This window comes from Apium graveolens, chromosome 8 (genome assembly GCF_009905375.1).
Source record: "Apium graveolens cultivar Ventura chromosome 8, ASM990537v1, whole genome shotgun sequence".
In the NCBI taxonomy this organism is placed as follows: Eukaryota; Viridiplantae; Streptophyta; class Magnoliopsida; order Apiales; family Apiaceae; genus Apium; species Apium graveolens.
In genome coordinates this window covers 62,412,214-62,484,302 of record NC_133654.1, presented here as the reverse complement: position 1 = coordinate 62,484,302, position 72,089 = coordinate 62,412,214, and the positions used below count along the sequence as shown (strand labels likewise).

The following is a 72,089-nucleotide window of genomic DNA, read 5'->3' as shown; positions in this document are numbered from 1 at the left end:
ATGGAGACGACACTTCAAAAGGAATACAAAATTTGCTCCTGGATAATGCACAAAATTCAGCATCCGTTGAAAGACATTGTGCATCATCCGTTGAAGTACTTAATGAAACATCCGTTGATCATAGCTCATCAACTGATAATCAATTTACATCATTAATTGATGGAACTCCAAGTTCCCTGCAAAGGACCAACAACTCAGGGGGAGTTTCAACTAATCAAAACTCCATCTCACATCATGACAATACTGAGATCACCTCATCTAGAGCTCATCTTCCACCTCAAAGGAAATGGACCAAGAATCATCCCTTTGAACTGATCATTGGTGATGCATCATCTAAAGTGCAAACAAGAAGAGCTACTCAAGATGAATGTCTGTATAGTAGTTTTCTATCTCAGGAGGAACCTAAGAAAGTGGAAGAAGCCTTATTGGATCCAGATTGGATATTAGCTATGCAGGAAGAGCTAAACCAATTTGAGAGAAACCAAGTTTGGAAGCTGGTACCCAAACCAAAGAACAAGAGTCCTATTGATACAAAATGGGTATTCAGAAATAAGATGGATGAAAATGGCATTATCATAAGGAATAAAGCCAGATTGGTTGCTAAAGGCTATTCTCAGCAAGAGGGAATAGATTTTGATGAGACATATGCTCCTGTTGCAAGACTTGAAGCTATCAGAATCTTTCTAGCCTATGCAGCCCATGCCAATTTCAAAGTCTATCAAATGGATGTCAAGAGTGCATTTCTAAATGGGAAATTAGAGGAAGAAGTCTATGTAAGTCAACCTCCAGGATTTGAAGATCCAAATTTTCCAGACTATGTGTATTATCTGTTGAAAGCACTCTATGGACTGAAGCAAGCACCTAGAGCCTGGTATGAAACATTATCAAAATTTCTTTTGGAGAATCACTTCACTAGAGGTACTGTTGATAAAACTCTCTTCTTTAGAAATGTTAATGGCTCTAGTATACTTGTTCAAATTTATGTAGATGACATAATATTTGGTTCTAAAGATAATAATCTTTGTAAGAAGTTTGCTAAGCTAATGCAAAGTAATTATGAAATGAGCCTAATGGGAGAACTAACCTATTTTCTTGGTTTACAAATTAAACAAGTTAGTAATGGAATTTTCATTAGTCAAACTAAATATATTCATGATCTTTTAAAGAAGTTTGACTTAATGGAATGTTCATCTGCAAAAACTCCCATGGCCACTGCCACCAAACTTGAATTAAATAAGACTGAAAGGTCTGTGGACATTACAAGTTATAGAGGCATGGTTGGTTCACTTTTATATTTAACTGCTAGCAGACCAGATATAATGTTTGCTACATGTCTGTGTGCGAGATTTCAAGCTGATCCTAGGGAGTCTCACTTAATTGCTATCAAGAGAATTTTCAGATATCTCAAGGGTACACCAAATTTAGGAATTTGGTATCCTAGAGAATCTGGCTTTGATCTAATTGGTTATTCAGATGCAGACTATGCAGGTTGCAAAATAGACAGGAAAAGTACAACAGGCTCCTGTCAATTCCTGGGAAACAAGCTTGTATCATGGTTTAGCAAAAAGCAAAATTCAGTCTCTACTTCTACAGCTGAGGCTGAATACATTGCTGCTGGAAGTTGCTGTTCTCAAATGTTATGGATGAGGAATCAACTCCTTGATTATGGACTTCATGTTGATAGAATACCTATCTTTTGTGACAACACAAGTGCCATAGCCATAACAGAGAATCCTGTGCAGCACTCAAGGACCAAGCACATTGATATTAAGTACCACTTCATCAGGGAGCATGTCATGAATGGTACAGTAGAACTACATTTTGTTCCAAGTGAACAACAAATTGCTGACATATTTACCAAGCCACTTGATGAATCAACATTCACAAGATTGGTAAGTGAGCTAGGTATGCTTAATTACTCTTAAAATTCATGTCTTCTTTGCAATTTGATGTGGAGCCTGAAATATATTAGTTGCTAGAACAAATTTGACTTTTAACAAAGTTTATTCCATCAACGGATGTTCCCTATCCGTTGAAAGTCAAAATTGCTCTATCAACGGATATTCATTATCCGTTGAAAGACAAGTATATCTCTGGAACTTTTATCCGTCAACGGATAAAGCTGAAGTACCTTTCAACGGATGACAATTTACATTATCCGTTGAAATGTCACATCAGACGTTTGAGGTGTTTCACAGCCGTTGATTCTATTTTCTTAACCGTTGATACCATACATACATCTGTATGTATTGGTTTTAAAGGTAGTTATTAGAATACTTACAGTTTATTCTTAAACGGCTGAAATTCACTAACACCCATTTATTGATTAATCCTTTATTTATTTATTTTTTTTTTTGAAAGCATATAAGCCCTTCTGATTGTTCATTATTACTTTACGCTTTCTTAGAATTTCAAGCATTTACCATTTTCTCTCTGCAAAACCCTCAAGTTATTCTCTGCAATTTCTACTCACAACAATGGCACCAGTCGTGAAGATTATGTCTCAATCTGGGTTCATCTACGAGAAGAATAATTTCATAGCTCTGGTAGAGAAGAATGAAGCCCACTCAGATTATCACAAAATGATGGACTTCATCAAAAACTGTAAACTTAGCTATGCAATGCTGGAAGCCCCAACGATTTTCTGTGAAGTAGTTGAGGAGATTTGGACAACTGCTGAGTTCAACTCCATGGATATGACTATCTCCTTCACTCTCAAAGGTAAAAATCACTGTATAAACTGTGATGACTTACAAGCATGTTTTAAATTACCTGAGAACAATGCCATGACACCACACACTGATAGTGATGTATCCAGCATGTTAGATTCCATAGGTTACTCTCTTAACTCTGCTAATTTAGGGGGTATTAGACGAAAAGGCCTTAGGAAAGAATGGAGTTTTCTTGGGGATGCCTTCATAAAGGTTTTCTCTGGGAAAATTAGTAATTTTGATGCCATAACTTCATCTCTTGTTAACATGTTCTATATGCTTGTTTCTGATAGGTACTTTAACTTTAGCAACTATGTGATGCTAGAATTAGGTACTAGATTAGGTAACAAAGCTAATAGACCTAATAACATCTATTATGCTAGATTCTTTATGTTATTGGCTAACCATGTTGCTGAAGGTTTAGTCATAATCAATGAGAATAATAAACTCAAGTGCTGGGCACAAGAGAAAAGAGTTCTTGCAGACTTGAAGAGAATGGATCTTAACAGCAGTGTGCAATTGGTATATTTACCAATCATGAATGCACCCCAGGTAGGTGAGGTAATTGCTTCTACAACTCCTACTTCTTCCAACCCCTCTATTTCTTTATCTTCTAGTGTGGCCATGAAATCTGTGTCAATGCCCCAACAGATTTCTACCAAGGTCACCAAATCCAAACTTTCAAAATCCAAGACAAAGAAAACCACCTCTGTTGTTTCTCAAAAGACAACAGTTGTAACAACAACCATTAACCCTGAGGGAAGTGATCAGGGTGTGAGTGGTGAGGGGAGGGGTGAACATCAAAGAAACCCCCAGGATAAGGAAGGAGAGTTGAGTGCTTCCCAAGCTAGCCAAGCCCCAGTTTCTCAAAAAGCTGTGGTGGTTGAAAAGGTCTCTAGCAAATCCCTAGTAGCATCCTCCCAAAAGGATGTTACTATTGAAAAGAGTTCCCATCCAGGAACACAGAACAAAAGAGGGAGGGACACTAAAGCCAAACACTCACCTACAAAAGCCTTTATTAGAAGAAAGAAGGCTAGAACCCAATCTTCTACACAGGGTGCACACACTGCACAGAAACATCCATCTGTCTCTGTGCCTTCTCAAACTCAGTTTGATGTGACTCCAATAAATGTGGAGTCACAGCCCCATTCTCTCACAATAACTACACATCAATCACCAAATACTTCTTCACCATCTCTGGATGTGGATATGCTATTCCCATCAATTCCTGATTCTCCCTCTTTACAACTCAGGGAGAAGCCCCACTCAAATACAGGTGATCATCATCTTTTAGATGATTTGTTGGATCACCCGCAAATTCTTTCAGATATAATTGAAGGATCTGTATCAACACATATCAAATCAATCTATACAGATTCAACAGTTATATCACTTTCAATTTCATCTTCTTTTCCTTCTTCAATGGATATCACTCATCCGTTGACAAGTGGTTGCTCTTCAACGGATAAGCTTAACAGCAGTTATCCGTTGATAACAACAGTTTCAACTTCAACGGATATTCCACATCCGTTGATAGTCTCTACACAAATAACTGAAATGATTCCAAGTGTAGAAGACATGAATACTGTGCAATCACTTTTAGGATTGAGGGCAGGGAGTGAAAATTTGAGTGAGAGGCTGGGTTGCTCCCAGGCAAAAGGAGAGATTGAGAGCACAAAAATGCATGCTATTTCTTCCAGCATGGCAAAAGTCAGTGAGTGGAGTACCACCTTAGAAGGTGAAGGTGAGGGAGTGAGATGTGTGAGCCAGGGGGAGCCCCTGATGCAAGAACATAGAGAAAAAGAGAGAAAAGCAGGTACAGTTGATACAAGGGTGGAACCAGCCATTGCTCATGAGTCAATGATTGTGGATGATGCTGAAAAGGAAAGACAATTTCAGCAACATTACAAAGCTGTAATTGATAACATTTCCTTGGATGCTGACACTTTTACTCATCCTGTGACAGCCTATCAACTGTTGGCTGCACAGGGCAATGAGGAGGCAGAGAGGACACTACATCTAGTGCACTCAACAGAATCTCTTCAAAGGGATAAAGCTGCTATTAACAGGATGCCTTCTACAGCTGGTGAGCCATCTGAGGAATTTGGAGTAAATTCTGATGATGATGACTCTATTTCTTCTGATGGAAGCATGAACATAGGGGGAGATGAAGACCCTAGTTCCATTCCTAATCTACCTGAATGGGCCCTGACTAAGGAGCATAGAACAGGTGAATTCAATGTCCACCTGGTCAAACAAATCATCACTATTCAACAGGCCATTCAGAACACTTCAAATGCAAATATCAAGGCTATCCTCCAAGCTCACCTGGACTCACTGCATCTCATGAAGTTGCAGAAAGTAAAGCAAGATATGAGTCTAAATGATCTCAGGAAAGATATTGCTGACTTGAAATCCTTCACTTCAGAAAAATTGGATTCAGTCATGCCCTATGGTACTTTGCAGGACTTGGTTTCGAGATTGAAAAAGGAATCAGTTACTGAACAAAGGCTGGCCAAGTTGGAAGACAGAGTTCAAGGAATTGAAGATTCTGTGGCCACCCTTCTTCTCAACCAACAATCTCAAACCAATCTCCTAATGCAGCTGGCAAAAGCACAAGGCTTGACCCCTCTCCTTGATGATAACAAAAAGGGGGAGAATAAAAGGGAAGGGGAAGGAGAGCCCTCTACAAAGATTCAGATATCTAAAGTGCTAGTTCCTGCCATCACTACCTCTCCAATCATTCAAATCAAGGGAAAATCTGATGGAATTGATTTGATTCAGCTAGCAGCAGCTGAAATACAAATGAAAGAACAATGGAGGAGAATTGATGAAAGGTTGCAATTGGTGTTTGGTTCTACACAAAATAAATCAACATCTGTGAAATTTAGCACAAAGATTGAACCAATCAACATGGAGCTCATGCCAGTAGGGAGTCTTAAGGATGGAGAAGCTTCTTCCAAAGAGCTACAAGCTATAATCCTCAAGCCCAATGAAAGATCCAATAAGGACTCAACAAAGAATCCTTTAAAAGAAGTGGACTTTCCTCCTTCAAAAGATGATGAGAACAAGATCTTAGGCAGGAGTATTGCCTATCTCAAAAAGTCCATGGATGAGGCTGTAAGGAGAAATAGAGCTATTATCATTAGAGAGGGAAAGAGCATATGTGTGATGCAAGGACATCCCAAATTCTCAATAGCTAAGAAAGAAGAAGCCAAGCAATTAAAGGCTGACAAAAGAGCACAAGCAAAGCTTGAAAAACAGCTAAAGTCAAGCCAAGTTGAAGAAATGAAAGGAATTGAAGTCAGGGGTGAAGAAAAGATTGCTAACTTAGATGAGGTTCTTGGGAGCATATTTGGTGAAAATATGGAGGAAAGAGAGGAATGGCAGAAGGGAAACAGAAGAAAGGCCAAGGCACACAGAAGGAGTGAAGATAACCCTGAAGATACCAAATCTACATCTAAACCACTACCTTCCATACCTGAACCTTTTGTTACTGATCCCTCTATAAATATCCATGGTGAACCAATCATTCCAAAAGAGGAACCTATTGATTGGGACAACATCACATTGCCTACCTTTCTAACCACTCTTCCACCACCAAAGAAACAGAAAAGAAAACCAAAATCTACACCTCCCACAACCTCTAAGAAATTCACTCAAAAACAAAAACCTAAACCTAAGTCACCCATTTCTAAAGATGATTATGTTCACATCTGTGACATAAAAGAAATTTCAGACATTGAACTCTATCTGGATGAGCTGGAGGATGTAAGGGGAATAGCTGCCTACAGACAGTTACCAGAAAGATTAGTGTTCAGATATAAAGGAGCTGGGGAAAGAACATGGCCTCTCCACAGGATTCTAAATGAAGGCTACTCTACCTTGATCAGAGTCTTTTCAGCCATCAAAAAGGATTCTGGCTTTACCAGAACAGCCAAGACTGAAATTCTCAACAAGATTGCCAACATAAGGAAGACTTGGAGGGAACCAAATGCTTTGCCCAGAACCTTACTCATACAAGAAAGGGGAACTAAAATTCACAAATCACCTCATTGGTTGATGGAATTTAGAGATGACAAAGGAGTCAGAAGATTTTTCAGACTTGAAGACCAACTCAAGATTGCCAGCAATGAAACTCTCAAGGAAATGCAATCTAAGTTGGATATCAGTGATGAAGATGAAGCTGAATTCTTCAGAAAACTCCAACTCCAAATTGAGGGAAATGACAAAGGGCTAGGAAAGAAAACCAGGGAACAAAGAAGAAAATGATGTTTTGCTCAGGCTAGAGGAGCACCCTTGGAAATACTGTAAATCTTCAATTACCTCCTAGTACATACACTTTTGCAGCACTTTTTATATTTCTACTTAGTTTCAATTCAAATATTTGTTAAGTGTTTTGTTATCATCAAGTTAACTCTGAATTTATGCCTACAGTTCTTATAGACATAAATAGGGGGAGATTGTTAGGAATATATGTGCATTAGTTTGATGATATGTTTAACAAAACACTTAAGTAGAAATTTAGTGTCTGTAGCCTCAACGGATAAGACCACTTTGGCTATCCGTTGATGGTGTAGCTTTACTTAGAAATAAGTCTAGTATTGTAGCATATTTCAGTCTCTGTATTTAAAATTGTAATTCTTAGAAGTTGAGAGAAACTATGAGTCATGTTGACTACTAGATGATATGCAGATAGGAAGGCCAATTGTAAATATTTCATGCCTTGTAATTTTGTATAAATGAAGTGGTATCAACGGATGACTTAAAAGACCTTCAACGGATGAGAAGCTAAGCTTCAACGGATGTCTCTAAAGCTTCAACGGATAACATCCTTCAACGGATGAGAGCATCAACGGATGAAAGCTTCAACGGATAACATCCTTCAACGGATGAAGTCATCAACGGATGAAAGCTTCAACAGATGTTCTGCTAATCAGCCGTTGATAAGTGGTAGTTGTACCTACAAGCAGAGGCACGTGGGTTGACAGAGAAAACTGAGATGTGGTAGCCGAATTTCAGGATCAACAGAAAAAGCAGCCGTTCTTCTTTTGTACAAAGTTGCAATAGTCAACAAAGTACTTGAGTGAACAGGAAAAGAAGCAAGTGAAGAACTTATTTTACTATTGTAATTTTATATTGTTTTTCACTTGTACACTTGGTAATATATATGAACCAAGAAGAAGCTAGTAATTAGAGAGATTTTTTCCAGAGCTGTTAAGAAATATCTTGAGAGAAAATTCATCTAGTTTGTACTAGGATGCAGCTGTGATCAACATTGTTGAACACAGATTTTCTAATATACCATCTCTGGTGGAACAACAAATCCACCAGAAAAGTTTTTAAGGTCTGTTGTGTTCTTTACATTTGTGCTTGAATATATATCTGTCTGTATTAGCTTAAAGCAATTCACACACTTGTTCTTCTTGAACACACAACTTTATAAACTGCTCAAAACTTGAAAAAGTTTTGAGATTTACATTCAACCCCCCTTCTGTAAATCTCATTGTTAGTCTTCTAGGAATAACAGAACTCTATCTGGATGAGCTGGAGGAAGTAAGGGGAATAGCTGCCTACAGACAGCTACCAGAAAGACTAGTGTTCAAATACAAAGGAAGTGGGGAAAGAACTTAGCCTCTCTATAGGAATCTGAATGAAGGCTACTCTACCTTGGTTAGAGTCTACTCAGCCATACAAAGGGATTCTGGCTTTACCAGGACTGCCAATACTGAGATTCTCAACAAAATTGCCAACATAAGGAAAACTTGGTGGGAGCCCAATGCCTTACCTAGAACATTACTCATTCAAGAAAGAGGAATTACAGTTCACAAATCGCCTCATTGGTTGATGGAGTTCAGAGACAACAAAGGAGTCAGAAGATTTTTCAGACTTGAAGATCAGCTCAAGATTGCCAGTAATGAAACTCTCAAGGATATGCAATCTAAGTTGGACATCAATGAAGAAGATGAAGCTGAGTTCTACAGACAAATTCAACTTCAAATAGAGGAGAATGACAGGAGGCTAGGAAAGAAAATAAGGGATCAAAGGAAAAAAAATTAATTTGCTCAGGCTAAAGGAGCACCCTTGGAAACAATATAATTCTTCAATTCCATCTCAGCATACACATTTTTGCAGCACTTTTGGATTTCTGCTTTATTACAGTTAATATATTTGTCAAGTGTTTTGTTATCATCAAGCTAAACCCAAATTTATGCCTACAGTTCTAGTAGACATAAATAGGGGGAGATTGTTAGGAATATGTGTATTAGTTTGATGATAAGTTAAACAAAACACTTAAGTAGAAATCTAGTGTTTGTAGCCTCAACGGATACGACCATCTTGTCTATCCGTTGAAGGAGTAGCTTTACTTAGCAATAAGTTTAGTATTGTAGCACATTTCATTCTCTGGATTCAAGTTGTAATTCTTAGATGTTGTAGGAAAGTATCAGTCATGTTGACTACTAGTGGATATGCAAATAGGAGGGCTAATTGTAAATATTTCATGCCTTGTAATTTTGTATAAGTGAAGAAGTATCAACTGATATTGAAGACCTTCAACGGATAAGAAACAAAGCTTCAACGGATGTCTCTAATGCTTCAACGGATAATATCCATCAACGGATAAGTGCTTCAACGGATAAAGACTTCAACTGATAATGCATCAACGGATAAAGCTTCAACGGATAAAGCCTCAACGGATAAGGCATCAACGGATGAAAGCTTCAACGGATGCTTAGTTCATTAGCAGTTGATAGTGACAATTCATAAGCTGACAGAGGCACATGGGTTGACAGAGACAAACTGGAATGTGGAAGCCTCTAGGAGGAATCAAGAAAATACAGCATTTCCATTCTGGTGCAAACAAGGAAGTATTCAAAGATTAACAGCTAAGCCTAAATTGTATTGGATAGAGAAATGAAGAAGAAACATGTGAAGAGCCTTTTTAATTGTATTTTACAGTTTTGTCTTCACTTGTAAACTTGGTGATATATAAACCAAGTAGCAACTAGTAATTAGATGTGAATTTTCCAGAGCTGTTTAGAATAATTCAGAGAGAAAATCATCTAGTTTGTACTAGGAAGCAGCTGTGATTTAATTCTTTGAATCACAGATTTTTTGAAATAACACATCTCTGGTGGAACAACAAATCCACCAAAAAAGTTTTTAAGTTCTTTGTGTTCTTTACATTTGTGTTTGAATATATATCTGTCTGTATTAGCTTCAAGCCATTCACACACATTTGCTCACTAAAACACTTAGCCTTAGAAACTACTCAAAACTTGAAATTTTTTTGAGATTTACATTCAACCCCCCTTCTGTAAATCTCATTGTTAGTCCACTGGGAATAACAATTATTATTATATTTTCAGTGTGTTAAATATTAATCTGGTCACAGAAATGGAGCCCATATATCATTTTTTTCACTAATCTCAACAAGTTATCATTTGCAGTCACTTAAGGTGGTCTAATTATCAGTTTTTTCAGCTTTTAATTTTAAAAATATGTGTAAATATATTTAAAAATTAAAAAATAAGAAAAAAATATGGCCATTAAAATTATATACAAAATTTTGTTCTTAGATTTTATCATAAAAAAGGATAAAAAAAAAAGTTACTTTTATTTTTTTTAAAAACTTTAGTACGAGTTTTGTTAGAAAATAAAATGTATATTACTTAATTATTTTTTTGAAATGTAGTAATAATATCACTCGAAATAACTTATACCCAATAATTGTTTAGATTTTTTAGTGATGAATTATTTTGTAGTGTTTCAGTTTTTTTCTTTTCAATCATTGATGATTCTGGTTATGATAGATATTTTGGGTAGATGTAATCTTTGTGTTAAATATTTATTGATACTGATTGTAGTTTGTGTAGATCCAATATTTATGGGTGTACGGTAATTGAAACTTGTTGTATTTGGAATCGACAATGTCTCCATCCAACTTCATTGATAACGTATTAAAGTATCTGTACAAGATTGTTATATTCATGACGACGACGACGTGAAGTTAACAATATATGTATGTTGCATGAGATATGTATTTGAGAATATGTTATAATGATGACCGTGTTGATATAGGTCATACATTGATTGTTTCCTAGTATAGAGATTAATATAAATTTATTTTAATCATTGATGACTTTTATTCGTAAATAATTCCAACCTTTCTCCATATACTGATTTAATAATATTATCAATTTATTATTCAAAATTATTTTTATAAATTCAACTTAATTGTCATAACAATTTATTTAAAATTTTAAATTCTTTTAGAATTTTATGACGTAATTCTATGACATTTGTCCTGATTAATATAATTATATATCTATAAGTATTATAGAATGGATCCAACTAAATAATATAATTTAGTTTATTTATATATATATGTTAATTTAAATTAAATATATGTTGTTAGTAATAAATTGGAATAAATTTATCTATTGAACTATTGTATATATTTCATCATAAATGTATAAAACTTGACTTCAATTTGATTTACCCTGCTTCATATCGTCTGTATTAAACAAAATATTATATATATGTTAATTAAAAAAAATATTATATAATAATATGATACAAAATGACAAATGTAAAAGAAAAATATGATTACAAGTTATTAATACTAGTAGATAACCGGTCCGAAGCACAAATCTAGATCAAATTATCAATATTAAATAATGATTATAAAAATTTATTTTAAATTTTTATTAAAATATATAATATATGTAGTTTTCATTAACTAAAATTTTATTAAAACAACAAACTCAACATCATTATGTATCTGTTGTTCAAAAGACATAACTAATATTTTACATCAAAACTTTAGTCAAACAATGAGCAACACGATTGACGAATAATTTAACAAAAATTTAAATCAATATTACTAAATAATTATATATTAAATTTCTTATTGTTAGTTGAATTTGTGTTTTTATATAGTTTGTGATTGCATAATTTTTTCTAATAAAATATTCATTATGTATGTATAAATTTACATTTGGTGCTAAAATATAATTATGTAGGTATTAATATGGAAATTACAATGTATATACGATTCCGTTTATATAAAAATAATATAAATATGTTATATATAAGAATAAAAAAATGGGTAAAATATTACATGTAGAATTATAAGTCATATAGGAATAAAAAAAGAATAAAAATGGAATATTTAAAGCTATAGTAAGATTTAAAAAGGGGTGAAACCAAAAGTTTGGAAAACCGAAAAAGAGGTGAAAACAAAGTATCTCTTAAAAGATGGTTTCCTTATTAATTAATAATAACAATGTATAAAGGATTCCATTTTATTATTTAAAAAAAAAATAAAAAAATTCTACGAAAAATAAAAATATCGTAATAACAATCTATATTTTGTTAAAAAATAACACAAAATTTTACATGAAAGAGAAATACAGGGGTGAAACCAAAATATGACATAATTGTATTCAGATTAAATCAAGTACCCTATTAATTTAGAGTTCTACGAAAATTGAATTCTAATCGTATTACGGTTTGAACAATTTTATTATTTTCTAGTGATGAAACCAAAATACAGTTTTTATAATATTAATATCATTTTACTAAAATGGAATTCCACTAACAAATTAAAAAGTTCTAAATTAAAAAAATTCCATTTTAAACCCATGGCCTATTTATTTGGTCGTGGTTTATATTTTTCGGAACATATTTAGTTAGGCCAATTTGTAAACTTATTTATTTTAAAATATAATTAAAAATAGAATTTAAACCTATAAAAATAATAGAAAAGCATGGCTTATAAAATTTAAAAAATGAGTAAAAATAATACATATAGAAATATAGAATTATTAGTCGTATAGGAATTAAAAAGGATAAAAAAAATAAACTTAGAATTATAACATGAATTATAAAATGTGAAACCAAAAGGTGGTGGAACTAAAAAAATAAGTGAAACCAAAATATCACTTAAAAATAGGTTTCATTTATTAATAAAGAAAAATGGGTAAAAATAATACTTATAGAATTTATAAGTCATAGAGGAATAAAAAAGAAAAAATTAATGCACTTAGAGTTATAACATGAATCATAAAAAGTGAAACCAAAACGTGGTGATACCAAAAAATATGTGCAACCACGGTACCACTTAAAAAGTTTATTCATAAAGAAAAACGGGTAAAAATAATATATATAGAATTATATGTCATAAAGGAATAAAAAAATAAAAATAATACATAGAATTATAAGTTATAAAGGAATCAAAAAGAATAAAAATAATACACTTAGAGTTATAACATGAATCATAAAAGGTGAAATTAAAAGGTGGCAAAATAAAAAAAATAAGTGAAACCAAATACCACTTAAAAAGTTTATTAATAAAGAAAAACGAGTAATAATAATATATATAGAATTATAAGTCATATAAGAATCATATAGTATAAAAATAATACACTTAGAGTTATATCACGAATCATTAAAAAAGTGAAACGAAAAGGGGTGGTAATAAAAAATAAGTGAAACCAAAATACTGCTTAAAAAGTTTATTAATAAAGAAAAACGAGTAAAAATAATATATATAAAATTATAAGTCATATACGAATCAAAATTGATAAAAATAATACACTTAGAGTTATATCATGAATCATAAAAAAGTTAAACCAAAATATCACTTAAAAAGAGGTTTCGCTTATTAATAAAGGTTATTAAAGTCTCAATAATTAAAATACCAAATATTTATTCGTTTAAAGATACATAATCATAATTAATATCGGTGTTCCAGAAATCGCTAGGCGTGCCAAGGCGGTGAGGGTACCTTGGAGAGATTAATCGGCACGGAGATTAATCGGACCGATTAATCGGAACATTAATCGAAAGAATATAAATATTATTTTAAATTTTTATAATTATATAATGATCAATATGTCAAATATTTGTTTGAAAAAAGAAATTAGAATGATATTAAACAATATCTACACATTTGAATGCGTTATGTACTAATTATTGAGTTTATAATATTAACTATATTTTAATTCACACTTTTAAATTAATTATAGTATGTTATTTTTATATTTTAAGTGAGAAAATAAATATATTAGATCACTTGTTACTTCTTACCAATACTTTATATTTTAAAATTGAAATGATATTGTGTGAAATTATGAAATTAATGAATTAAAATTAAAAAAACGTAAAAAAAATATTTTTTTAATTATTTTCCCCCTAAACCGCCTATGACCGATTTTTGACCGCCTAACCCGCCTAATCCCGATTTTTAACCGATTTTTTGGAAAAACGCCTAAATCACCGCCTAGGTCCGAGTCGGGGCGTTTTAGCACCGCCTAGACCGATTTTTAGAACACTGCCTAATATGTGTATGATTAACAAACACATCTAATTTAAGTAGGACAGTGGTTCGAACTCTTGCAAAGTAATTATAAGACCTGAGTTCGATTCTTTGGAAAAACATTTTTTTCAATAAATAATATTTTTTTAATAAATAACACATATAAGAGTAAAATAGTCATTTCAACGAGAATAAAAAATCTCCATGTTCTCTTATTGTATATAGAATAGATTGATTGCATGAAATCAAATCATAACTTTGTTACCGTATATGTTTTTTTTACCCGTATACACTTTATAAATGAGTATTTATACTGATATAAATGTTTATACTAATGATTATTTATTCTAACAAATTTCGGGATGAGAAAGAATCGAATCAGAATCTGGGACGACAAAAATAAACCCTTTAACCGCTCGAGTTGTCAGAGTGAGTTATCTCATGTATCATGTATATATCTATAGGTTTAATTATGTAAACGGTTTTTCTAAAGTGTGGGTAAATGGACAAATGCTAAACAATTCTAACTCATTTTAATTTTAATTGGTAAAATTGTTGTGTATCTAGGAGGTGTACTATTATTAATACGAACTTTCTATTATGTGCCCATTAGTACATATTAAGTACGGAATCTCATAAATTTACTTAATTTTAATTGGTTCATATTTATTAATAATAATGAATCCCTGCATACATAAAAAATCCACCAATTAAAATAAACTAAATTCATGAAATTTCAAATTTAGCATGTGCGCATGATCACATGCTAAACAAACCATTATTAATAGATATAAAGCAATCAAAATGACATAAATTCGCGAGATTTTGCAATTAAAACTTCGTTATTTAAAAAATCATAAAAAAATAAAGTGAGCTTTACTGAAGACAAGCACGCACAAGATAAATCCCGAGAGAGCCTAGAAAATATTCGAAGCCTGGGAAGAAAGGAAAGATAAATTGTTAACTTTAATTTAACAACACTCAAAACTCTCCTCCCCAAAACACTCACATGAACTGGGCTTCCTGCTAAAACAGTTGCACAGTTATCATTAAATCATTTCAACTCATCTGCACATACAAAGAGACACAAACACTGAAGGTGAAAAAGGATACATAGTCGGTGCTCTAATGGCGACGGAGCTCTCGACCAGCTTTTTATGCCAAGGATGGATGACACCTAAGCATTTGAGCGTGCGCCTTTATTCTGTGCCTTCTCGCCATTTCGTTATCATGCGCCAATCCAATTCAGGGTAATTTCTGTGTGTTTTTTGTGAAATTGCTTTCGAGTTTGTTTGTGATTTGTTTAATTTGGTTCGGATTGATTAGAATTGTACTGATTATGGAATCGGTGATTAGAATTGGCATATTTACTGATTGATTAGTGTCGATGCTTCCATTTTTGGAATGCTAATATAGGTACAAGTATTATTATGTTTTCGTTGTTTTCCGTCTTGAAGTTGAATTTATAGTTTAATGTAATGCTGAAATAACTATAGCTGTTGTGATAATTAGTTTAAGTTCATGTTTTAGGATCGCTTCACTCCGTGTTTTTTATTAGTCGACGATGTGGCGAGGATAGATATAGTTAATTTTGGTTCTATTTTGAGAAGAAATTATATATTCGATTAAAGCTATGCATTGGATCATTTTTTTTTATTTCCATGTATTTATTAGCTATGATACCAATTCTTTTATATGCCCGGTGACAAAGTGAAGAATCCAGTGCTACAATTCGTGAAATAGGTAGACAACTTTTGGTGTTGGGAATTATATAATATGTTCGGGTTGAGCTTAGGAAGTCAATGTATAGGAATAATGGTTGATAGATCAAATTAAGGGAAAGGTTGTAAGCTACTGTACATTGTTCTTGTAATTCCTAAAATTGCCGAGGCGTGCCAAATTGCTCATGATAGGGGCAAGTCGAATCTTCTTATCATCTTATATCCTAGAAAATTCTTTTCCATTAAGGTTAAAGGCATTAATGGGACATGTGCAATGCAGCCATATACAATAGTTAAGCCTCCTCTTATGATAACATATAGACAACGTTGTTCCAAGGGCATAAAAGGAAGTCTGTATTATATTTTTAGAAAAAGAGAGGTGGGTTAAAAGCAAGGATAAGTACAAGAAGAAAAGTAGGAGGGGTTTATTCAGGAGATATTATTTTGTAAGCCTTTCTGGGTATTGGGAGTCTCGAGCTTTGAATTGTCATTTATATAGTTTCTGTCTTGTGGTCTTGCTCACTATAATTTTCATTGTGTTTAGTGAATCCCCATTTGGTTTTGGGGTGTCTTTAGTTCACAGCAGCATGCTTGTTTGAATATTTTATCTTGGCATTGAACAGATTTTGTATATAAAGAATGTAATTGAGGGTAAACCACCGGAGACCCCTCAGCAATTGATAGATCCGCCATTGTATAATAGAAATACTTGGTGCATGAAATATAAATAAAAATGTGTTATTATGCCATGTTAGGAAGAGAGACAAATACAATGATCTTTTTCATTGAGCGAAATTGTAATTGCAAATATTTTCAGTTTGAAATAACATTTGTTTGTAAAGAACAAGAATAACAGGTTCAAAATATATACAAACCATTGTCTGAAATCTACCCCTACCAGGCAACATCTACCTACACCAACAAGTGTGCAGTATAGGAAATTCTTGTGTACTTTCTGTAACAACAATGGACTAATTTTGATACACCATTGTGTTCCTACTTCTTCAATAAAGGAGCCTTCAAGGACAACTATTTTGTGCACTGTGTATACTCTGTCTTAAAGTGCTTGTAAAAGCATTGTTTCGTTTATGAGCAGCCATCTTTTTATTTTCAAGATTTGCTTGCATTTGCTAGGGTGAAATATTTATTTGAAATTTTACGATAGGAAGACAGGGGAGTGCTCATGTAATGAGGACCAACAGAATCATAATTAGTTATAAACACTGTGCAGCTCGGAACAAAAGAGACCGTACACTAAAAAAATATTCCGAAGAAAGCCCCCCAAAAATGTACCATTTGGCCCAAGTGTTGCTGAAGAGAGTGATTCAGAGAACTCCAACTCAGATGACATGTCAATCACTAATCTGGAGCCTATGTCTAGAAACAGTTTTGAGACAAATGGAGCAGCTTTGAGTGCAGGGGACAACAATTCGAGCATGAATCTTGAAATTGTGGCTAGCAACAGCGCTGAAACAGTTGGAGCAGCTGAGAATGCAGCTGACAACAATTCGGGAAAATTAGTTCTGTCGAAGCAGAATCAGTCAACGGTATGGCGTATGTATTACAGTTCGGACGAGTATAGTTTGTGCATTCATCCTCCAGTATTAATACCTGCGCTAAATAAACCATAGCTGAATGTGTTTGGCTGCTGAATGACTTGCATTCTACTTCTACTTTTTTTTCCTCAATTTGTTTGGAAAAATGTGATTCCTTAAATTCCACAAAAAGTTCCATTATATACTTCATTTTCATCGGATGATTCTATTCCTTTTCTTCTCCCACTTTAATGGAAGAAAGGAGGCTGTTATCAAAATGCTAATAGTTCACCTTTGTTTAATAGTCCTTAAAAGCTGATGGGGGAGAGGTAAATTCAAATGTCCATATTCAGGATTTGATAGCAATGATAAGACATGCAGAGAAGAGTATGAAATCTTCCTCTTCACATCTTTAAATTCTTTAGATTTGATGTTAGAATTATCTTTGCATATGTGTGTTTCATATCATTGCAATTTCTAATGTGATAGATGTACATCTTCTCAACCAAGCTCGAATATGTGCCCTAGAGGATCTTGAGAAGATTCTTAGTGAGAAGAAGACTTTACAAGGAGAAATTAACTCATTGGAAATGAGACTAGCAGAAACCGATGCTAGGATTAGGGTTGCTTCTCAAGAAAGGTTGCATGTGGAACTTCTTGAAGATCAGTTAAAAAAGTTGCAAACAGAACTTTCCAGAAGGGGTGGCACTCTGGAAAATATTCACGACATAATCCCAAATAATGACATCATTCAGTCGCTTAGTGAGGAGGTGAATCTGCTGAGAACTGAAAATATCTCACTGAAGGAAGACTTGCAAGTTCTGAAAGCAGAGCTTACTGACATAAAGGGTACAGGTGAAAGAGTTGTTTTGATGGAGAAAGAACACTCCTACTTCGAATCGTCAGTAAAAGAGTTGGAACGTAAAATTACTGTTTCTCAGGAAGATGTTTCAAAGCTTTCTACATTGAAATCAGAATGCAAAAGTCTTTGGGAGAGAGTAGATCATCTGCAAACACTTCTGGACAAAGCAACAAAACAGGCTGATCAAGCTTCTTTAGTGTTACAGGAAAATCAAGTGTTGCGGAAGAAGGTTGAGGAGATGGAAGAAACTCTGGAAGAGGCAAACGTGTATAAAATATCCTCAGAAAAGCTGCAAGAATACAATGATTTAATGCAACAAAAGATAAAACACCTGGATGAGCGTCTTCAAAGATCTGATGAGGAAATTCATTCTTATATACAGCTATATCAAGAATCTTTAAATGAATTTCAGGACACTCTTAATATTTTGAGAGAAGAAAGCAAGAGAAGCAAATTGGCCGAGCCTGCTAATGACATGCCTCGGAAATTCTGGAGTCGTATGTTGCTTATGGTTGATGCTTGGTATTTCGAGAAAAAAATTGAATTCGACAATGCAAGCCTTTTAAGAGAAATGATATGGAAGAGGGATGGACGCATTCGTGATGCGTACATGGAGTGCAAAGAAAAGAACGAGCGTGAAACTATTACAACATTTCTTGGACTAATATCATCAGCGGATCGGTGTGTATTATCATTTACTGAATGTTAGTTTGTCAAGCTAGCAATGTTTAATGCTTTGTTTTGTTGATCTGTAGTCCTGGACTGCATGTTATTCACATTGCAGCGGAGATGGCACCAGTTGCTAAGGTAAAGCATATGCTCTATAAATAATATCTTTATATTTATAAATAATATCTTTATATTTTTTCCTGCATTTTTTTATCAAGTGAATGTACAAGTATGAGTGGATCTTCCTTGATTTGGTATATTAATAGCAGTTTATTGAAAAGCTGAAGCATCAATAATTATATTTTCACGGGTTTAGTTTGTGACCTTTTCGCTTTCACACTTTTCTCATTTTCTCAATATGGCATAGATAAGCAGCAACTAACTGATAGCAGCTTCATCAAGTGTGCTAATAATAGTCCTGATTGTGTATATATACTTGTTACTACTCTTGAGTAATAATTCTCATCAGGCTCTTCAGCATAGCTTTAGAAATGTAGTTTTGAAGATAGGCTAAGTTTCTTTCTCATATCAAACTGTCCCCTTCCTAATGTGAAGAAAAAGTCAAGTAGATTTTTCATTGTGCCAAGATATCATGTATTTTATACCTAAATAATTTCCTCCATTGGACTAAATTTGTGGTGAACTGCTAATAGACTGATATGTGTTCTCAATCTTTTAATCATGGTATTGTAGACAGGATTGACTTTGCTGTCTCTTTGTAATTTTCTGTTATAAGTCATTGCGTGTCTGAACACAGAGACTGATTGATATTATGTAACCATTAGGTATAAACTGTGCAAAAGAAGATTTAAGCAATTTTTAACAGACTTCAATACTAGTAAATTTAATAGAAATGATTGCTTGAAGTCATGCATTATTAAGTATCTGACAAATATATCGATTGACTTGGTTGGATTCATACAGATCTATAGATAATTAAACATAAAGAATGAATGAGTTACTTTAGATCATCACAGCAAGTCCAAAGGTGCCTTATATGTTGTCCCAAGTTAAAACTTAGGGCATTTGACAAAAAAAGTTGATCCAACAATGTCCTAGTGATGCCTTATATCACTCAGACCACCTCTTCAAACCCTAATTCTAAGGCACCACTATGCATGCCTTGTTTCACTTCTATTAATAACAAATTTATTTCCCTCATTTTTTACACATCTCTCTCCTCTCATCTTTTCCCTTCCCTCAAAGTGTATTTCAAATATATTATTACTTAAATAATAAGGCACAATTATGAGGCAAATTGTTGGAGTTGATACCAAAATAATATCCTAAATCACTAGGACACTGTTATTTATTATATTTATAAAGCATCTATTAGGACATTGTTGGACTTGCTCTGTGTTGTGTTGCCAGGTCCCTTTAATTAGTTGACAAGTCGTAACTGAATCCAATTCTAATTTTCTTCATCTAAAAATCACTATGCAAGTTACATTTAGTAAATAATTCTTTTAGTTTTCATGTCTTACTATAGTATTTAAATTTACTACTATATTTTGATTACAAGTCAATAATGAATTTGAACCATACAACTTTCTTCGTCTTGTTGCGAAGGTATATCCAAGCACCCACACGGTGTTTTTTTTCTTTCCATAAACCAAATGATGGTCACATGAACGAAATAAGTACTGCTCTTTAGAAAATTTCATGATACTCTGCTGGTTTACCTCTTATGCATGAATATATCTATATCCTTAATTATCTTCACATAAACATATGTGCAAGTCATTTGAGCTAAAGTATGACATACATAGTGTAATAGAACACCATCTAGCATCATTCTTTTCGGCAGAATATATTGTCCTGTCTTTGAAAAATTAAGAGGCTTTATACATCTAGCTTGTAATCTTCACAGAAAGTCGTCTATTGTTTGCTTGTATGTGGCTAAGATGAATTCTGAGTCTATTCCATTGTTGTTGTCGAAGGTTGGTGGCCTTGGGGATGTTTTGACGGGTCTTAGCAAAGCACTACAACAAAAAGGTCACCTTGTGGAAGTTGTTCTTCCAAAATATGATTGCATGCAATATGAACATGTTCAAGATTTAAGGGCAAGTTGATTTTTTTGATCACAGAAGTCATGCTTAAAAAGCATCGATTTAGACAACAGCCGTTTCTAATTATGTGCCTAGTTATGTACAGGGATTAGATATGATTTTGGAGTCATTTTTTGAAGGGAGGATGTTTAGAAATAAAGTCTGGGTCGGCACTGTAGAAGGTAAGTGCTTTTGAAAATCTTGTTACAGGGCATTATCAAAGTTTTCCTGGTGTTGAAATATTACTTTGCAGGCCTTCCTGTCTATTTCATCGAACCTCATCATCCGGGCAATTTCTTTTGGAGAGGACAGTTGTATGGGGAACACGATGATTTCAGGCGTTTCTCTTACTTCAGCAGGGCAGCACTTGAGCTGTTGCTACAACTAGGCAAGAGACCGGACATAATTCATTGCCATGATTGGCAGACAGCTTTTGTTGTATGAATGACTAGACCCCTGTTTTTATTAGTCCTTTTATAGTGACATGATTGATATCCTTACTTCTTTTTCTGCCATTTTTTTAATTGAAGGCTCCACTTTACTGGGACATATATGCACCAAAAGGTCTGAATTCAGCTAGAATCTGTTTTACATGCCACAATTTTGAATATCAAGGAACTGCACCAGCTTCAGAATTAGCTCTTTGCGGGCTTGATGTTAGTCACTTAAACAGGCCAGATAGGATGCAGGACCATTCAGCACATGACAGGATTAATCCTCTCAAAGTAATGGGACCTCATGTAGTTAATAGCCGAATTATTTTTCTGATGCTTGGAATATTTATGTGGTGTATAACTAGGTTTTAATACCTTTCAGGGTGCCATCGTTTACTCCAATATTGTAACGACAGTGTCACCAACCTATGCACAGGAAGTACGGACTGCAGAGGTATGTGTGATGATTTTTCATAAAAGGGCATTTTTTATTGTTACGGTTTGTCGCCATGTAATTAATAAAGAAAGAGTACACAAAAAAGTAATAAAAGTCTTGATTGAGGAAAGACGTCCAACTCTTATGTTTGTTTTTTGAGTATGTTGTGTGTGTTTTGATTGAATTTTAGTGCTTCTGTAGGGGGTGTCAGTTAAGCACACGCGCATACAGACACGTAAATTTAAGGCTCTATATATGCGCATGATGTTTTCTATGCTACTACATATTAGAGTGCCTAAAACCTGTTAGGGATGACTAATTATTGTTGATAGATCAAAAAAGTTCACTTCCATAAAATATCATTTAATTAAAGATGGTACCATAATTTTTGTTAATTTAACCTCAATAATAAATATTAGGAGAACAGGTCATAAGTATCTGGATTGTTACTGCTTGGTTTGACCTGAAATTCTTACGAGTTTTTGCTTTTATTCTGTTTATTGTCAAATAATGATAATATGACTCCTGAAGGCTTTTGCATTTTGTCCATTGAACAGGGAGGAAAAGGCTTGCATTCAACACTCAATTCACATTCTAAAAAGTTTGTTGGAATTCTGAATGGAATTGATACCGACACATGGAATCCAGCAACTGATATATATCTTAAAGTTCAGTACAGTGTCAATGATCTTCAGGGTAAACACGATAATAAGGAAGCTTTAAGAAGACAACTTCACCTTTCCTCTGCTGATGTCTGCCGACCATTGGTAAATTTAGGCTGTTTTCTTGTTCAAGAACTACATTACTTATATTTTTCATTATATGTGATCTCTTTATTTTGGGAATATAGTGCTGTGGTAAGCAAAAGTAATTATATCTTGTTCAATTGCAAGCTCTCATCACAGCTGCACTGAATTTCAAAACTGTTTACAGTGCTTAATTATTTGGATAAATAGAAGTTCCAAATTTCTCTTGGTATCTTCTAAAAATTGCAAAACATGATAAACAATTTCATGGGAATCGATTGCCTAGTAAAATTAAATGAGTGTTGTGTTTATTTTGTTTGTTACTTGGAGAGTCGACGTTAACGAAGTTGTTAAGAATTTTGTCCTTGTGAAGACAACAAAATACATATCAGAACTTTGAGCAGAATTTTCACTAAATAGCTTACAGATTTAAATCGGAAATTTGTTGATTTGTTGCTGTCAGCGAGTTATTTATTTTACTCTGCGTGCAGACTTTTAATTAATGTAATCAATTTTTGCTGTGCAGGTTGGTTGTGTAACCAGATTGGTTCCCCAAAAGGGTGTGCATCTTATAAGACATGCAATTTATCGGACACTGGAGCTGGGAGGACAGTTTGTACTTCTTGGTTCAAGCCCAGTTCCTCATATTCAGGTAATTGTCAGTTCGCTGTTGTATCAACACTTGAGTTTTAGTTCACTTTGTACTGATTGTTTTTTTTAATTAAAATGCAATATTTGCAGAAAGAATTTGAGGAGATTGCAAATCATTTTCAAAGTCACGAACATGTGAGGTTGTTATTAAAGTATGATGAGTCTCTTTCCCATATAATATATGCGGCATCAGATATGCTAATTATTCCGTCTATTTTTGAGCCTTGCGGCCTTACACAGGTAATTATTGGGTATGTTAGGTCACACTTTCACTGTAGAGGGGGTGAATACAGTGTTTATTACAATCAAATCAAACTTCAAGAACTTATGTAACAGAAAACAAACTTTATTTAATCAATAAACTCTGTTACAATCTGGAACTGTTATCTCTCAGTGATGAACAAAATATCACGAGAGCTGCTAGGGTTATAGTAAATAATATTCTCGATAATGATAACACTTATAGTGTAAACCCTATGTCTGTGTTTATATACTACACAGTTACAAGATAATCGCTAATTGATATGGAATATAATTCTGCTTCCTAAAATATATCAATCAGATATCTTCTATTCCAAGTATTCCATTCTTCACGGAATTCCTTCTTCATGCATATCTCTTCTTATGTTTATCTTGATCTTCTTAACTTTAATCAGCTACTGTCCTTATCTGATCGTCCTTCAGCACTTAAGTTCTGATATCTATCTCCTGATAACATAAGTACTGATATCCCTTAAGTTCTGACTTCCAGTATAAGTACTGATCAGTTAAGTACTGATTTGTTCTGTTCAAATAAGATCTGAAATCTAAACATAAAACATATTAGCCATGACATTATCAAATATATCTAACAATCTCCCCCAACTTGTAAATTAGCAAAATATACAAGTTTAACTTGTAGTCTTCAAAGATTGAGTCTGTTTTGCTTTAGTGAATCCTGGTAGGAGTGTTTTAGATTTATTTTCTGATATCAAGTTAACTTGAGCACTGTCAGAGGTTACTTGCTTCTTTTGAATATCAGAACTTACAATTTCTTGACTCTGAACAACTTGAGCCATGTCAGAGGTTGTTTTAAGAACTTTTCTTGAAGTCAGAGCAAGATTATCTTTTCCATCAGTAATTTCTTCTTCCTCAGGAGGTACATAAGGCTTGATAGGTTCACCAACCTTTTCTTTACCCTTGGATCTTGGATCTATCTGTGGTTGTGATCTAGCCAAAGTTTCTTCAGTATGTATCCTTTCTTTGATCACAATGCCTTTAGATTTTGGAAGTAACTTTTTACCAGAAGCTTCAGATTTATATGTGACTTTCTCTGATTTAAGTCTGGCTTCTTCTTCCTTTAAACTTTCCAAGTCCATCCCTGGATTTTCTTGAAGAAATAACTGTCTTGACATTTCCTCATCAAGATCTAGAAGTTCATCAGAACTTATCCTTTTACCAGCAGCAGAACTTATTCTTTTCCCAGTATCAGAACTTGTTCTGTGACTAGCTTGTCTTGATGTAAACCTTCTACCTTGACTATGACCACCACCCATTCCAGAGTTTCCTTGGTCATCTTTTCCATCATCCTTTCCTTGCAGTGACTTGTTGATTTTGCATTTGGACTTAATTACCTTCTCCCCCTTTTTGGCATCAGCAGGTAATAAAAGAGAGATAAGTAGTTCCACTGAGGTCTGGATTTCAGTAAGTTGCGATTGCTGAGAAGCTTGATTTGTCAGAATTTGATCAATCTGAGCTTGTTGCTTCTCTTGAGTTTTCTCAATATAAGCAACCCTGTCAATGGTAGGTTGGAAAAACTTTTTCTTATCAAGTTTCCAAACTTGTTCCTGTTTAATAAAGTTCTCCTGAATCTTGTGTAGCTCTGCATGAGTGTTGGAATGAAGACCTTGTAGATGTTTAGTACTCAATGCAGTGACTCTAAGCTGGATTTTAAAATCATCAGAATGTAACATTTCATCAGCTTTAGTCAAGTGCTCAGCAAGATGTAAAGCATTTGGAACACATGAAACTGAGTTCCATTCCTTAGTCCACTCCTGACCTGCAGGAGTTTCACTCCAAGGTACTGGTGCATCCCTGATAACAAACTCCTTTAGCAGTTCAGACTTCAGGAAGAGTCAGTGGAGGAGTATGTCCTGAAGGACCTGCTTCATCAGCATCTACAGTTGTAGCAGCTTCACCAGTATCTCCAACATTTGCAGCATCAGAACTTAAAGAATCAGTATCTTCTGATAAGACAACTGTGTGAGTAGCAATGGAGGCTTCAACATCCTCTAATTGCTGATCTGATACTAAGTTCTGATCAACAGCCATATCCTGATGCTCACCTAAAATCTGATCATCAGCATCTTGATGCAGAGAAGGTGGTAGTGATAACTCAGGAGTTTGAACAGCATCAGTAACAGGTGTTGTGGAAGGATTATTAGCTGTTGGAGCTTCTAAGAAAAGTATTTCAGGCACAACCAAGTTCTGAATATCAATTTCAGCACTTGTGCCTGGATCAACAAGAGACCTAGAAGGTGAATTAGCCTTGTCAGATACAGGTTCCTGAGATGGAGTTGATGGAGAAGAAGTGACTGGAGCAAATTCCTTGTCTTGTGAGAACAGAGATTCCTGATCCCCTTCCTTAGCTGCTTCCTCCTCATCATCTGAAACTGGCCTCTGTGCCCTCTGTTTCTTGTACTTTTTTGTTGATTTGGATTCCTTGGGAGTTTCAGGAACCGTCATACGTCTAAGCCTCTTGAGAAGCCTAGAACCCCCAATTGCAGAATCCTTCTGAGAAGTTGCCTTCTCAGCTTCATCTACCACAGGTTCTGAAGAGGGAATCTGATCCTCAGAATCTGATTCATCTCTCAAAGTAATCCTCCTCTTCTTCTGAGATGTTTGAGGAACAGTCTTTGTTCTCTTTGGCTTAGAGGATGTAGGCTTCACAGTAGGTGCTGAAGAAGAAGGTTGAGCAGTCTGTGAAGTGGAGAGATAGGATTTGAGATAAGTTCTGAGGGTAGGTTGAGTAGAATGAGAGGTAGGGACTGAGGTTGATGGATTTTGGTTATGGTGAGTTGGTTGAACATTTGAGTAAACAGATTTGTAAGTAGCAGGATCAGCATTTACCAGAATCTGTTTCACAGACTGAGGAATCTGTAATTGTCTCACCATTGATTTCTTTGTGTCAGCATTTATCAGGTCGTTAAAGTACCTTTTTGCAACCTTAAAAGGTGGGGTTTGAGTGCTGACTAACTGGGGTTCAGCAGTACAATACGTATAAATAAGTTGACAGAATCTAGCAAAATAAACAACATCTCGATCCTCTGTCATCCTATCCCCAATAAAACCAATTATTCCAGTTGCAAAATCAAAATGAGTTTGATGGATAATAGCATACCCGATGTGCTGACTCAGAATTGGGATGACATCAAAATTTGAACACTTGTTGCCAAAAGCCTTGGTGATGCAATCGAAGAAGAAACTCCATTCTCTTTTGATATTAGCCCGTTTCAACTGTTCAAGTTTCGTCAGACTCTTTTCATATCCCAAATCAGTCATTAACCCCCGAAGTTCTGATTCCTCTGGTATAGAGAAGGTACAATCTTCTGGAAGATGTAATGCTCTTCGTACTGTACCAGGAGTGACTACATAGGAAGAATCACCCACTTGGAAGATAATATTGGGAGTTCCTCGTTTACCACCATCATCATAAACTCCAGTCCTCCAGAACCGCAGAACTTGTTGACTTGAAAATAATTCAGGCTGAGTTAAGGCGTACCCAACCTCACTATGTGCAAGAAGATCTTGCACAAAATGCAATTCAGATGGAGCTTCAGCATAATCAAGAATTGCAACATAGTTGTTTGGAACAAACTTTGCTCCATCAATGATTAAATCCTTTGGTGCCATGTGAAAAAATATTGAAATTCAAGTATGCCTGTTAGGTGTTTGAGATAATGTCTGTATGAAAAACCAACGTGAGAAAGAATGAGAAAGAGAGTAAAAGTAAGAAGAGAGATAAAGTATAAAGAAAGTAAAAGATTAAAGAAATCTCCTCTCTGTTGTTCTTATACTCTAAAAAAAAATGTTACCGTTGGACACCTGTCAGACATGCAGTAATAACGGATAGTTACTGGGCTCGAGAAAACAGGAATGATTACTTACCCAGTTGCCTTGTTTGAAGGAAAAACCATTTCAGTTATCAAGAGACACAGGTTTAATTCAAAATTGAAACCGTTAGTACTGATTGAATTGTTTTTCACTGCAACATTAATATTCTGAAAATGAATCATGTTAAAAATGACCGAGATAATTTCGATGAATAAGTGCTGATAAAGAATCAGAACTTAAAAAAAAACAAAATTTAAAAGGTCATCAGAATATCAAGCAGGATTTAACAACACAAGATAAAATAACTCAGAGACAAAATCTTGAAGTAAAAACAGTTTTCATTAATATATCAAGTCAATACATATATGAAATAGAGATTACATCAATACAAGATTTGCCCTAAGCTTCTAATCCTAACGTCAACAGCTTTAGTCCTAGCTAAGAAGCCTGACAAAGCTGAGGATGAAGAAGAACAGGAAGAAGACGAGATTAAGTCATCTTCCTCTTCCTATCTTCGACAAACAAGATGGCGAGTCGTATGATTCGCTCTTGCTGACGGATAGCTTCTCGCCTTTCCTCCTCTAGGCGCTCCAGATGGTGATGGTAATCCATCTCGAAGAATAGAAGGTGAGCCAGCACCTCCTGTGGGACAGAGTCCCAGATCTCCTCAGGAATGGCTGTTATATGCCACTCCTGCTGCCACTCGGCACAACTGAGCTCCATTGTGAAGGTTTGTGTGTTCAAAAACATGTTGTATCGAACCATTGTGTTTTTGACAGAAGAAGGAGGATAAGTGTGTGTGATGGAAAGACTAATGTGAAGTGGCTGTGTATATAGGCAAGAGAATACCAAGAGACGCAAAGATATTTAATGCTGACAGGTAGAATTAATTCTACCTCGTCTCCCTAGACTTTGAAAAAGAATAACAGTCATTGGAAAAGGATTGTGCACATGTAACAAGAGTGAACTTTTCAAGGACGAGTGCCATTATGTTTTAACCATAGACTATTAATCTTCCACTTCAACATTTCGAAATTGAGCTGAGACTGTTACCAAATTTTACTCACAGATAAGTCAAGTAAAGGGTTAGACTGAAAAATCAGAACTTAGACCTATACCAGAACTTAACAGTCATCAGAACATAATGTCTTAACTCGAACAAGGAATATCTATCTTAGTAAATACTCATACAAGTTCTTAGTTATGAACGTCAGAACTTAATCATCAGAACGTATAACTAGAACTTGTCCTCAGAATTTGTGCAAAAGTGACACAATGACTGTTTATCTAAAATAACATAGACCACCACAGAAATTTCATCATTCATATGGAGTGATGTGTGTGTGCATTAAGCTAAATAACAGACAAAGAGTAAAGTCTGATCTACTTCAGTACATCTTAGAAATAAGTCATAATTAAAATTTTGCTAAATAGCTGTCATTATCCTGAAACCTACTGATAAATGAGTTCATGCATGAGTCCACCTCAACTGTTTTTGTGCTAATTTTATGCATCTTTTGAAATTCTATTTTACAGAGGCTTCTCAGTGTAAGTGAGTCACGACTGCTTATCAGAATTTATGCTATTATCAGAGTATTTCTCTAGTAATCATAAAGTGTGAAAAGTCACCAAGAAAAAATATTTTGCTTTTCTAATGCATATTTACTTAATACCAGCAATGCACTTAGGTCGTCCCATTCACATTTTTACTCTAGATCTCAAAGGAGTACCTGATATTATTCTTTGATTCTTTTTCTTTTTCTTTTGATAAGTGAGGTTTATCAGCACTTAGTACATTCAGCCGTTTTACTAGAATCAGAACTTAAACAGATGAGTAGCATTATTCTAATTTGGGACTTAGTAGTAAGATGAATAAAGTAAACTAAACTAAGCTCAAGTATCAGAATTTGCTTGTGTCATAAGATTTCCACAGAAATAATTACTTCTTTCATGGGATCATTTGTTTATTGAAGACTAGTAGGTCAGTATCTTGCACAATTATCCTCATAGGGTAGAATAGTTACTGAAACAGACATATCACTTATCAGAGTTTAGAAATATGTATCAGACAACAATCAGTACTTAAAAACATTTATCAATTAATGCACAGAATATACAAAGAGATTAATTCTGTAAATACTGATCATAAAGTCTGATAACAAGTTTAAGCAGATTTAGAGAAAGAACCTGAAATCATTCCAAGTTCATTTACCAATTTTGTAAAGGTAGCTTCACACAGTGGTTTTGTGAAGATATCTGCTACTTGTTGATCTGTGGGAACAAAATGCAATTCCACTGTACCTTCATCCACATGTTCCCTGATGAAATGGTACCTGATGCTGATGTGCTTTGTCATAGAGTGTTGAACTGGATTACCTGTCATAGCAATAGCACTTTGATTATCACAGTAAATAGGGATTTTGAAATACGTTAACCCATAATCAAGTAACTGATTCTTCATCCAGAGAATCTGTGCACAGCAGCTTCCTGCAGCAATATACTCTGCTTCTGCAGTTGATGTGGAAATTGACTTTTGTTTCTTGCTATACCAAGAAACCAACCTGCCTCCAAGAAATTGGCAGCTACCACTGGTGCTTTTCCTGTCAATTTTGCAACCTGCAAAATCTGTATCTGAGTAACCTATTAATTTAAAATCTGATTCTCTAGGATACCATAATCCTAGATCAGCTGTTCCTTTAAGATACTTAAAGATTCTTTTTACAGCTGTTAAGTGAGGTTCTCTTGGATCTTCTTGAAATCTTGCACAAAGACAGGTAGCAAACATGATATCTGGTCTACTAGCAGTTAGATAGAGAAGTGAGCCAATCATACCTCTGTAATCAGTAATATCTACTGAATTACCAGTATCCTTATCCAGTTTTGTTGCAGTGGCCATGGGAGTGGATGCACTTGAACAGTCTTGCATTCCAAATTTTTTCAGCAAGTTTCTGGTGTACTTAGATTGACAAATAAAAGTTCCTTCTTCACTCTGCTTGACTTGAAGGCCCAGAAAATAACTAAGTTCTCCCATCATACTCATCTGATATCTTGACTGCATTAGGTTGGCAAACTTTTTGCAAAGTTTGTCATTTGGAGACCCAAAAATAATATCATCAACATAAATCTGGATCAAAAGTAAGTCCTTGCCATGGTTGAGATAGAACAGTGTTTTGTCAATAGTTCCTCTGTTGAATCCACTTTCCAGAAGAAACTGAGCTAAAGTCTCATACCATGCTCTAGGAGCTTGCTTAAGTCCATAAAGTGCTTTATCAAGCCTGTAGACATAATCTGGATGTTTGGAATCTACAAAGCCTGGAGGTTGTTCAACATATACTTCCTCTTCCAATTCTCCATTGAGAAAAGCACTTTTCACATCCATTTGAAAGACAGTAAACTTTTTGTGAGCAGCATAAGCCATGAATATCCTTATGGCTTCTAACCTAGCAACTGGAGCAAATGTTTCATCATAGTCAATTCCCTCCTATTGAGAATATCCTTTTGCAACCAGCCTTGCTTTGTTCCTTACAATTATGCCATCACTGTCAGTTTTGTTTCTGAATACCCACTTTGTACCAACAACCGATCTATTCTTGGGTCTTGGCACTAAGGTCCAGACTTTGTTTCTTTCAAATTCATTCAACTCTTCCTGCATTGCTTGCACCCAATCAGCATCTTGAAGAGCTTCTTCCACTTTCTTTGGCTCAGACTGAGAGAGAAAAGAATTGTAAAGACATTCATTCGAAGTACCTGTTCTAGTTCTGACACCTGCCTCAGGATTTCCAATTATTAAATCAGGTGTATGTGATTTTGTCCACTTCCTTGCAGATGGAAGATTTTCTCTAGAACTGGATGCTCCCCCATGATTCATGCTGTCTTCGGTTTCATTTTCTGATGCTCCCCCTGAAACTATGCTCTCTGAGTTGGATCCTTCAGTATTTAGATTTTCAGTACTGTCAGTACTTGGCTTATCAGAACTTGACGAATCTGAATTTGAAGAGCCAGATGTATGTTCTGATGCTTCTTGAGATGTGATAATATCTTGAGTATGCTCCCCCTGCATTGGTGCATCTTCCTTTGACGTAGTCACCACAGTTTCAATAACATCAGAGTTTAATCCATCAGAATTTACAGTATCAGGACTTAGACTGTCAGGACTTGAGGTATCAGAATATGAATCTTCATTTTCAAATCTCAGCTGATCATGATCAATGCAATCTTCAAGTCCAGTGATCTTCTTGTCATCAAAAGAGACATTGATAGATTCCATGACCACTTTTGTTCTCAAATTATAGACTCTGAAGGCTTTTGTAGAAAGTGGATATCCCACAAAGATTCCCTCATCAGCTTTTAGATCAAACTTGGATAGCTGTTCAGGATGAGTCTTGAGAACAAAACACTTACATCCAAATACATGAAAGTATTTGAGATTTGGCTTCTTGTTCTTCACCATCTCATATGGTGTTTTTCCATGCTTGTTAATAAGTGTTGCATTTTGAGTAAAACAAGCAGTCTGCACAGCTTCAGCCAAGAAATAGGTTGGAAGCTTTGCTTCTTCAAGCATTGTTCGTGCAGCTTCAATTAGAGTTCTATTCTTCCTTTCAACAACTCCATTTTGCTGTGGAGTTCCAGGAGCAGAAAATTCCTGCTTTATTCCATGATTTTTGCAGAACTCTTCCATTATCAAATTCTTGAATTCAGTGCCATTATCACTCCTCAAAATTTTCACAGAATCTTTGATCAATTTATCCAGATGTTTGACATGATCAATCAGGATAGATGCAGTTTCACTTTTTGTGTGCAAGAAATACACCCATGTGTATCTGGTGAACTCATCTACTATGACCAACGCATATTTCTTCTTTGCAATAGACATGACATTCACTGGACCAAATAGATCAACATGAAGCAGATAATAAGGCTCAAGAATTGATGATTCAGTCTTGCTCTTGAACGAAGATTTTCTTTGTTTAGCCTTCTGACATGAGTCACAAAGACCATCAGGAACAAACACTAATTTTGACAGTCCTTTCACAAGATCTTTCTTGATCAGTTCATTTATCTTGTTGAAGTTTAAATGAGAGAGTTTCTTGTGCCAATTTCAGCTTTCTTCAGTTGAGGCTCTACTCACTAAACAGATTGCAGAACCATCAGAACTTGTTGAAAGCTTAGCTTCATAAATGTTACCACGCCTGAATCCCTTCAGAACAATTTTTCCTTTAGATTTACTAACTATTTCACAATGTTCTGCAAAGAAATCAACATGATAACCTCTGTCACAGATTTGACTTATACTCAGTAAGTTGTGTTTAAGTCCTGAGACCAGAGCTACATCTTTAATAATGACATTCCCAAGATTGATATTGCCATATCCCAAAGTTTTTCCAATGTTGCCATCTCCATAAGAAACACTTGGGCCAGCTTTCTCCACAAAGTCTGATAGCAGGGCCTTATTTCCAGTCATATGTCCTGAACATCCACTGTCCAGAACTAAAATATTTTTCCTGTTGCCCTGCAATCAAAAAGACCACTAATTATTAGTTTTAAAGACCCAGACTTGCTTGGATCCTTTGGCCTTTTTAGGTTTGTTAACATTTGCAGCGGATTTAGCATCAGATTTTATGTTAACAGTTTTCTTATCAGAACTTATACTACCAGACTTTGAATCAGAACTTACACTAGAAGGAACAACAGAAACTTTCTTTAAAGAAGGTTTTATTTGATAATAATCATAGTACAAACTATGATATTCCTTACAAGTATAAATGGAATGCCATAAACTACCACAATGAAAACAAGGATTTTGTGGTTTGTATCTAACAGACTGACTCTTAACTCCTGACTTTGTAGATAAGGAGTTAATATTCTTATTCTTCCTGCAAAAAAAAGCCAGATGGTTAGAACTTCCACAGTTATGACATGCTTTCCTAGGAGCATCAGGAACAGATTTATAGTTATTGCTTTTATTCACACCTTCCTTTCCATTCCTGTTTTTCCTAGGTGATTTTACCTTGTTTGCATTCTTAACATCTTTCAGCTTATGCTTAAGCTGCTTCTTTGTCATTAAGCCTATGTTAACTTCAGCTGTCTTTTCCTGTTTTAGTTTGTCAGAAGCTAATTCCTTTTTAACTTCTGATTTCTCATTTTCAGATTTTTCAGTTACAAACTTAACAGGTTTTAACTTCGGCTTTTGCTTATCAACAGGCTTAATTTCTACAGTTCCTTTTTCATTTTTATTTTCTCCATAGCCTAAGCCCTCTTTCCAGTTTCCACTGCTTAGCAAATTTTGAGTTGTTTTGCCAGAGTTAGTCCAAGTTCTTATAATCTCTCTCTCCTTTTCTAACTCAGTTTTTAGAGATTCATTCATTTTTAGCACTTCATCCCTAACATAAAAAGCATCATCTCTATCCTGCTGAGTTTAATGGAACATGACTAACTCTTTTTCTAAGAAATCATTTCTTTTCCTAAAAGCAAGATTTTCAGAAGTTAATCTTTCACATGTTAAAGTTTGATCTCTATAACTAACAAACATGGTTTTAAGATATCTTCTCAACTCATTAATATCATCAGTATGAAAAGCATAAGTAGTCTGAGGTACCTTTGTTTCAGCAGCTTCAGAACTGCTCTCAGAACTTGATTTATCAGCATTTGCCATCAATGCATAGTTCTCCTCACTTTCAGAGTCTGAGGTGTCTGTCCAGCTTTTCTGCTTTGTGACAAGAGCTTTGCCTTTGTCACTCTTGGTCTTCTTACAATCAGGAGATATGTGGCCTTTCTCACCACAATTATAACATTTAACATTAGCGTAATCTCCTCTGTCAGACTTTCCTACTCTTCCTTCAGATCTTCTGAAATTCTTCTTATCAGAACTTATGCCTTTTCTGGAAAACTTCTTTCCCTTCCTGAACTTCCTGTATGCAATCTTTGTGATTCCTTTCACCATAAGAGCACACAGCTTCATCATCTCCTCATCAGCATCAGTTTCAGGCAAGCTTTCAGAATCTGAGTCATCATCACTCTTAGAACTTGATGACTCAGTATCAGACTTTATGATAAGAGCTTTACCCTTGTCTTTCTTTGAGGAAGGTGGTTTGGGGGATTCCTCTTCAGCCTTGAGAGCAACTGTCCTTGACTTTCCTCCTTTCCTCTTGCTTCTTTGTTCCATCTCAAGTTCATGAGTCTTGAGCATTCCATAGATTTCATCAAGAGTTGTTTCATCAAGATTGTAGTTGTCTCTTATTGTTGTTGCCTTCAAATCCCAACATTCAGGAAGAGCTAGCTAACAGGAATTTAAGGTTTGTATCTTCAAGATCATACTCCTTATTTACTAATGACAAGTCATTCAAGAGTTTGACAAATCTATCATATACATCAGTCAATGACTCATTAGTCCTAGAGTCAAAGTGTTCATACTCTTGAGTGAGTATTGTCTTCCTGTTCTTCTTAACTGTTTCAGTTCCTTGACACCTTGTCTCCAGTGCATCCCATATCTCCTTAGCAGTCTTGCAGTTGATTACCCTGTTTGACATTACATTATCAATGGCACTATGCAATAAGTGTCGTACCTTGGCATCCTTAGCAATAGATGCTATATCTTCAGCAGTGTAATCACTCTTTTCCTTTGGTACGGTCATTGCTGCTTCACCTGCAACTACAACAGCGAGCTTGGTAGGTTTGTGAGGCCCTTCCTTGATTCTATCAAGGTATTCTGGATCTGTTGCTTCCGGAAACATGGTCATCCTTACCTTCCATATGGGATATTCAGATGGTCTCAATATGGGAACTCTGATAGTCTCATATCGACTCTGAGTTGATGTCTTTGATGATTCCTCAGTTTTGGTAGGCTTAGTTGGAGTTTCTGTGTCAGACATGATTGTTTTTGGATCTTTAACTGTATGTGTGTTAACAGAAGGCTCTGATACCACTTGTTAGGTCACACTTTCACTGTAGAGGGGGTGAATACAGTGTTTATTACAATCAAATCAAACTTCAAGAGCTTATGTAACAGAAAACAAACTTTATTTAATCAATAAACTCTGTTACAATCTGGAACTGTTATCTCTCAGTGATGAACAAAATATCACGAGAGCTGCTAGGGTTATAGTAAATAATATTCTCGATAATGATAACACTTATAGTGTAAACCCTATGTCTGTGTTTATATACTACACAGTTACAAAATAATCGCTAATTGATATGGAATATAATTCTGCTTCCTAAAATATATCAATCAGATATCTTCTATTCCAAGTATTCCATTCTTCACGGAATTCCTTCTTCATGCATATCTCTTCTTATGTTTATCTTGATCTTCTTAACTTTAATCAGCTACTGTCCTTATCTGATCGTCCTTCAGCACTTAAGTTCTGATATCTATCTCCTGATAACATAAGTACTGATATCCCTTAAGTTCTGACTTCCAGTATAAGTACTGATCAGTTAAGTACTGATTTGTTCTGTTCAAATAAGATCTGAAATCTAAACATAAAACATATTAGCCATGACATTATCAAATATATCTAACAGGGTAAAATGTCCTCAGTGGCTTGAGAAGCAACATTTTGAGTCATGGCCAATGTATTATGGTTCTTTTGTTGATAGATTTCTGAGAAGAGTTACAATATGTTTTCAGATGATAGCAATGAAATATGGTTCAGTTCCGGTAGCTAGAAAAACTGGAGGTCTAAATGACAGGTGAGTTAATGCTGCTTCACCATATATATTGGAGTTGGACTACTTTTTTCTGGTAATCAACTTTGAGAATATCTGTGCTAATATTTTGTTTCACAAATTTTCCCCTCTATTCGCGTGAAGTGTTTTTGACATCGACGACGATAGTATTCCAGTTCAATTCAGAAATGGTTATACTTTTTTTACAGCTGATGAACAGGTAAATATTTGGTGACCTAGTACTATTCTGAAATATCAGTTACAAAGTATTCTATATTTATTTTCCAAATCCTGTAATTTGAATTTATACATGTTTTTTGCTAATCATATCAACACTGAACTTCTAGTTGTCCTATGAGTAAGTTGTGTTGTAAAGTCAAATCATCACCTGAACTGTAAGTTTTACACACAAATATGAACCTGATGAAACAAGCTATGTCATTTTCTAGGTTGATCCCTTCATAGAACCATTACATTTTTAGTGCCTGAACAGGACTAAAACATACTAACAGTTCTGTCAGTTCATCTGAATTTTTGAATATTTCTTTTATGAAAATTTGACGAGGTGAGGCTGTGAAGAAGCTTGTACAAAATCATACCTTTGTTCGTAAGTTGTCTTTGTTGATGCTGATAACTTGACAACCTTAAGCTCCAAACTCTAAATAAATTTACAGAACTTGATGATATCTCTTTGTTTTAAATATTAGTCTATTATGTTGACTGCTTGTAAATATGTCCTCCACATGTACTTATTCATGAGTTCAAATCTTGACATTGCTGAACACAGGTTTAAATATTCTGTATCACTTTAGCTAATAGAAATCCGCGGAGCTGTTGATTTTACTCACCATCCATCGACTCTAAGGAAAATTACCTAATTCTAAAGTAAAAACAATTTTTTGTTTTATTTTGATAAGGGTTCTTGTATCTATTTTTTGTAGGGATTTAATAGTGCTTTAGACCGAGCTATTTACCACTACAAGAATGATAGAGACAGTTGGCAACAACTTGTGCAAAAAAACATGAACATAGATTTTAGTTGGGACTCATCAGCATTACAGTACGAGGAATTATATCTCAAGTCTGTAGCCAGGGCAAAAGCAGCAAATCGTTCCTGAGATATGTTATTGTTTAATTCCTCGGTATTTTGCTTGAGATTCATGCCAGCAATTCATACTGTCCAAAGCCAGTTTTCGAGAGCTTTGCATATATAACTGACTAGAATGGGTTTCCATATGAACTGATGTCCTGTTTGATCTGTACGCGATTCATATTTGAGAGGAAACTGGCGTACTGGCGACATTCTTTAAGGCTAGGGCGCGTTGAAGCTGTTTGGAGGTAATGCTACCGGCAAAATATGCAAAGTATACTTGCAGCCTAGGAAAAAGGATCGTAGTTGGAGCTGGTCAGAGATTCTATTTGCTAATCATTTATTTATTTATCTTGGTATATATGTATATGCTAAAATAATGGCTGCTAGTGATGTATAGTGCTTTTACAAGTGAATTTGGTTGGACCAAAAAGTACTATACAGGGACTGTACATGTAAAAAGATGCGTGACCTTTGATATATACGAGATTAATCTCATTTAATATGGGCTCACAAGATTATGAAAATCAATTTGTAAGTTCTCAAAAGATAGTGTGATAGATTATGTAGAACTAAACTTCTGGTTAACGTTCACTTATTGTCATGATTTATAATTTCCCAGGCAGTGTTTTATTGATCTATATTTATACTTTTATGTTTCTTTTTGCAATCACTACCAAAAAGATCACACACGCCGAAACAATATTGGATACTGTTTAACCTCGAGGATATTGGATACTGTTTAACCTCGTGGACAGTTAGATCATATTTACTGGTTTATGATATTGTGTGTACTTTGCAACACTCAATAGTCAACACCACATAATAACTTTAGACTCATTAGGTGTCCCCCTGTAAGAAAAATAATCTAACAGGTGGTTCGTATGAACCAATTATCAATCGCCACATCAGAACCCGCATAATCTTCATGAAGCAATGTATCATAGCTTGCCTCATGCATACAAGAGTGGCCTAGACTAACCAGGACCACGTTGTTGTTTGCTTGACCACGTTGTTGTTTTACAATTTCAATGAAACTACCTATTTCTCGAGTTGCTTTTCCAGTTCTCCTTGGCCTGGCATTTCAATGGTAATATATTGTTCCGGGAACAGAACTAACCAAGAACATATAAGTTTGAAGTTATGTTTGTTTAAAACCTGAAAAACTAATAATACTTTATGTTGCAAGATGATCTACTAACATTATGTAAGAGATTAACTTCTTTCAGTAATCCTCTTGATCACAACTAAGAACTTCTGTTGAGGATGATGACCCTACATCAACATCATTATTGGGATTTTGTGATAGTGTTTAAAACTAGTGGATGTTGCAGATGATAACCCTACTTGATTATTAACATCTTGTGGTAAAATCTCAAACTAGTGGATATCAGAGAAGGGAAACTTGGATAAAATCTTGAAAACCAATGAAAATATAGATAATGATGTTACAAGATAACTAGTAGGCTGTCCCTGGGCTCATATAAGTAGCAACAGACTCTCACCATTCTTCCATCACCAAAACTACTTACAGTCATAAACAGAGTTTCCTCATCTTCATACTTCATTTACACTATCATGGCTACTTCAACAATGGCCCTCTCTTCCCCAGCTTTGGCTGGAGAGGCAGTCAAAGTAGCTCCATCTTCATCTGAGCTCTTTGGAAATGGAAGAGTTTCCATGAGAAAGACTGTCAAAGCACCAGTGTCTAACAGCCCATGGTACGGTCCAGACCGCGTCAAGTACTTGGGCCCATTCTCAGGTGAAGCCCCATCATACCTCACTGGTGAATTTCCGGGTGACTATGGATGGGACACTGCTGGGCTTTCAGCTGATCCCGAGACTTTCTCCAAGAACCGTGAGCTTGAAGTGATCCACTCCAGATGGGCAATGCTTGGAGCTCTTGGGTGTGTCTTCCCAGAGCTCTTGGCTCGTAATGGTGTTAAGTTTGGTGAGGCCGTGTGGTTCAAGGCTGGATCACAAATCTTCAGCGAGGGGGGACTTGACTACTTGGGCAACCCAAGCTTGGTACATGCTCAGAGCATCTTGGCCATTTGGGCTACCCAAGTTATCTTGATGGGTGCCGTTGAGGGTTACCGTGTTGCTGGTGGACCTCTTGGTGAAATTGTTGACCCACTCTACCCCGGAGGAAGCTTCGACCCATTAGGCCTTGCTGAAGACCCAGAGGCATTCGCTGAGCTGAAGGTGAAGGAGCTGAAGAATGGAAGACTAGCCATGTTCTCAATGTTTGGATTCTTTGTGCAAGCTATCGTGACAGGAAAGGGACCACTAGAGAACTTAGCTGACCACCTTGCAGACCCTGTTAACAACAATTCCTGGGCTTTTGCCACTAACTTTGTCCCCGGAAAGTGAGAGTCGATGTTTTTCAGTTTAATTGCTAATGTAGCTTGAGAAGTGTGGGTGGTGTAAATTGGTGTGATATCTAAATGGAAAAACTGTATTTTTAGTATGCTTCTAAGTTGTACTGCTGCAGTATGCAGTTCATTTTTATGATTTCCTGTTGCTTCTGCTGCCTTAAAAGTTTAAATTTTCCAATTATTATTTGACTTGTTTAATCAGCAAGAGGAGGAAATTGGAGATAAAACGAAATATAAAGTGTTTGTAAATTTGTGCAAAATTTGAGTATTTCTTCTGTATAATTTCCAAGTTTTAAGGCTACACCATGTGGTGTATAGGGCCTGATGTCTTAGGTGAATATTTGTGAGTGTTTGGTTTGTAGCCGAGATTTACTAACTTCATGGTGTAGACAGAGATCATAAAGTCAAAGAAGAAAAAATTAGACAATGGTTAGAACTTACAGCGAAGGCATGTTGACTGCTTTACGATAATCCCAACCTCATAATTTTCAAGGTGTAATCCATTGAATGTTGTTCTCCTGGTTTTCTATGTCATTACACATTGGATTTCATATCATTCATCTAGTTGTGGCATTTTTATGTAATAGTAGCATACATGATCAAATAATTTCCGGTGCAAAAGTATGCATTCGGGAGTGAAGGACCTTTTTGGAGGAGTGGCCGCCATAGATTGAACTTACTGGAAGCACGACCAATTGAATAAAGGCTGGGGGCATGAAATGTTCACTTGGCCATAACCAATGCTATGTTCAGCAGATATTGGTAGATGCCTTTCAGCCTTTTGGCCAAGTTAAGCACAAGTTTACCTGTGAACAACTTGGTTGATAGTTATCCCGTTAATTTAAGATTGTAGGGATTTAACGATTCAAACGTAGAGAAGGTTAAACAATAAGAGCAGTAACTACTAGAAAGGCACAAGGCAAAGGAAAAGTAGTATGCACCAAGAATTTGATCCACAAATTCCCCCAAACTACTATATGGAAAAATTCACAGAAATAGCCCTTTTCTCAACCATTCATACAAATATAGCCCATTCTCAAAAGTTGGCCAATTATGGCCGGTCTAATACCCACCTCGCTTTTGCGTATTCATGCTATGCAATCAGAAAATGCGTAATTAGTTCTAAAATAATTATTTAATAAACAAGTCACTAAAGATTGCGTATTGAAACCAATTTTTTAAATTAAGGACATGACTTAATGGTATATTTTAATTTATTATCTTGAACCCTAATTTAATAGATTTTAACTTTTTAGGATTCAATAGCCCCTTTTGGGTTTTAAAAATATTTAAAAATAAATCAATAAACGATACAACTATTTAGGGTTTAGGGTTTAGGGTTCAGGCCCTAAATCCTAGAGCCTAAACCCTAATTTAATTTAGGGTTTAGGGCCCTAAACCCTAGGAATCAAACGAAAAATTTATTATCTTGAACCCTAATTTAATAGATTTTAACTTTTTAGGGTTAAATAAGCCCTTTTGGGTTTTAGAAATATTTAAAAATAAATCAATAACCCCATTTTTAGTTTTTTTTTTTAAATTATGAACTGATTAGATTTTAAATAAAGTAAGTTAGTTCTTCCTATCTCAAGATACCGCGATCAATTTTGCGTATTCCTGCAATACACACTCTTTACGAAATAATAATAAAATTTTATTTACCACACCCTTAAATGCGTAACCACTTTACTTATAAACAATATACTCCTTTACATGTTGCGTATCCAGTTTTACAATATTTGTTTTAATAAAAAAAGTTTGGTTACATTGCTGCAGAATGCGTATACAATATACTCCTTTGCTGATTGCGTAATGCGTAACTGACCGGCCAAAATTGGCCAAATTGTCGAGACAGGCTATTTTAGTTAATCTGACTTGAAAACCGTCCATTTCTGTACTTCACCCGACCGTGGACACTTGTAGACTCTGTAATTCTGCAAATCACTGAAAACACAATGGAGAGTTCAAAAATGTACTAATATGTGAAGTACAGAATGCCGAGTTCAAAAATTCTGAGCCGGACTTTGTTTTATTTACACATAAGGGGTCTGACACATTTTACACTAAATTCAATTTTCCTGGTTGTAGGAATCATAAAATTTGCTATACTATCCCCTAATTTTTAGAATTAGATTAATAATAGAATAAAAAAAAAATAAAATTAGACAAGGAATAAGGATTTAAAACTGAATTAGACTAATGAGCCCAAAATTTAGATCAAATTGTAATATGGATAACTTATAGGTTAAAATACAGAGTTTTGTATCGTTATAAATAAATCATATTCATATTCCTCGTTTTAATTCATAAAATTCGTAGGGCTCTTCTCAACAAAAATCAGCAGTCTTGTAAAATTCGTAGAAAATTCATCGTGAGTTGAAATTCAGTGATCCTGGACTTTTCGGAAAACTCTTGTCGTTCTCTACAACTTTCGTGTTTCATGTTTTTCAAGATAACGTCATTTAGAGGGTCAAAAAGGGTAAATTCATATCTGGTCAGTTTTTGAGGTAAGTTTTCGATCGATCTTACTAGTATTTTCAAAATTGTGTGATAAATATATATTTGATTATCAAAACATGAGCTAAGTTATGATATTTTTGAAAGTATTATGTGTTACAAGTATATGTATTATTGTATCTCTGGGGTGTCTAGACGATAATTTTGGATCTCTGATTTGTGCTATGATTTGTGAAAATATCGAATAAGAACTTAGGACCGCAGTCACCGGATTGTAGTGACAGTTTTGTGAAAATCTAGGACCGTTATCACCGGGTTGTAGTGGTCGTAGCATGAATTATGGATTTCGAATTATTGTTGTTTATGTGTTATGTGTATTGTGTGTATCGAATACGAATACGAATATGAAAGTTTATCGAAAGTGTGTGTTTCGTATATCGTATAACTTATCGTATTTTGTTATATGTGTATGTGTTACTTGGCCTACTAGTTGGATCGATTATTTTCTTACTGGGTTGTATAGCTCATTCTTACAATTTCAGGTTTCGCCTAAAATTCGAGTTGGATAACATTCAAGTTCGAGGAATCGAAATTGGAGTAGATTGACTTTTGTAATAGACACCTTTGTAATAGAAATTTGGATTAATTATTGTATTGTATTTTAGTTTTGATTTTAGAATTAATGGTCCGGAAGTGCGGGCTATTACACTTGCACACCTCTTGATTTTGTTATGATAATTACTAAAAATAGATATTTTCTACCCTTGCTCCGTTTTCATTTGTGTTCTAATTATTTTCTGCTCCACCGTATGTGTATTTATTGTATTTGATAGTAATATATCACAACTATTGTTCTCTGGTTCTTTTTATATTTTTTAAAAGCATAATAAGTAATTATTGAGAAAATACTGCAACATCCTCATTCCAGAATGGACTACGCTCCATCTTTTTTTCCTAGTGTCTGTGTTCTTGTTAGGTTAGGCCATAACAGGCCGGTCAATTTACGTGGCTCCGTCCCATTTTTGACACATTTAGACGAAAAAATCATTTTTATGACACACCTGGTCAAAGTTTGACAAAAATGGCACTGCCACGGACACCCACAAGAAGTGGCGTTTTGGGGCATTTTATATATAGTTTTTATATTTTTCTCTCCCTCCCCTTTGTTGCCTTGTCTTGTGCAGATTTGCAAGGGTAAAAATTACGTGAAAGCATGTTTTGTAACACTCATATTTAATTTCTAAAAAATTGTTTTGATTTAATTTTTTTTTGTTGAGTAGTGATGTAAACCTATTTGTAGTATGCATTTTTTTATTTTTATTTTTATGTTTTTTGTATAGTTTTAGTTGCTTGAAAAAGGGTATCATGGGGAATATATTTTTTCTTAATGATGCCTCATAATCAAGAATTTTAGAAGTGTAGTTCTACATAATTTATAAAAATATTATTTGTTTGATGTAGACGTACATTTAGTGTGTTGTGAGCATTAAAAATTAAATTATTTTTAAAAAATATTAAAAACATTGTAATTTGTACCGTCTGAAAATGGTACTACAAGTGTGTGAAATAGTACATCCATAAATTAAAAATGAAACTATGAAATGGGAAGGAAATTCATGAAACTGGTGAACGTAGTAATACAACATAAAAAGGAAAAAATTTAAGTCATATCTGTTCATCGGACATGTAATCATCGGAAATGTAATCCTCATTTTGTAATAGTTTGTGTTGTTCCGCTTCCGTAAGCTCTGTACTAGAAGCACGAACTGAATACTGTGCTAGTTGAAACATATAATAACGACTCCTACGTAACAATATTCGGTTATTTTCCCTCCGAATACGAGTCACATCTTTAACCACTTTTCGCCTAAATTCAGACCAATGAAGAGTTTCCTCAGGGCGAGGATATATAGATAGGGAACGACGAAGCGGAAACCTTACACGCATCCCAATCAGATCATGTGTAATACTTTCAGATTCTTCACATCTAAATGCCCATTCTCGGTATACGCCAGCAGAGTACTCTGCTGGATCGCTTACCCTAAGAATACGATAATCGTCATCTCTTTCTCGTAGCAACCACTTGTGATTTGTGGACGATGACATCCTAGTAATGTTTGGATGAAATATGTGTAAGGGTGTAAAATTTATATATTGTAAGTAGTTGGGTGATAATGAAAAGTTAATAAAATTTTGATAAGCCTAACAGTTGTGGATGAGAAAAGTACTGAAGATGTACATGTTATTAATTTTGTTGATGTACGTGTCATTATTGCCAATCATGTGAAATGTGACAAATAATTTAATTTATTGAAAGCGGTATGAAAATAATTCACAGACCCTTATCAGCAAATGAGTTAGGTATCCTGTGAGTACACAGTAGAAACCACATGCAAGCAATTTCAATAATTTTGAGATAAACACTGAAAATATTCAAATGGAAGGACACATGAAAAATAATAATGACAAGTCAAATCATATAAATGAAATACAGAGGAAAATATAACTATTTGATAAAGTTTTCACTTTTTGTAGATGAAATGAAATAAAGTCATTGCATTTACTTGTATCAATGTCAAGTCATTTCGTGTTTTTATGATATACAGATGAAAGCCTGAAATTAGGCCAGAAGTCACATGTAAACTTATCCCATTAATATCTTCAATCTCCTATTACAACCACATGTTTGGCTTATAAATATATGATTCTATGTAACCCCAAAACCCCAACAATCTCTCATATTAAAGTAAAATCTTAGAAATGGATAAGGGGAAAAGAATTGCAACCTCGACAACACTGTTCTCTGGTACGCGCCCAAAAAAGCAAAATGAAGTTTCTAAGATGAAATTGATTGAAGAAAAAAAGACTAAGAAGCGAGCCGTGTATGACCAAGAGCAGTTTATGAGAAGGATGCGAAGGATAAAGGCTAGAGAAAAGAGAAAGGGTAAAGACTGGGTCCCAAATGCTGTACCAGTTAATAGGGAGTTGAACTTCGCTGCTCTGGAATGCCTACCCATATACCATCACCATTTCTGGATGAAAAATGAACCTTGATACTAATACCGGCGAGACCAGGCTGACCGATGTAGATTTAGGGTTAACAATACACTTCTTGTGTGGACACGAAGTATTGATGACCCATGATCATGGTGATGTTGAACCTGGATCGTAACATGTTGACGAGAATCATTGTGTTTTAATTTTACCGCCTGCATTTTTCCATTTCGTATTTTGTATCTGCATTATTTTTCCATTACGTATATTCATTTTGCATTTATGCATTCTAGATCTATATTAGTTGTATCTTTTTTTATTGTAATGTTATTATCATTAATAGTAGCGTGCTAATTTCAATTTTGTGTCCAATTACTGTTTTGTATTAGTTCTTTCTTAGTTTATCATGAATTTATACTACCATTTTTGGGTAGTCAAAATTCATAAATGTTCAATTTATTTACTTTTTAAAATATAAAGTAATCAAAGTACTACAAAAGTACTACCACATGGAAAAAGTTTTTACAAAAAACAAATTTGCAACTATATTTGAAAAACCCATGAAAATGTGTCTTCATCAAAAAATGCGCACTCGACTCCTATGACACCCTTTTTGAAGTTACGAAAGTCATATATATACAACTTTTTAATTAAAATAAAAAATATGTACTAAAAATAGGTTTATATCACTAACAAAAAAAAATTAGACCAACATAATTTTTCTTTAATTCAATATAAGAGTTCAAAATATGCCCTTGACCATGATTTTTTACCTTATAAAAAACTACACATAAGACACAAACGGGGAAGGGAAGGGAAATAAATAAAATAATAAAATAAAATACCCCAGAACGCCACTTCTTGTGGGTGTCTGTGGCAGAACCCCAAAAAAAGTGGCGTTATGTGCTATTTTTGTCAAATTTTGAACAGGTATGCCATAAAAATGATGTTTTCGTCCAAATGTGTCAAAAAAGGGACGAAGCCAATTTATGTTCATGGTGATCCTGTCCTTTTTGGTGGGTTCATCTGCATAATGTTTTATTTATTTGTTCTTCAGGTCAATCATTTTGTTTAGTCCTTGATTTTGTATGGATTCTCGAAATCAGGAGATATTCATTATGAATTTTAAATAATTCTTTTAAATTTGTAGGTATTCAATTGAAATGAAAAACAATCTCTCAAAATTTGTAGGTATTCAATAGAAATTTTAAAAAATCAAACAAAATTATTAGGTTTTCAAATTTTAGTGAATTTGTAAAAATTATGGATTTTAAAGTATTTGTTATAGATTTTATATGTAAAATCAACAACCCGAAATTTTATCATGCTAGTCAAGATTTTGATAAATTTATAAATTACAATAAACTTTTCAAGAGAAAACAAAATATTAAGCAAACATATATGCTGCACCAATATTTTTATAAGATTAACATCTTCCATCCTTCATTATTCTTGGCCAAGTCTACATCAATCTTCATGATCATAGGAAAGGAAAGGACGAACTGCCTTTTTATATTTTTTAATTGGACATTGTTTTTTTATTAAAATTTATACAAATATGATTCCAGCCATATTATAAGGGCAAGGGGTGCCAAATAAAGTGTTATTTATATATCAAACTTAAGAAGACATGAAGTAGGTTGCATAAATAAAGAAAACTGAGCCACATTCAAGGAGTGCAAAATAAAAGTGTGCCAAATTTAAGATGATATAAAACAGATTGCATAAATAAAAAAAACGCAGCCACATTCAAGGGTGGCAACTAAAGTGTTGTTAATGTGCTAAATTTAAGACGACCTGAAGCAGGTCCATAGTGCGGTAAATAACACATAATAAAACAACCACCATTTATGCTAAACACAAACTATGTAGTCTTTCTGTCATCTTAGACATTTTCCCCTATAAATTAAGGGCAATAAATGAAGAAGATGATGAAAATAGTAAAAAAAAAATGAATAATGAATGATGAATTAAACTTGTGTTAGGAAATAATGAATAATGAATGATGAGTTAAACTTGGCTTATTGAGATCTCTAATACTCCATAGTAAATTTGACTTGTAGAGATCTCTGAGTTCTCTATAAGAGAATTTGGCTTGTAGAGATCTCTACTCTTCATATCTTCACTTTGACTTATCGATATCTCTGAGTTCTCTAGTGGCTTATTGACTTATCGATAACTCAGAGTTCTCTAGTCAAATTTGTCTTGTCGATAACTCAGAGTTCTCTAGTGAATTTTGTCTTATCGATATCTCTGAGTTCTCTAGTGAAATTTGACTTATCGATAACTCGGAGTTCTCTAATGAATGTTGACTTGTCGTTAACTCTGAGTTCTCTAGTGAAGAAATGACTTGTCGATATCTCTAATCTCCATGTCTTCAATTTGGCTTGTCGATATCTCTGTGAGTTCTCTAGTACCTTTCCTGACTTCTCGATAAGTCATTTGGAGTTCTCGAGTGACTTCTCTATAACACTAAATCTGTGACTTGTAGAGATCTTGACTTAGAATATTTTCCCTAAAACAAATTTATTCAACTCCAAGATTCTTCATAATTCTTCTGAGGCATGATCTTCTTGATCTTCTTCCAGATAGAATTCTTAGGCTTGACACTGTTTATAGAAAAAGACTCCAGTCCGCTCCTTTGACATTTTTACAGACTTTAAGTGTTACAAGTACAAAAAAAAAATTAAGATAACAATACAACTTACTTAGGGTTTACAAATTGTCTTAAGCTTGTTAAAGTACAGGCATGTCTTGCACAACAATCTCCCCCAATTTGTGAGAATATTGCTTAACACAAATTCATGCATGAAAACAAGACTAACCCCAAGTTTAAAATGATGGAAAATAAAATGAATACACAAAGCTTGATAGAATTACAACTTTTGTACAACATAAGATTTATAAAGTTCAATGGTTACAAGTATCAAGTAAAGACAGTTTTTATATATGTTTTTCCTTAAGAACATCCTTCAAGTGCTTAAGAATTTCCAATTCTTCTATAATAGGTGTTCCACTTAGAGCTTCTACAAGTTTTTGTCTTGCTACCTTGGGATAACCATTGTCTAGCAAATCTATTCTAAATCTTGAGAATCCATCAGCTTTGATGTTTAGAAATTTCCCATCCTTAGAGATTCTGCTCATTCCTTTTGCCTTAAGCTCTTTTGATCTTTTTATAAACATCTCAATTTTTTCATCATACTTCCTCCTTCTTTCTTCAGCTTCAACTTCATTCCTTTTTCTTGTTTCTTCCCTTTCAATCAACCACTCATCTATAACTGATCTCCATGCCCTTGTGGCAGTATCCTTGTCCTTTAGCAAACTTATGATTCTCTTAATTTCTGTGGGAGAGAGATAATCCATTACATCACTGCCAAGAAAGGTGAAAAAACCATCTTCATAGAAAATTCTAACTTTCCTAAGAGATACAATCCCAGACACTGACTATTTCCTCAGCAAGTTGTTAAAAATGATTTTCATCTGAGATACACCAATTTAAAGGTAAGAAGTCAAATTGCTTGAAACAGTTCCAGATGGCCCTTTCAGTGACTTCAGCTTTTTCAGAAGACTTGACTTTCTTAGTTTTTCTTCCAACAGATTTAAGATTGACTTTTAGTGAAGGCTTGGTTAAAGGTAGGGTTGAGATTTTCTTGGGACTTGTTTGGCTTGTGGTGATTGGAATTTTTAGGAAGGATTCGTTGTTTATTTTTACAAAAATTTTGGCTTTGAGGTTTGGGGTGGTTTGATGTTTGAGATAATTGATGTTATAGGTTGAGTTGAGGTTTGAGCTAGTTGTGTTTGGATTTTTAGGGTTTGGTGTGGTTCTGAACCATCATGACTTCACTTACTTTTCCTTTCACTAGTTCTCTTCTTCTCATCATTCTTCGTATCAACCTCCTTCTTCTTCTCACCACCCTTGCTGCCAGATGGCTTAGTGGACTGACTTGGATTTGAGCCAGAAGGATTTTGATCATCTTTCTTCTGCTTATCATCATCCAAATCATCCTTGTTGATTTGAGTTTTGGGCAAGTTGGCTTCTGCATCACTCAAGTATCTTCTCAACAGCTTTATCATCTCCTCATCTTCAACAGTTTTGTTCCTTTTTGTTTTCAGCTCAGTTTCAAGAGTCATGATAAGCTTCATGTTGGCCATGACACATGGCTTAGGAACTTGGAAGTGTTTGAAGTGTTTGGTAGTAGGACAGATGTATGCCTCTCCCTTGCTAGGTTGTAGATATTGGTAGATGCCTTTCAGCCATTTGGCCAAGTTAAGCAGAAGTTTACCTGTGAACAACTTGGTTAATAGTTATCCCGTTAATTTAAGATTGTAGGGATTTAACGATTCTAACGTAGAGAAGGTTGAACAATAAGAGCAGTAACTGCTCAGAAAGGCACAAGACAAAGGAAAAGTAGTATGCACCAAGAATTTGATCCAGAAATCCCCCCAAACTACTATATGGAAAAATTGACAGAAATAGCCCTTTTCTCAACCATTCAGACAAATATAGCCCATTCTCAAAAGTTGGCCAATTATGGCCGGTCTAATACCCACCTCGCTTTTGCGTATTTATGCTATGCAATCAGAAAATACGTAATTAGTTCTAAAATAATTTTTTAATAAACAAGTCACTAAAGATTGCGTATTGAAACCAATTTTTTAAATTAAGGAGATGACTTAATGGTATATTTTAATTTATTATCTTGAACCCTAATTTAATAGATTTTAACTTTTTAGGGTTCAATAACCCCTTTTGGGTTTTAAAAATATTTAAAAATAAATCAATAAACGATACAACTATTTAAGGTTTAGGGTTTAGGGTTTAGGGCCTTTAGAACCTAAATCCTAGAGCCTAAACCCTAATTTAATTTAGGGTTTAGGGCCCTAAACCCTAGGAACCAAACGAAAAATTTATTATCTTGAGCCCTAATTTAATAGATTTTAACTTTTTAGAGTTAAATAAGCCCTTTTGGGTTTTAGAAATATTTAAAAATAAATCAATAACCCCATTTTTAGTTTTTTTTTTAAATTATGAACTGATTAGATTTTAAATAAAGTAAGTTAGTTCTTCCTATCTCAAGATACCGCGATCAATTTTGCGTATTCCTGCAATACACACTCCTGATATGCGTAATCAGTTTTCGAAATAATAATAAAATTTTATTTACCAGACCCTTAAATGCGTAACCACTTTACTTATAAATAATATACTCCTTTACATGTTGCGTATCTAGTTTTACAATATTTGTTTTAATAAAAAAAGATTGGTTACATTGCTGCAGAATGCGTATACAATATACTCCTTTGCTGATTGCGTAACTGACCGGCCAAAATTGGCCAAATTGTCGAGACAGGCTATTTTAGTTAATCTGACTTGAAAACCGTCCATTTCTGTACTTCACCCGACCGTGGACACTTGTAGACTCTGTAATTCTGCAGAATCACTGAAAACAGAATGGAGAGTTCAAAAATGTACTAATATGTGAAGTACATAATGCCGAGTTCAAAAATTCTGAGCCGGACTTTGTTGGGTCTGACACATTTTAAACTAAATTCAATTTTCCTGGTTGTAGGAATCATAAAATTTGCTATACTATCCCCTAATTTTTAGAATTTGATTAATAATAGAATAAAAAAAAATTAAAATTAGACAAGGAATAAGGATTTAAAACTGAATTAGACTAATGAGCCCAAAATTTAGATCAGATTGTAATATGGATAACTTATAGGTTAAGATACAGAGTTTTGTATCGTTATAAATAAATTGTTGGATTTTTAAACGCAGCGGGGCGTGGAAAAACACTTTTACACATACTAAATCCAAATTAAAAGCATATAAATCGTGAATAAAAATTCGAGGGATCGAATCTAACCTTTAAAAATAATTCGGAGATAACGATCAGAGATCCTTAGCAGTTGCTCCTCAAGTGTGAAGCACTCCACCGGTATCCACCAAGAAAACGACTTTTAGGAGGAGGAGGAGGTGGAGAGAATTTGGTTTTCTGAAACTTTTGGGTTTCTGGGGTTAGAATAAAATAGGGTCTATAATAGTGTATTTATAGGCAAAATTTTCAGCTGAAATTTTTCCATAAATATTATTATTATTATCCCATTTATTATTCTCATTAATAATTAAAACACCTTTTAATTATTAATCCTTTTTCTAAACACTTTAGAAATAATTCTCTCTCTTGATTTAATTTCCAAAAATTAAATCCTTAATTAATAATATTAAGAACTTTTCTTAATTAATTTATAATCAATTAAATCTCATTTAATCAATTATTGAATTTGCCAATTAATTATTTATTTTACAAATAAATAATTATTAGCCATTATTAATTAATTCCTCCACCAATAAATCATTCTCTTTTTATGGTGTGACCCTGTAGGTTCAATATTAAGCCGGTAGTAGAAATAAATAATAATAAAACTATTTTATCATTATTTATATAAATTCTCTAATTTATTAAATATGATTAATTAATTAATCACATTTATTCTACATCGTGAGTGATGCTTCTCAACATATCGCGACTATCCGGATAATATGAATTCACTGCTTAGAATACCAATAACCTGTCAGTGAATAGTTACCGTACAATAAACTCCTTCTACCCTACAATGTCCCGATTAAATATAAGGCATGGATCTCGTGTCAAGCCTATCTAATTCAATCACTTGCTTACCATTTACTATGCGTAGTTCTATGCAAATTAGAAACTCCTTTCTAATTTCATTCACTCTGGCCAGAGATTCCTGAACTAGCATAAGTGGATCAGCCTTGAACATTCGCTTCCTTCACTGGAAGGGGTAGATCCTTTATTGATCACACACTATCTTCGTGTACAAATTCCTATACCCAGAAGAGCGCTAATAATTGTCCCTGGAGACTAAGAACTAAACCAAAGCATAGTTCAGTGTACACAAGATGACTATGATGACCTCAAGTCTAAGGATACTTGTACAACTATCACTAAGCGAACAACTGCTGACACGTGAGTGAACTCCATCAGTTGTTCAGCTGGGCGAGTCATGTTCAGTGAACTTATTCCATAATAAGCACCTACATACTAGCTATAGTGTCACCACACAAATGTCTATGAGAACAAACATCCTTCATACTGAAGCAAGCATAGTATGTACCGATCTTTGCGGATTATTAATTACCAGTTAGTAATCCTATGACCAGGAACTATTTAATTTAGAGTTATCATCTTTTTAGGTCTCACTATTATGATCTCATCATAATCCATAAAAAGCTTTACTCTAAACTATGGTATATCTTATTTAAACACTTAAATAGATAAAGCCCGTAATAAAAACAAAACAAGTCTTTATTAATATCAATGAAATCAAAACAGATTACATAAAATTTATTCCTAAATCCTAATACATGATTGGACTTAGGACATATTCCTTTCAATCTCCCACTTGTACTAAAGCCAATCACTCTGGTATCTAATACCCATCTCATCTTTATGACGATCAAAGTGACTTTCAAAAAGTAGCTTTGTGAGTGGGTCTGCTATGTTGTTATGTGTGTCAACTCTAATTCAATACAATACAAGAAATGTTACCGCGCTCCCACTAACCCTTTTGTAGACACATGGTTCATCCACGTTTTTGATAAAATCAAACTCTTTGATTGTCTCATCAAAACGGATGTTCCATCTACGAGAAGCTTGCTTTAAACCACATATGGTTCGCAGCAGCTTACACACTAGGTTTTCATTTCCCTTGGAAAGAAAACCATCTGGCTATACGTCAGATTACATAGTCGTAGTAAGCAGCAATCGTAAGCAAAATCCGAACTGATTATAACAGGGCTACAGGTAAAAGGCTTCATCAAAGTCAATCCATTGCCTTTGTTTGAATTCTTTTGCCACAAGCCTGGCCTTATAGGTCTCCACCTGGCCATCTACTATAATCTATCTTTTGTATACCGTATACATAGATTCCATTCTGGATTTCATGGCACTATGCCATTTCTCTGAGTCAACACTACTCATAGCCTCATAATAGGTCACAGGGTCGTCATCATCAAATGATTGACAACTCATTGTCATTCTCAATGACAAGGCCATATTACCTCTCAGGTTGGCGAGACACTCTCCCTGACCTACGAATGGGCTGTTCCACAAAAGGTTGTTCAGTCAGAACAGGTGTTTCCATTTGATCCGTAGTAGTTTGTGCTTCTTGAACTTTATCAAGTTCAATTTTGCTCCCACTGTTTCCTTCAAGGATAAACTCCTTTTCCAAGAAGGTAGCATGTCTGGATACAAACACCCGATGATCGGTGCAAAAGTAATAGTCTCTTTAGGATATCCCACAAAACTACATTTTACGGATCGATATTCCAGCTTATCTGGGTCAACTTACTTGACATAAGCTGGACATCCCCAAATCTTAACGTGTTTAAGACTCGGTTTCCTTTCTTTCCATATCTCATACGGAGTTTGAGGAACAGATTTGGAAAGCACCTTATTCAGTAAATATGCTGAGGTTTCCAATGCATAACCCCATAGGAATTGGAAGATTTGCATAGCTCATCATGGACCGAACTATGTCTAACAAAGTTCGATATCTCCTTTCAGATACTAATCTGGAGGAGTCCACTGGGAGACTATACCATTTACTTTGAGATAATCCAGAAACTCTCCATTCAAGTATTCACCACCTCAATCTAATCGAAGAATTATAATACTATGTTTGGTTGTTTCTCCACTTCATACTTATATTCTTTGAACTTTTCAAAGGCCTCAGACTTGTGTTTCATCAAACACATATCTGAATCCAGATCTATCATCTATAAAAGTAATGAAGTATGAAAATCCACCCATGGCTTGCGTAGACATTGGTCCACATACATCTGTGTGTACCATTCCTAGCAAATCTGCAGCCCTCTCTCCATGTCCACTAAATGGAGACTGCAGTACCACTATTAAGTGAGATTTTCATCAACCCTTTTCTTTTATTAGTTTGTTCAATCTGAAGTAAATTATGTCACATATATTCAGACCATTATTTAAAGTACCACGTCCATAAAGAATATTATCTCTAAGAATAGAACATTCATTATTCTCAATAATAAATGAAAAATCCACCCAAGTCTAACATGGGAATAATATTCCTCACAATCGAGGGAACAAAATAACAATTATTTCAAACAATAGTCTTGCCCGTAGGCCTATGTAAATGAAATGATTCTACATCTTCAGCAGCAACTCTTGCTCCATTTCCCATCAGTAGAATCACCTCCTCTTCCTCAAGAGTCCTACTTCTCCTTGGTCCCTGCAACAATTGCAGATATGAGAACCACAGGCGGTATCTAATACCCAAGTAGAAATGACATATTCACTTCTATCATGAACATACCTGAATCAGAAGCGGTAGTCTCACTACCCTTCTTCTTCAATTCTGCAAGGTAAACCTTGCAGTTCCTCTTCCAGTGCCCCACCTTGTTACAGTGAAAGCAAACAACTTTGCTCTCGGGGTCTTCAGCTTTTGGTGGAACCGGCGTTTTCTCACCTACTTTTTCTTCTTGGAAGGGTTCATCTTCCTTTTCTTAGGATTGGAACCTTCACCAATTAGAAGAACAGAAATCTTCTTAGGGGGAAAATTCGATTCCGCAGTCTTCAATATGTTGTGGAGTTCAGGCAGGCTGACATCCAACTTATTCATGTGAAAGTTCACAACAAACTGCGAGAACGAACTCGGAAGCGATTGCAAGACCAAGTCTTGGCTCAGCTCCCCATCCATGGCAAAACCAAGTTGTCCAAGACGTTCAATCAAATTGATCATCTTAAGTACATGGTCATTCACAGATGATCCCTCAGACATCCTACAACCGAACAGCTCCTTCGATATCTCATATCGAGCTGTCCTCCCCGCCACATCATACAACTCTTGTAGATGCATGAGGATAGTGTGAGCATCCATATGCTCATGTTGCTTCTGTAGCTCAATGTTCATGGAAGCTAGCATGATGCATTGAGCAACATTTGCATCATCTATCCACTTACGATACACAACGTGTTCATCATTATGTGCATCACTAGCAGGTTCAGTAGGCTTAGGTGAGTCAATCACGTATTCCAGCTTCTCAATCCTGAGAACAATTCTCAAGTTTCGAAGCCAGTCAGCATAATTAGGACCAGTCAATTTGTAAGCATCCAGTATGCTCCTAAGTGATAGTGCAGAAGACATAATGTATATTGTAAATCTGTAAATGATAAACACATAACAACACTTAGCAAATATTCGATTTCATTTCAAAATACTATATAAATCGGGTCTTTATTCATAAGTGGCTCCCACTAGTTTTCCTAATTTATTCAACCCCCTACGTGAAAAATTAAGCATTCATAATGCTAGTGGGAATAGGGATCCTACATTCCATCACACAACCCCGGCTGTGGCACGAAACGCCATGTAATGTTCAATAGGCAGACAACTCTTGTCAATTACATCTCATGTTATTCCCTAATCAAACTTTAGCCTCTTGAATAATTGAGTCACGGCTGTGGCACGACAAACTCAATATTCTAAGTCAAGTCTAACCCAACATTCCGTACTATTGAATCAGTCCCCAAAGGCCCACGGCTGTGGCACGTAACGACCTTTAGATTCTTATTCAATGTACACATCTCTATGTAATAGACAAGTATTTCTTATTTCGAAATCAAAGCCCTCGGCTGTGGCACGAAACGATAATGATTCAAAAATAAGAACTACTTTCTACCATGTTGGAAGGCTATGACCGACACAAGCCCGTTGTATCATTGGCCAATTACTACTTGATATTATTTAATTTTAGAGGGATTATATTACGTTACAATCATAATCATATTATAAAGAGATTCTTCCTTTTAAATTAAATATTTCAAATCAATAATCAATAATCAGATGATTCCCAGATCGGGTGGAGCATTGTCAAGAGGCGTCACTTAATAACCCTTTCTTACAGATAGAAATCTGTTGTTGACAGAATCATCATTTCTCTCATATCGAAAATTCATATTCAATTACGTGTTTCACAAACACAAGAATCTCATGATTGTATTCATAATATTATTCTTAAGGTTATGAAACAATTTCACTATACTAGGTTGTCTAACAAACGCCTTATATTCATTTAAGTTCACCTAAATCTATCATCGCATGATAAACTAAGCATATATCACATATATAAACATGAATAAACATCAAGACATGCATGTTACATCATCTAGCATATTGTTCTAAGCAATATACATCCCTATGTATCACATGAAGAATTTAAAAGCAATTTAAACAGTTAAAAACAGCTTAAAAACACTTCTGTTAGCTATAAACAGTTCGAAACAATTTCACAAAATATCATATAATATACCATTAGAAGCGTCTCGAAAAGACGAATCCAACGGCACCAAAATCACCCCATTCTGAGCTTCCACGCGCCTGCACGCGCCCCGAGAAGATGTCCCACGCGCCGCCAAGCGCACACGCGCTGTCAGGCGCATGTCAGACCTCCCCCACGCGCGCCCACACGCCCACGCGCCCCTACCCCCTATGCTGACATCAGCATGACGTCATCTGATGACGTCACCAGAGCGTGTCTTCCACGCGCCGCGCGTGGCACGCGAGCGCGTGAGCCCCACGCGCTCGTGGTCGACGCGCGGTCCTTTGCCTGTTTTCGAACGTCGCCGTCTTCTCTCTCCTCTCATTGGACACCGTGCCGCCGTCTGATCTTTAATTGCTTTGCTTTGTCTTTTAATTCCGTGCAACACAGAAAAACACACAGACAATACACAGATGTATATACAAATATATATATACTATATATACATATTTAATTACGAATTTAATTAAAACAACTTCAGAAATTCATAATAAAAAATCTATACATCCTAAAATTATGAAAAAAATACCCAGACGATCTACAACACTTGTAGAACCCAGATCAACATTCAAAATTATTCTGAGAAACGATTTCTCATCAGACAAAATTAATCCATAATATAACTTGTAAAAATCATAATTAATTCATACAAGCACATAAAATTCTGAAATTTTTACCACAGATCTATATGCATACAACCTATGCTCTGATACCATTGTTGGATTTTTAAACGCGAAGGGGCGTGGAAAAACACTTTTACACATACTAAATCCAAATTAAAAGCATATAAATCGTGAATAAAAATTCGAGGGATCGAATCTAACCTTTAAAAATAATTTGGAGACAACGATCAGAGATCCTTAGCAGTTGCTCCTCAAGTGTGAAGCACTCCACCGGTATCCACCAAGAAAACGACTTTTAGGAGGAGGAGGAGGTGGAGAGAATTTGGTTTTCTGAAACTTTTGGGTTTCTGGGGTTAGAATAAAATAGGGTCTATAATAGTGTATTTATAGGCAAAATTTTCAGCTGAAATTTTCCCATAAATATTATTATTATTATCCCATTTATTATTCTCATTAATAATTAAAACACCTTTTAATTATTAATCCTTTTTCTAAACACTTTAGAAATAATTCTCTCTCTTGATTTAATATCCAAAAATTAAATCCTTAATGAATAATATTAAGAACTTTTCTTAATTAATTTATAATCAATTAAATCTCATTTAATCAATTATTGAATTTGCCAATTAATTATTTATTTCACAAATAAATAATTATTAGCCATTATTAATTAATTCCTCCACCAATAAATCATTCTCTTTTTATAGTGTGACCCTGTAGGTTCAATATTAAGCCGGTAGTAGAAATAAATAATAATAAAACTATTTTATCATTATTTATATAAATTCTCTAATTTATTAAATATGATTAATTAATTAATCACATTTATTCTACATCGTGAGTGATGCTTCTCAACATATCGCGACTATCCGGATAATATGAATTCACTGCTTAGAATACCAAGAACCTGTCAGTGAATAGTTACCGTACAATAAACTCCTTCTACCCTACAATGTCCCGATTAAATACAAGGCATGGATCTCGTGTCAAGCCTATCTAATTCAATCACTTGCTTACCATTTACTATGCGTAGTTCTATGCAAATTAGAAACTCCTTTCTAATTTCATTCACTCTGGCCAGAGATTCCTGAACTAGCATAAGTGGATCAGCCTTGAACATTCGCTTCCTTCACTAGAAGGGGTAGATCCTTTATTGATCATACACTATCTTCGTGTACAAATTCCTATACCCAGAAGAGCCCTAATAATTGTCCCTGGAGACTAAGAACTAAACCAAAGCATAGTTCAGTGTACACAAGATGACTATGATGACCTCAAGTCTAAGGATACTTGTACAACTATCACTAAGCGAACAACTGCTGACACGTGAGTGAACTCCATCAGTTGTTCAGTTGGGCGAGTCATGTTCAGTGAACTTATTCCATAATAAGCACCTACATACTAGCTATAGTGTCACCACACAAATGTCTATGAGAACAGACATCCTTCATACTGAAGCAAGCATAGTATGTATCGATCTTTGCGGATTATTAATTACCAGTTAGTAATCCTATGACCAGGAACTATTTAAGTTTAGAGTTATCATCTTTTTAGGTCTCACTATTATGATCTCATCATAATCCATAAAAAGCTTTACTCTAAACTATGGTATATCTTATTTAAACACTTAAATAGATAAAGCCCGTAATAAAAATAAAACAAGTCTTTATTAATATCAATGAAATCAAAACAGATTACATAAAAGTTATTCCTAAATCCTAATACATGATTGGACTTAGGACATATTCCTTTCATAAATCATATTCATATTCCTCGTTTTAATTCATAAAATTCGTAGGGCTCTTCTCAACAAAAATCAGCAGTCTTGTAAAATTCGTAGAAAATTCATCGTGAGTTGAAATTCAGTGATCCTGGACTTTTCGGAAAACTCTTGTCGTTCTCTACAACTTTCGTGTTTCACGTTTTTCAAGATAATGTCAGTTAGAGGGTCAAAAAGGGTAAATTCATATCTGGTCAGTTTTTGAGGTAAGTTTTCGATCGATCTTACTAGTATTTTCAAAATTATGTGATACATGTATATTTGATTATCAAAACATGAGCTAAGTTATGATATTTTTGAAAGTATTATGTGTTACTAGTATATGTATTATTGTATCTCTGTGGTGTCTAGACGATAATTTTGGATCTCTGATTTGTGTCATGATTTGTGAAAATATCGAATAAGAACTTAGGACCGCAGTCACCGGATTGTAGTGACAGTTTTGTAAAAATTTAGGACCGTTATCACCGGGTTGTAGTGGTCGTGGCATGAATTATGGATTTCGAATTATTGTTGTTTATTTGTTATGTGTATTGTGTGTATCGAATACGAATACGAATATGAAAGTTTATCGAAAGTGTGTGTTTCGTATATCGTATAGCTTATCGTATTTTGTTATATGTGTATGTGTTACTTAGCCTACTAGTTGGATCGATTATTTTCTTGTTGGGTTGTATAGCTCATTCTTACAATTTCAGGTTTCGCCTAAAATTCGAGTTGGATAGCGTTCAAGTTCGATGAATTAAAATTGGAGTAGATTGACTTTTGGATTTCCATTAGCTGCGCTTTTGTAATAGACACCTTTGTAATAGAAATTTGGATTAATTATTGTATTGTATTTTAGTTTTGATTTTAGAATTAATGGTCCGGAAGTGCGGGCTATTACACTTGCACACCTCTTGATTTTGTTATGATAATTACTAAAAATAGATATTTTCTACCCTTGCTCCATTTTCATTTATGTTCTAATTATTTTCTGCTCCACCGTATGTGTATTTATTGTATTTGATAGTAATATATCACAACTATTTCTCTCTGGTTCTTTGTATGTTTTCTAAAAGCATAATAAGTAATTATTGAGAAAATACTGTAACATCCTCATTCCAGAATGCACTATGCTCCATCTTTTTTTCCTAGTGTCTGTGTTCTTGTTAGGTTAGGCCATAACAGGCCGGTCAATTTACGTGGTTATGTCCCATTTTTGACACATTTAGACGAAAAAATTATTTTTATGACACACCTGGTCAAAGTTTGACAAAAATGGCACTGCCACGGACACCCACAAGAAGTGGCGTTTTGGGGCATTTTATATATAGTTTTTATTTTTTTCGCTCCCTCCCCTTTGTTGCCTTGACTTGTGCAGATTTGCAAGGGTAAAAATTACGTGAAAACATGTTTTGTAACACTCATATTTAATTTCCAAAAAATTGTTTTGATTTAATTCTTTTTTTGTTGAGTAGTGATGTAAACCTATTTGTAGTATGCATTTTTTTATTTTTATTTTTATGTTTTTTGTATGATTTTAGTTGCTTGAAAATGGGTATCATGGGGAATATATTTTTTCTTGATGATGCCTCATAATCAAGAATTTTAGAAGTGTAGTTCTACATAATTTATAAAAATATTATTTGTTTGATGTAGACGTACGTTTAGTGTGTTTTGAGCATTAAAAATTAAATTATTTTTAAAAAATATAGAAAACATAGCAATTTGTACCGTCTGAAAATGGTACTGCAAGTGTGTGAAATAGTACATCCAAAAATTGAAAATGAAACTATGAAATGGGAAGGGAATTCATGAAATTGTTGAACGTAGTAATACAACATAAAAAAGGAAAAAATTTAAGTCATATATGTTCATCGGACATGTAATCATCAGACATGTAATCATCGGAAATGTAATCCTCATTTTGTAATAGTTTGTGTTGTTCCGCTTCCGTAAGCTCTCTACCAGAAGCACGAACCAAATCCTGTGCTAGTTGAAACATATAATAACGACTCCTACGCAACAAAATTCGGTTACTTTCCCTCCGAATACGAGTCACAGCTTTAACCACTTTTCGCCTAAATTCAGACCAATGAAGAGTTTCCTCAGGGCGAGGATATATAGATAGGGAACGACGAAGCGAAAACCTTACACGCATCCCAATCAGATAATGTGTAATACTTTCAGATTCTTCACATCTAAATGCCCATTCTCGGCATACGCCAGCAAAGTACTCCGCTGCATCACTTACCCTAAGACTACGATAATCGTCATCTCTTTCTCGTAGCAACCACTTGTGATCTGTGGACGATGACATCCTAGTAACGTTTGGATGAAATATGTGTAAGGGTGTAAAATTTATATATTGTAAGTAGTTGGGTGATAACGAAAAGTTAATAAAATTTTGATAAGCCTAACAGTAGTGGATGAGAAAAGTACTTAAGATGTGTATGCTGTTAGTTTTGTTGATGTACGTGTCATTATTGCCAATCATGTGAAATGTGACAAATAATTTAATTTATTGAAAGCATATGAAAATAATTCACAGACCCTTATCAGCAAATGAGTTAGGTATCCTGTGAGTACACAGTAGAAACCACATACAAGCAATTTCAATAATTTTGAGATAAACATTGAAAATATTCAAGTGGAAGGACACATGAAAAACAATAATGACAAGTCAAATCATATAAATGAAATACAGAGGAAAATATAACTATTTGATAAAAGTTTTCACTTTTTGCAGATGAAATGAAATAAAGTCATTGCATTTACTTGTATCAATGTCAAGTCATTTCGTGTTTTTATGATATACAGATGAAAGCCTGAAATTAGGCTAGAAGTCACATGTAAACTTATCCCATTACTATCTTCAATCTCCTATTACAACCACATGTTTGGCTTATAAATATATGATTCTAAGTAATCCAAAACCCCAATAATCTCTCATATTAAAGTAAAATCTTAGAAATGGATAAGGGAAAAAGAATTGCAACCTCGACAACACTGTTCTCCGGTACGCGCCCAAAAAAGCAAAATGAAGTTTCTAAGAAGAAATTGATTGAAGAAAAAAAGACTAAGAAGCGAGCCGCATATGACCAAGAGCAGTTTATGAGAAGGATGCGAAGGATGGAGGCTAGAGAAAAGATAAAGGGTAAAGACTGGGTCCCAAATGCTGTACCAGTTAATAGGGAGTTGAACTTCGCTGCTAATGTAGCTTGAGAAGTATGGGTGGTGTAAATTGGTGTGATATCTAAATGGAAAAACTGTATTTTTAGTATGCTTCTAAGTTGTGTGTGCTTCTAATTGTTTTTCCTTTTTATTTGTGTGTGAATTGTTTTTGACATAGATGATGATATAATATTTCAGTTCGCTTCAGAAATGGTAAATGTTTTTTAGGCTGATGAAAATGTAAATATATTTGGTGGCCTATTAATATTCTTATGCATTTTTAAAGCGTGTTCCATTTTAGTTCAGAAATGCTAACATATTACAGGCATTCATTTGCAACTTGTATATAACTGTAGTACCACCGTATTCTTTCTGTTTGAGTAGGACTAAAACATAAAACAATTTGCTTGAAATTTTGAATTTTTTATTTTTTATTTTGCAGAGGCGGTGAAGAAGCTTAAAAAACAATCTCTTCGCAGTTATGTTGTCTTTGTTAACACTCTCAACTTGACAATCTTAAGCTCCAGTCTGTAAATAAATTTTGAGTAGTACTTGACGAATCTCTTTGACATCTATATTCATATCATACCATAAAACTGAATGTTCGCATTTCATGCGTTCTCTATATTCTTCTTGTTTATGTGTTGAATCTTCATAATAATCATCCTATGTTGCTCTGAGTTTAGATTTTGCAAAAAATCAATGGCTTCACCCTTAGCTTACATTGCGCTTTAACCATTTGCAACTGTCACCTGATTTAAGCATGATTTTGTTGAAAGTAAATATCAGTTGTAATTATGGCATGTTATTGCTTAATGAAGATTTAGATATTCTGTATTACTTAAGCTAATATAAATCTGACAAAATTGCTGTTTTCATCTCTGTATTAGCATTCATCAGATTAACACTTTTTAGTAAAAAAGAATGTTCGAGTTTTAATTCATGAGAGTATGTGTAACTATTCTTTGCAGGGATTTAATAGCGTTTTGGACTGAGCAATTCACTAATACAAGAATGACAGCGAAAGTTGGCAGCTACTTGTGCAACAAAAATGAACATAGATATCAATTAGGATTCATCAGAATTACACAGGTAAAGTCAAATTTTAGTGATTTGATAATAAGGAGAACTTGGCAAGTCTTATCATTCAGCTTAGGAAAAGCTTTTGCGACGTCCAATGGAAATGATCAGAGACGAGTTTTATTACTAAGCAATCCCGAACGCTCAACATGGGAAACTTTTTATACTTGCAGACTGTTAGATCATATTAATTGCTTTATGATTATATTTTTTGCTTGGCAACAATCAGTACCACAAATAAAACATGGATTCATTAGGTGTCGATGAATGAAAAGTAATGTAACAGGTTGTTCGTTTGAACCAATTATCAATCTCCCCGTCAGCAATCCATGTAATCTTCATGCAACAAGTGTCTCGTATAGTTGAAGCTCTGCCACGTGACTTAAATTAATTAGGACCACTTTGTTCTTTGCTTGTGAAATAATTCCTTACCACTGAAATTACTCATATCTTGAGTTCATTACCCTAGTCCTCGACCCTCAAAGGTACCAATAGCAAGCAATGAAACTGGACCAATAAGTTGGAAACTATGTTGGTACAAAACTTGGAGAAAGCCATGATGTTGTTATTAATTAAGATCAATAAGGCAAACTTATATTCTCTATGGAGCTTCTAATGTTGGTACTTTAAAAAAGGTGTATAGATATTAGACTCGCACTTACACTGCAAGTCTGCAAGAGGTGAACTATATTCAATAAGAACATGATAACCCTTAATCATAACCTAAAACAGTTTAGATAAGGATATTGACCCTACTTTTATTGACATCTTGTGATAATATCACAAACTAGCGGATGTTGCAGATGATAACCCTACTTGAGTATTAACATATTGTTGTTAAATTTCAAACTAGTGGATATCAGCTAAGGGAAACATGGATAAAATCTTGAAAACCAATGGAAAGATATATATTAATCTTACAAGATAGCTAGTAGGTCATCTTTGGGCTCATATAAGTAGCAATAGACCCTCGCCTTTCTTCCATCACCAATACTCACAATCATAAACACAGTTTCCTCATCTTCATACTTCATTTACACTATCATGGCTGCTTCAACAATGGCCCTCTCTTCCCCAGCTTTAGCAAGAAAGGAAGTCAAAGTAGCTTCATCTTCATCTTCATCTGAGCTCTTTGGAAACAGAAGAGTTTCCATGAGAATGACTGTCAAGGCACCAGTGTCTAACAGCCCGTGGTATGGTCCAGACCGTGTTAAGTACTTGGGCCCATTCTCTGGTAAAGCCCCATCTTATCTCACTGGTGAATTCCCTGGTGACTATGGCTGGGACACTGCTGGGCTTTCAGCTGATCCCGAGACTTTTTCCAAGAACCGTGAGCTTGAAGTGATCCACTCCAGATGGGAAATGCTTGGAGCTCTTGGGTGTGTCTTCCTAGAGCTCTTGGCTCGTAATGGTGTTAAGTTTGGCGAGGCTGTGTGGTTCAAGGCTGGATCACAGATCTTTAGCGAGGGCGGACTTGACTACTCGGAAAAACCCAAGCTTGGTCAATGCTCAGAGCATCTTGGCCATCTGGGTTACCCAAGTTATCTTGATGGGTGCGGTTGAGGGTTACCGTGTAGCTGGTGGACCTCTTGGTGAAATTATCGACCCACTTTACCCCGGAGGAAGCTTTGACCCATTGGGCCTTGCTGAAGACCCAGAGGCATTTGCAGAGGTTAAGGTGAATGAACTGATGAATGGAAGACTAGCCATGTTTTCGATGTTTAGATTCTTTGTGCAGGCTATTATGACAGGAAAAGGCCCACTAGAGAACTTAGCTGACCACCTTGCAAACCCTGTGAACAATAATGCCTGGGCTTTTGCCACTAACTTTGTCCCCGGAAAGTGAGAGATTTATTATATTCAGAGGTAAATAAATGATCTGTGTAGAGTGTGTTGTGACGACTGAGAATTTTGCGATGTAATTAAGTCAATAAAGTGTGCTTTATGTGATATGATTATAATTATGTGATTAAGTGTTGATTAATTGTCTTTTCTGTATATTAGAATCTAGGAGCGTAAGTAAAAGCGTTCCAATTTAAAGAGTCAACTTAGGAGTTAAGCTGTGTTGTCGGGCCGTCAGGTAGAACGGAACCCGTCCTAAAAAGGGGTTAAGATATTTAAAATGTGAAGTATGTGTTTAAGTAAAGTATTTCGTCCCAGTGACGTGTCGGTCGATATTGAGAAGCGTAATTGAAACGCTGAGCGTCGGGCCGTCAGGCCGAACGTGACCCGGAACGCGTAAAAAAAAAGGAATAATATTAAAGAAAGATAAATTTTATGATCAGACATGAGTTTGAAACGTGTTCGTATGTGTGCCTACTTGTCTGTATGCATGATTACGTGATCTGTTGACATTTATATGGATTTAAGGGAATTATTTGATTTAAATAAAGTTTATTTAACCTTCGCGCATTTTTATAAAATTATCCGAGTAAGATAAAAATATGGGATTTGTTCTGTTATCTTCATAATAGTCCTAGAGACTTTTTAAAAATGATGAATGGATTTATTTGGTGGTCATTGCATTTTCAATTGATTTTTATGTGGAAAAATATTATTATTAAAGCGAGCTTGCGAAAATCATATAAAATCAACCATACGCTCAAAATCTTATTATGAGTAATGATTGGAAAGCTAATTTCGAGATCTACGTTTTAAAATTGTCAATCGCTATAATTTTCAACTTTCTGAGAGAGATATATATATTATTCCACCAATATTCTATGAGAGTAAAAAGAGAAAGGTAAATCAATTTAAAAAGGGAATTAGTAAAGTACTAAATTGCCCTTGTCCCTGATTATTTATAAATTCATCCTCCCCCCTTTTCCTTTTCTTTTTCCCGTGCACACCATTCTCTCTTTTCTCTCTTTCTTTCTCACTCTCTCTCGGCTACTCTCTCTCTCTCTCTCGGCTCTCTTTTTCTCTCTTGGTATACTACTTGTTCCTTTGATAACTCTCACCAATCCTTCTCAAAATCCCTTGTTAAACACATATAAGTAGGTATTAGAGTGTGCATGTATGTATATCTACTTGCATGCAAGCTCGATGTGTGTGTGTTTGTGTGTGTTTACCCGAAAGCTTCTCGGTTCTTGATGTTATTGTTGAAATCATCTTGTTTAAGCATGATTCTTTGTAAATGATTGGTATATGAGATGTGCATGTTAGTTGTTTTGAGATTTTAATGGAAAAGTGGGGGTTTCGTGGTTGGACGCCCTCGAATGAGGGCACCACCGTGAAGCCACCGCCACCGGTGATGAACTCCGGTGAACCGGTGGTGAGTGATGATGCTATAACTGAGCTCTAACTATCATAAATCTTATCCTTGGTGATTACATGTAGTAATTTATTTAGAACCCGAGTGGGTTTTTGATTTCTAAAAGTTATTGAGTTGGTTTTTGTTAAATTAAATGGTTGTGAATGTTTATTCTAGGATAATGATGATGGATTAGGATGATTAATGATTTAAGAATTAAGAAAAACGTTTGCATTTGTTACTTCTTGAAAAACCCGAATGGAATCTTGATTTTTAGAAGATCAAAAATGATTTTTAGTAATAGAAATGAGTTATTGATTGATAAAAATGATTTTTATGATGTTTGGGCTTGTATATTTGATTGAATTCTTGAGAAATCAAAATTTAGGATTTGCATGATGAAGATTTTGGTTCGACCTTGTAATAATAAAAGGGAAAATTGATTTTTTTTTATTTGATCTTGGTATAATCTAAGTTTAACTAGGAAGAAATTAGATTGCATGTGGGTTTAAAAGAGGAAATGATGATGCATGTCATTGTTTGATTGATTATATGTTATATGTATTTGGTATGAAATTTTACTTGATTTTGGGTGATGTTTGTAGAATGGTCGAATGGTGTATAATAGTTAAAAAGTTCAAATCCTAATTTAAGTGCTTGAATTGATCATGAAGATTAGTTAAAAATTATATGTAAGATTTTGTTTGATTTGCTATGTTTGGTTCGAATTAAAGTATAAAAGAAAGGGGATGATTGATTTATGTTAACTATGGTTGTCATGTTGGTTTAAAGATGACTTTAGGGTCGTTATTGTAAGTTTTGTCATTTGTTTAATTCGTATAAGAATTTCAAGTATAAAGAGCTATGTGTACTAATATAAAGTATGATTTGACTTCGAGTTGAGATAAGGATGTTTATAAGTCGATTGTCGAGTATATAAAGGTATAAAGGTTAAGAGTAAAGTATATGACGTGTGTTGTGCTATGTGCTTATGTGTATAAGCTATACTCATATATTCGAGTCAAGGGTATAATCGAGCTATCTTATTGAGTAATCGTTCCGGGAAGGAGAGTTGAGAAACTGATTAAGATTTTGGTTTTATTATAAATTCAGAGCGTGATGGCATTCAGGCTAGGAAAGGAAAGGGTATACTAGGTGGCAGTAGTTCAACCTTCAGGAAAGCGAATTCAGGCAAGTAACTCCCATTACTTGTGAAAATGGTTATAAGAGAGGTTATTGTTCATACCCTGTAGAGTATGGAACTGTTTAATTAATGAACTTCTGTTAATGACTTGAGATACCCTGTCTTTGATCTTGTTAAACTATTATTGATAAGCTTATTGATTCGACCCTTTGGTAACCTGTCTTTTCTGTTCAAGTTATTTGTTAAGCCATGAACTGTTATAAACCCTATAATTACCTTTACGAACCCCTTGTGATGATAACTTATTTCTTGATTACCATATTTCCTATTGATCCCTGAAACATATATTGATCCTTCTAATTTAAGTACCTTGTTATCCTTGATTCAGAATCCTTAGAGTTGTTCCTTGGTTGTCTTTGAATCACTTCCTTAACTTTGATTTCTTGACATTTGACTTAAGAATGAGTTTCAACTTGAAAGAGTCTGAATGATTTCATATTCTAGGTAATGATAAAATGAATTTAGAAAACCTACTTTTCCAACTCAAGGTTTTCTAAACGAATTCCTGATGGATTGGATTGGGACGTAAGATGCTAGTGGGACTAGTCTAGTCATGGTAAGAGGCTAGCGGGGCTAGTCCAACTTAAGGCTGAAATTATGCCGATTCGTTCCTTAAAAACCGGATGGAGGTCGGTACGGGCTGATCACCCGTATTATTATGAAATGAAAAGATAAAGAGATCCAATCAAGGTAACTATATTGATTTTTAAAAAGGAATTGAAACATCCTGTTCAGTAATTGATTCTTGAAAAATGAAATTGGTTTATATCACTTTGAAAAGATTTTATTGTGATAATGTGAAGCTTAAAGCTCGAGAAACCTGATTTTATTCTGTTGATCATATAACTGATTCCGTATAGTGAAATATTGTTGCTTTCCTTTTTCTGAAAGATCTGATCTGATCCTTTAATGATTTGTGATGAATGTCGGCTTTCACCCTGCTTGAGCCTTGTTCCTTGAAAGCCCCACATTTTTCCTTCATAATCCTTCCTAACCCAAAAGACGGAAATCTGCCACCTAGATCAAATAAAGTAGAATGCCCTGAGATTGGTAAAGTATATTGTGGATTTCATATTGTAGAACTGCTTTATAGTTACTTGCTGAGTTTTATACTCATATGTTTTGTTTTAATCTAACCATGACAGTTAAGCAAGAAGATGGCCAGGCTTAGGCACACTGCTCGTAAGAGCGTACCTGGTGGTCCCTATCATGTTGAGGGCTTCCGGTTGCCAGAGCACGTAGTGGTATTTTGAGTGAGCGAGCACTTAGCCAAGAAATTGTAGAGATACAATGGGTTATCTGTCGGTTCCAAGCCGAAATCGATTATGTTTATTTAATATTATTTTGGGGTTGTAAGTTATATTTTATGATTGGTAGTTGTAATCTTGTCTCATACTTTATCATGTTTGATCCTGTTAGTAGTTAATCGGGGTTTATGCTTATTTAATTATTAGATTAAAGGTGTGTGGGTCCTCATTTCCTAACTCCGAGATTGAGGGCGTCACAAGTTGGTATCAGAGCTACATGATCTAGTCCCTGAGACAAGTTAGGCCTAAAAAGGGTATTTTGGGTATATATGTGTATTGCGAGAGAGTCCGACTCATATAGAGTTGAGTTAGACTATTAGTTATAGTCTAAGAAAAGTGTGTAATAGTGAAGTGGAAACTAGAGTTAGGGTGTGAGTTAGCTGGAAGCTTTATTTAACCCTAACGTTGTTTCTTGGTTGCTGTTTTATGTTTTCTCTCTGGATCCCAATAGTGGTAGTGACTCAGATTCAGAGATTAGTTTGACCGGTACCCCAGTGGACCCTATTCCACCCTCTCCAGAGGAGCCTGTGTATGTTAGTTCAGACCCAGAGGAGGACCCTTCTGAGAGTAGTGAGATCCCTATGCAGATTTCACCCTTGAGGCCAGATTCAGAGACCCCTGCCCCTGTGCCAAAGTCTGAGATGCCTAAGACTGTACCTGTCAGTGTTGGTGGCAAGTTAGCCCAGGATCGAGACTTTGTTTACTCCCGTATTCCTGAGTTGGGAGCTTTGGTGGATAGGTTGATTCGAGACTCTAGGTAGAGGACTTCAGTAGTGATGGAGGAGTGGAGAACTAGGATTCAGTTGGTGGAGCAGGTTGCCAGGAGGAGATTGGATGAGGGACCATCCACTAGTGATGCTGATGCTGAGGCCCGGAGGCTGCATAAGATCATTCGCTGGATGTTGGTTGTGTTGAGAGAGATTCTGGATGACTAGACGAGACTGTTGGTTGAGCCCGTAGATGTTTTTTTAGCGCCAATATGCTTTGGGATACTTGGTCAGATGCTGGGATCCCTTTTTCATTTGTTATGTTGTATTTCGGATCATTGTAGTAGTAGTTGGTAGAAGTTAGGGGTAGATAGGGGATGTTTTCCAGTTTTTCCTCTGTTTAACCCTTCTATATTATTGTACCCTATTTCAGAATTTGTGATAGCCATACTTTTCTTTATGTACCCTTTGTTTAAATAAATCTATTATCTTGTTTTCCATTGTGCACCCTAAATATCTCATAAACTGTTCTAAATATCATGTTTCCGTACAACCATGATTGAAATTCGTAATACCCTATTCTGTGCCATGATAAAACAACACCGATATGAGAATTAAGTAGTAATAGGATTGTATGTGCAAAATTGGGTGAAGCTTAAAACCCGCAAAAGATTTCATAATAAAATGTTGTTATATATGCCATGTTATCGTATTGCTAAATAATTTCTCAATCAGGTTTGTAAGAAATGGCCAACTCACCAGATCACCAAGAAGAAGAAATTCCAACCCAAGACCCAGAAGTAAACCCAGAAACCACCATGATGAGCAGACTTGCTCAGCTTTTGCAACAACCTGTGGCCCCTAAAGTTGGAAACTTCAAACACTTTCAATCTGTTCATCCCCCAGAGTTCTTAGGTTTGCCAGACCCGATTAAAGCTCAGTCGTGGTTAAGAGAAATGGAAAAAGCTTTTGAGTTAGCAGAAGTTAAGGACGATAAGAAAGCTCAGTATGCGAGTTATTACCTTAAAGATGAAGCAAGTTTCTGGTGGGAATCTTCGAAGGCATTGTTGGAAGGTAAGGACTTAACATGGGAGAAATTCACTGAGATGTTTCTGGAGAAGTATTTTTCAAGCTATATGCAAGATCAGTTGGAGATGAAATTTCTGGACCTTAGGCAAGAGGATATGTCGGTAGCGGAGTATGAAGTGAAGTTCTCGGAGTTGTCTCGATTCGTACCTGAGTATGTGAATACAGAGGCAAGGAAGGCTAAAAGGTTCTAACAGGGACTTAAGCTATGGATTAGGAGTCAAGTAGCGTTGTTGGAGATCAAAATTATGCTGCCTTGGTACAGAAGGCAATTATAGTGGAAGGTGAGCACGAAGCTACGAGGAGAGAAAATGAAGGAAGAAAAAGGAAATTTGAAAGCTCAGAGCAAGAGCAAGGAAGCTCGAAGTTTAGAGGAAAGTTTGGAAAGAATGGTGGAGGTCAAAACCAAAAGTTTCAGAAGTTTAAACCCGGTAATGGAGCTCAGAAGAACTGTTTCCAGAAAGCAGGACAGCCGTGGAAGGATAACAGACCTCAAATTCAAGAATGCAAGAATTGTGGAAAGAGACACCCGAGAAGGTGTAATAAGTTGGACGTAACATGTTTCAAGTGCAACCAGAAAGGGCATTATTCTTCAGAATGCCCAAGTGGAGCAAGGAAGCCTGACTTGGCTTATTTCAAGTGCGGAAAGGTGGGCCATATGGCCAGGAATTGCAAAGAGCCTGTTTAGAAGGCCAATGTTCTTAGGATTGCTGGACCGCCGTCTCTCCCAGCACCATCAGCTCAACCCAGAGCTAGAACCTTTAATATGACAATGAAAGATGCGGTGCAAGATGTGGACGTGGTAGCAGGTATGCTTATTATTAACTCAGTAGAAGTAAAAGTATTGATGGATTCTGGAGCAACTAGATCTTTTATCTCTGAAAGTATTCTTGATATGTTAAATTGTGTTGCGTACCCTCTGGAACCTAATTTGATTATAGAGGTAGCAAATCAAGAGAAAGTTATTGTTAGCAAAGTCTGTCCCGATTGTGACGTGGCCATAGAAGGTCGGCACTTTTCTGCTGACTTAATTCCCTTTAAGTTAGGAGAATTTGAAGTTATACTAGGAATGGATTGGTTGTCAAACCATGAGGCGCAAATAGAATGTAAAAGTAAGAAGGTGAAGTTAAGAACCAAGGATGGTGAGGAAGTGATATTCAAAGAAAAGAGGCAAGAGAAAAAATTCCTAACGACTATCGAGACGAGGAGATTAATACATCAAGGATGCGAAGTTTATTTGGCTCATGTTATGGATGTAGAGCAGAGTCTGTAAGGATCGAGGATATTTCAATAGTAAGAGATTTTCCGGATGTGTTTCCTGATGAATTGCCTGGACTACCTCCAGATATAGAGATCGAGTTTACGATTGATTTGGCTCCTGGAATGAAACTAGTATCGAAAGCTCCCTATCATATGGCGCCAGTCGAAATGAAGGAATTGGCCGCTCAGTTGTAAGAATTATTGGATAAAGGAGTAATTCTGCCGAGTGTATCCCCGTGGGGCGCACCGGTGTTGTTTGTAAAGAAGAAGGATGCAAGTATGAGGTTATGCATTGATTATCGTGAATTGAATAAATTGACTATTAAGAATAAGTACCCTCTATCGCGGATCGATGACTTATTTGATCAGTTAAAAGGAGCTTCATGTTTCTCCAAGATTGATTTAAGATCTGGGTGTAATAACCCCAATTTTTGGGAAA

The 72,089-nt window shown here is 35.0% G+C and overlaps 2 protein-coding genes and 1 pseudogene across 4 annotated transcripts; all 3 read left to right on the top strand.

Annotated features, from left to right (window-relative positions):
* The first annotated feature begins 14,960 nt into the window (after positions 1 to 14,960).
* Positions 14,961 to 37,490, top strand: LOC141677203 (putative starch synthase 4, chloroplastic/amyloplastic). 3 transcript variants are annotated; one of them, XM_074483008.1, is made up of 16 exons: positions 14,961 to 15,284; positions 16,987 to 17,302; positions 17,596 to 17,677; positions 17,780 to 18,833; positions 18,908 to 18,959; positions 20,762 to 20,884; positions 20,976 to 21,051; positions 21,123 to 21,307; positions 21,400 to 21,594; positions 21,686 to 21,757; positions 22,297 to 22,506; positions 23,012 to 23,137; positions 23,227 to 23,376; positions 35,858 to 35,919; positions 36,040 to 36,115; positions 36,837 to 37,490. In XM_074483008.1, the coding sequence occupies exons 1-16, from the start codon at positions 15,163 to 15,165 to the stop codon at positions 37,011 to 37,013; spliced, it is 3,078 nt and encodes a 1,025-aa protein (XP_074339109.1). In that variant the 5' UTR covers positions 14,961 to 15,162; the 3' UTR covers positions 37,014 to 37,490. The 3 variants fall into 3 exon arrangements, with proteins under 3 accessions (XP_074339109.1, XP_074339111.1, XP_074339110.1); XM_074483010.1 differs by having other exon boundaries at positions 16,925 to 17,302; XM_074483009.1 differs by having other exon boundaries at positions 16,921 to 17,302.
* A 1,000-nt stretch (positions 37,491 to 38,490) lies between these two features.
* Positions 38,491 to 39,499, top strand: LOC141678399 (chlorophyll a-b binding protein, chloroplastic-like). The gene has a single exon (XM_074484708.1). It carries the CDS (start codon positions 38,564 to 38,566, stop codon positions 39,356 to 39,358), a length of 795 nt encoding a protein of 264 aa, XP_074340809.1. The 5' UTR covers positions 38,491 to 38,563; the 3' UTR covers positions 39,359 to 39,499.
* Positions 39,500 to 63,877: 24,378 nt separating this feature from the next.
* Positions 63,878 to 64,679, top strand: LOC141678227 (chlorophyll a-b binding protein, chloroplastic-like; annotated as a pseudogene).
* The last annotated feature ends 7,410 nt before the right edge of the window (positions 64,680 to 72,089 follow it).

Excerpts from the sequence above, each read along its gene's own strand:
- LOC141677203 (XM_074483008.1), top strand. The coding sequence starts at position 15,163 with ATGGCGACGGAGCTCTCGACCAGCTTTTTATGCCAAGGATGGATGACA. Across the intron at positions 18,960-20,761 it reads AGATGGCACCAGTTGCTAAG|GTTGGTGGCCTTGGGGATGT; the intron begins GTAAAGCATATG and ends TTGTTGTCGAAG. Across the intron at positions 36,116-36,836 it reads TTTTTACAGCTGATGAACAG|GGATTTAATAGTGCTTTAGA; the intron begins GTAAATATTTGG and ends TATTTTTTGTAG.
- LOC141678399 (XM_074484708.1), top strand. The coding sequence starts at position 38,564 with ATGGCTACTTCAACAATGGCCCTCTCTTCCCCAGCTTTGGCTGGAGAG.